The 72,089-nt window shown below is 38.5% G+C and overlaps 2 protein-coding genes across 3 annotated transcripts; both read left to right on the forward strand.

The window, feature by feature from the left end:
* Positions 1–307: 307 nt before the first annotated feature.
* mpp3b (membrane protein, palmitoylated 3b (MAGUK p55 subfamily member 3)) lies at positions 308–29,930 on the forward strand. The gene is made up of 21 exons (XM_036571749.1): positions 308–465; positions 8,442–8,566; positions 8,706–8,824; positions 11,476–11,553; positions 14,453–14,533; positions 15,781–15,918; positions 16,721–16,802; positions 17,702–17,787; positions 18,691–18,765; positions 18,975–19,171; positions 20,844–20,908; positions 21,428–21,448; positions 22,098–22,139; positions 24,035–24,100; positions 24,420–24,581; positions 25,069–25,149; positions 25,372–25,465; positions 25,622–25,730; positions 27,441–27,569; positions 28,072–28,279; positions 29,633–29,930. The coding sequence occupies exons 2-20, from the start codon at positions 8,530–8,532 to the stop codon at positions 28,249–28,251; spliced, it is 1,842 nt and encodes a 613-aa protein (XP_036427642.1). The 5' UTR covers positions 308–465; positions 8,442–8,529; the 3' UTR covers positions 28,252–28,279; positions 29,633–29,930.
* A 7,542-nt stretch (positions 29,931–37,472) lies between these two features.
* On the forward strand, positions 37,473–47,427 carry ppp1r3cb (protein phosphatase 1, regulatory subunit 3Cb). Of its 2 annotated transcripts, none has more exons than XM_036572997.1 (2): positions 37,473–37,658; positions 44,985–47,427. In XM_036572997.1, exon 2 carries the CDS (start codon positions 45,013–45,015, stop codon positions 45,922–45,924), a length of 912 nt encoding a protein of 303 aa, XP_036428890.1. In that variant the 5' UTR covers positions 37,473–37,658; positions 44,985–45,012; the 3' UTR covers positions 45,925–47,427. The 2 variants fall into 2 exon arrangements, with proteins under 2 accessions (XP_036428890.1, XP_036428889.1); XM_036572996.1 differs by lacking the exon at positions 37,473–37,658 and adding an exon at positions 44,274–44,512.
* Positions 47,428–72,089: the final 24,662 nt, after the last annotated feature.

Consider the following 72,089-nt stretch of genomic DNA (forward strand, 5'->3'; position numbering starts at 1 on the left):
GCAGGGAGAAAGAGTGAGAGAGAAGGGGGAGTGATAGAGTGAGAGAGAGTAGAGAGGCAGAGCAAGGGACAGAGAGAAAGACAGGAGGGGAGAGTGAACAGAGAGCTTGAGAAGGGAGGGAGAGAGAGAGAGAGAGAAATAAGAAGAGGGACCATGGGGGATGGTGATAGAGCAAGAACCTGCTCTAGAGAGAGAGAGAGAGAGAGAGAGAGAGAGAGAGAGAGAGAGAGAGAGAGAGAGAGAGAGAACGCATAGGGGGATAGAGAGAGAGAGGGAGAGGGAGAGAGAGAGAGAGAGAGAAAAGGAGGGGGAAGGGAGTCGCAGCAGCAGTAGAGTAGGCATCCACGCCATACACAGACAGTGAATGAAGAGCAGTGTGGCAGACATCTCTACAGAGGGGGCTTCCATCAGACGAGGAAACACCCCCTTACACACACGCGCGCAGACACAGTGAGGCAGTGAAAGGTAAGAGATCTGGGGGCTTTATTTCGGCTCTTGTGTGGCTGGGTGTGTAATCCGCTGTGCAGACAGAGTGAGCAGCAGCAGGGCAGGGAGGGGAGAGGAGGAAGGATTGAGCTGGTGTAAAAGGGATGTGATGCTCCAGCGTTGTTGCTTTTTTTCGGTGGGCATGCCTTCTGACGGAGCGCAGCGCAGAGAGCCTGACACACACTCCTCCACCGGCTGCCGAGGTGCAATGGTGAGGCTCGGGGTTCCCATAGCGCTCCTTCCAAACCTGCTTCACCTGCCACCGGGATGCACTTAAAGGAATACTCCAGTGTTTTTCAGCTTAATCTCTATCTGCTGCACCTATAGCACATCATCAGTTACCACAGACAATGATGTTGATAGATTTCCCTGTCCGTTGACTTGAAACATCCATAATTAGAGCTAATGGGCAGGTACTGATGTCCATTGCTTCAATTATAAGTATGTACAGAGTACAGTACAGAGAAATGATCATCTGTGGTAATCAACTGTGTGATACAGATACAACGATAGAGATTAGTTTGAAAAAACATGGACGTATTACTGTAAAGGGCCCATGTCCTGCATTTTAATTTTTTTTTCAACTTATGTCCACTACTGACGTGTATTTTATGTAGCAAACATAATCCATTTGTACATGGCCATTTACAACCTCTCTTTATCCCTTACAATTATACAGGCTGTTATAGGTTAATCGGCTCCATAATGATCGGCTGGCCTGTATTGTTCCTCATTCAAAAAGTAGTCCAGGTTAAAACACTCCTTATAACTTCAGCGTGAACGTGACGAGTTAAAAACATGCTGTAGACTGAATAGGTGGATAAATGTACGTGTTGATATCTGTGACGTCACAAAAACAATGGATTCTAAATGGTCTGTTTTTGCAGCCTAGTTTGCAAAAGAACTTGTTGGACTGGGGTGTGAACTACAGCGACTCTCTGTTTTCCATGATATGGGCCCTTTAAAGGAGCACCTGCCCTTTGCTCTCTGATAAAAATCTGTTTTGAATCAATCTGTTTTCTGATCTTTTCTAAGTGCAGGGAAATTATTGTCTGTGGTAATGGACTGTATGCTACAGGAACAGTACTCCTCAAGCGCAGGCAGATTTATGAAGGAGTGCAGAAAGAGGCTGCATAGCTGCAAAAGTCACTCTGTCAAGCCTTCTCACTTCTTATTCCTTCCACAATTCCCATGCCTTGCTTTTTTTTCCATGCATTCAATATCTATGTTGTCACTTCAGCTTGTGTGTGTGTGTGTGTGTGAGGATGCATGTGCATGCTTTTGCATGTGTGAAGGGTGTGAACTTAGACGGGCAGATGTGCATTCTGTTCAGATGCAGTTTGATCTGTGGTTCAGTGTGGGCCCTGGAGACACTTGATAATTCCAAACCATGCCATGTAAACACTAATCGGATGCAAAGAGATTTAGCTTGGCGATGTTTATTATCCTCCTACCATCATCGTATGTTAACATGTACTTGCACACATGCTCGCAAACAGAGAAAAAGAAATGGAGAAATGAGCAGAGAAAACAAACTGCACTTTCAGTGCTAATGAGCCCAGAGGAGGTTTTGCTGGTGGAGGGGACAGATGGTGGCGGAGTGATGGCAGGGTGACCTTGTGGTCCAGCAGGGCCTGACGCTCAGCTCTGAGCCACCCGTTAGTCACTCAGCCTGGGAAGAAACCAGGAGGAAGCCCCCCGGTACCTGTGGAGAGAGCCGGGACAGCACAAGGTCGTTAATCATAATGTTTATTACTATTGTTATTATTATTGATTCTGTAGCACTTCTAATAAGTTATTTACACAGGAGCCATCTTAAAGGGCCCATGTCATGGAAAACTGAATTTCCCTCACTTTTTTGGAAAGCTTGGGAGTCAAATATGTAAACATTGTTAAGGTTTTAAAACATACTATTCACGATCCTGTCCATATGTTGTATTCAAGACCAGGTGAGTCCAAGTCCAGATCAAGACCAGTTTAAATAAAATAATAATAATAATACAAAATAGAAATAAAACGAAGAAAGACTGAAAGAAAAAAAAAAACTAAAATTTATTTCTAGCTAAGTCCTCAAAGGAAAGTCTGTTCACTTGACAGCCATCTTTGCAACACCACCAGGCAGTTATTTCCAGTCACACAAGACCAGACTCTATCTCTTTAAATGAGGAGAGACCAAAATACATGAAACTGAAGGGCATATAATCGTTTAAAAAACATGTTTGAAATCACTCATAAAATATGACAAAACCCTCCTAAATATTTTATAGCATTTGTCCTCAAATAATGCACAAAAAATGTTTTATCGGGTTGTTCTGGCTCCACCAGAATACTGCTGCTCTAATGCAGCGCTACCTCTGCTGTAATACCAGAGACTGACTAACGTAACATTCAGCCAATCATATCAGACGGCATACGTTGTAAGCCAATCATATCAGAGCTGGGGGAGGGGCTCAAAATCTATAACATACAGAGTAAAACAGTGTTAAACAGAGTAAATATATCCACCTACAATATGGATTTGTGGCAAATTATGGTTAATATAGCTGGATATCTGCATCTTTTTAATTGGTTACTTGTTAACTCTAGCTAACTTTAGTTAACTAAACTAAACTAAGGTTTAAGTGAGGTAAAGAAAAGGGGCTAGGCTAACACGAACATTAGCTAACTAGCTCACAAGCCGACTAGTTTAACCCATAGAGTCTATGGTTTAACCTCACTTTATAGTGAGTGCGAGAGTGTGAACAAACAAGAGGAATAAAAATAACATTATTGAAACCTCTTTGTATTCTTTGTTTTTAGATTTCTTTTGAGTATTTGGATAGAATGATATGTATTTGCCATATTGCTGCTTACAGTAAGTTAACGTCAGTATAAAGGATGATGCTATAGTTGCTTGGCGAGGCGCCAGAATGTAACTGCTGCAGCATTTAAGGTGTAACGGAAAAATTCAAACTTTAGCTTTGTGTGAAAAATTCGTCATAACACAGTTTTGTATCTTTAATTCCTCAGCCTTGTAGATGCAAATTAAGAGGCAGCAGCTCTGTTGAAGGCCAGTCAGATGAGAAGATTTATACCAACTTAAAAAAAAAATACTTCATTATTTCCTTGAGTTCTTGTAAATCTGAGTTTAATAAAATTAATGAGAGGGAGAGAAAGAAGCTGAAGGAGACTGACAGCACTGGGGGAGCAGATCTGGTGGAGGTTAGTGATATAGAAGAAAATGAGGGAGAGTTGAATTAATTTTAACTTAACTGAAAAAATACAATATTTGTCACCATGACCATGGCATTATGTCACCCAGCTTATTAAACATGCCTACAGAGCAAAATCACACTCTTTCTGATTGTATCTAAGAGAGAGGAGACAGCATTGCTTGATTTCAGTACCTGCTTGATCTGGATGGATATAGTGTTTGTTATCCTGGCTCTGTGCTTAATACAAACTATGAAGAGACGGATCCACTGTGTGCCAGTTTGATCAAATAGCCATTTCATGAAATACCTAACACGGCTGATGTGGCTGTTGCTACTCTAAAAGGGCATTATAAACATTTTGGGGCCCCTGGACCCCACTAGAACAGGCTCAGCCCCCCATCCTTGAACCCCTGATGACGCCCCTGAGGACAGATATTTCAATTTTCATATATTTTGGCTTCTTAATAGCCTTGTAATTTAGAGGATCCAGTGACATTCAGTAGAAAAATGTATATAGGACAAAACTTCGATGACTTTAGAGGACAAAAATGCACAACTTCAGAGGTCTAATGAGAACCGTTCAAAGGAAAGACGCTGGGTCACTGTGTCTATAGTGTCTGTAGTGAATTCTCATAGTGATGTTTGTGTCGTGTAGTTTGGTGCAGCAATCAAGGTTAAAACTTCATAGCTTACATATTAACTTTGTTCCTATAAATACAGCAACTCTAGGGCACATGAATGTTGCTGTGCATGCTGCTAGGCTAGCAGCCAGGATTGGTTAACACAGGGATCCATGATGGTTATGTGATACATTTGCGTAATGCATGCTGGGTATTGTAGTGAGAGTACAATGATGAACAAAGCCATGACAAGAATATACAATTCATGAGTTCTCTCAAACGAACAAAGCTGTAGGATATAGTGCTGCGCCACAGAATACTACACAACACAACACATAACATATTAAACTCTATTTTAGGCCAGAACTCCCATTTAAAGAAACTCCACATAATGTACAGTTTCTATGCCACTTTTCCTAGAGCTATATGATCAAGCCAAAACCATTTAAGCACCTTCATTTTTCAGAGTGAACTCTGCAAAACATTGGAAAAAATATTACAATTTAAAGGAAAGATAAAAAGAATGCACTTCTTTTGAGCTGCCCAACTGTATCTATCAAATCTAGATGAAATGGCCTTGTGCATATGAACGTTCAACAAATTGGATTCACTGAAGGCAGCAAACAGAAAGGTTTTCTGGCCTTTTGAGCCATTAGTGAAAATGAATGGCATAAAACCTCTGTATTATGCATGGTTTGATCTGATTGGCAGTGGAGTAAAGATGCTTCAAGATGTGCAGAGATAACAACATATTCACCTGATGGAGGACAGATGTTAATGAACCAAGCTGATGAAATGCTAAAGAATTGAAATCCTCCAGTTGTAACAGTAACACGACAGAGCACGGTGCTCAGCAGCGTAATCTCTTCATCGCACTTTCTAATCAGAGACAGAGTTAGACAGAGGGAGTGAGAGAGAGAGTCTTTGGAGTCTTCAGAGGAAATCAATATGGATTACTGAAAAAGGGATGTCTGTGCGAAGGCTGCATTTGGTCCTGGATGAAAAGAAGCGCTAAACAAGCATAAAGTTAGTGCTACTAATGAAACAGTGTGGTTCTGACGGACAGACAGATAGAGAAACTCATCAGATCTCTGAATATCAAGCCTAATCCTCTGCGTTTTATAGGTTGCATTAAATTTTTCAGAAGCCATGAGATTGCTCTTCCTCTGAAAGTGTAGGCCTACATTTTTTGGATGAAGAATCAGATACCTTCACTTTTACCAAGAATGTAGGCTATGGAGTCAAATATGTGAAAGGAAGCAATGCAAAAATACTGACCTACTCAAACTGTACTGACTAAATTCTTTATACGCAAGCTGGCTATTTAGCTAGTGAGCCATATATCATGCATGTTAATTGTATTTTCCCTCAATGAACAAAGACAGCTAGACAGCTTTTAGATAGTGATTATGAAATAAAGAACCTGGTATAAAGATTTTTTACTTAGTAGTGGCAATAGCAGATGTGGAAAAAACAGACACAAAAAGGTCTACAAATGTAGGTTAGCTACGGGAGCATAGTGATGTTCCCAGAGTTCTATCTGTCCAGGGTTCTATGTTCCCAATGCCCAATGTTCTATGTTCCTAGGTTTCTATGTACTCAATTCCCTTTTTTTCCTCTGGTTTTATGTTCATAATGCCCTGTGTTACTGAGGTTCTATGTTCCTAGGTTTCTATGTACTCAAGGCCCTATGTTCCCAGGGTTTTATGTTCTCAGAGTTCTTTGTTTTATTTACTGAATATAAAACATCAGAATATGTATATTTACCAGAAGTGAAGAAATTACTCTTATTTTCATGTTGGGGAAATATGATTGAGGCAACTTGGAAACGCAAATCTATTTTCCATGAAAATTTCAATGAGGGAACACAGGACCCTGGGAATATATATAGGACCCTGGGAATACTGGGTTGTTAAAAAAATCACAAACAATGTCACACACAGGCAGCTGTGTAGAACATGTTACCAGAACCATATCAGCCCTTCATGCTTTGTCCAAAATTTATCCCCATGAAGGTCATTTTTTACTTTTTCATTATGTTTTTTCTTTGTTTTTCATTATGTTTCCAGTGCCAGGCAAAGCCGTGTCATTACAGACTGCTGGTGTTCACTTGTGTTTTCCTGGAAACAAGCCTTGTCAATATAGCAGCACAATGAGTGCATGATAAAGAGTGCATTAAGGCCATTTGCCTTAAATCGCCTGATGATTGTGCATGATAGTTGCAGTAAAACATAAAAACCCTGGGCCTTTTACAGTTGTTTGAATCATGAAACTCTTAAAAGGAGCTGGGAAGAAAAGCAGTGATGAGGTATTGATTATTGATGCCATGGGGACTTGGAAGACTCTTGGGAGTGTTTTCAGCTGATCACATTTCTCCTGACTTCACACATTGTGTTGTCCACATTCATGCTGACCATGAGAACAGCATCTCGCTTTTAGAAAGCAGTTTTCTTTTTATTTTGCTGAAAGACTTGCTTTATAGACTTGTATTAGTTCTTTCTCATGTAATTTCATTTGATCATTCTTTCTTTTAACAATATTACCCACCTTATTATACAAACCCAATTTCAAAAGTTGCGACAATAGGAATAATGTAAATGAAAACAGACACCAATGATCTGCACGTCCTTTTTGACCTGTATTCAATTAAAAACAGTACAAAGAAGAAAGATCCAATTATGTAACTTTGTTTTTTGTAAATATATGTTTCTTATAAATTTGATCTCTGCAACATGTTCCAAAAAATTCAGGACAGGGACATGTTTACCACTGTGTTACATCATCCTTCCTTCTAACATCATTCAGTAATCATTTGGAAACTCAGGACACCAATTATTGTAGTTGTGAAAGTGAAATTAGATAATTACAGATAAAGATAATTACAGTTTCTCTCATTTGCTAAAATAATTGAAAGTATATTTAAAAAACTGGGGTTGACTTAATCTTCATTATCACTTTTTTAAGCAAAGCAGATGTTTTTTTTTTATTTGCATTGCTTTAACTCATTTTTCACACACTTTTTACCGAACAATGAACTCAGATCTCATAGAAAAACACAAGTTCATTGGATAACTGTGCAAAATCATGTAGTGACAGCTTAGAGAAAATAGTCATAGTCATAAATACCTTCAGCCCCCATGTGAATAACTTAACAGTTAACTCAACAATCTGTCATCATCAGTTGTTTATGTAAACATCAATAAAAGAGGTTTTAGACAGGTGTTTATCAGATGAGAAATAGGTAACAGGTAAGACTGATATCATATAAAACTGATTAACAAAGTGACAGATGTACCTGCTGTTCTACCAGAGACACTATATTTTACGCTTTTTTCCATACTCACTGAAAAAGGTGAGAATAGTGGAAAGCAACATTGTCCCAAATGATGATAAACAGGAGGCCGGTGACAGTATTTGTCAGTAGAAGATGTGTAATAGCTTTATAAAATGTTAGACCTACCCACTGAGGTTTTTAAAAATGTGTATAATGAACGCTACAGTGTGTCGACCTTTTAGGTTTCATCCTTCTTCCACCTTCTGACATGGAAATGCTATGATTGATGACATTGTTACAGTGAGTATACAGTTAGTATATTACACTGAAATATACATCTGGTTCCACATTGTGAAACTTGCAAATTCTAAGTCTGTTTACAGTAAAATATCAGCAGGTAGTACAGCACCTATAAACATCAATAATGATATATATTTTATGTTAATTTGGTTGTTGTTTAGTGAGTGATTGAATGAATTTACTCACCTGATTATCAGTTGTTGTGTTTGATGGAAAGGTTTGCTTTTGTGGCTTGTGCTTAGTGTTTTGTGAAGCTCTGACCATTTTGCAAAGAAAAAGTGATGTTTTGGCCAGAAAGCCTCAGTTGTGTGTTAACTGTTTGGAGCATACGACTTCTTAATGAATAGAAGTGTTCAAGCACCTCAGAAACAGTGTAAATCGTTAATGATGGTTCCAGCTGTCTCTAAAGCAGGTGTAACATGAATTAGAACCATAAGGGTCAGTTTGGGTCTGTTCTTGTGTTTGAATATCCAGTGGAAAAATGTCCATACAGAGGCAGTCAAATGGTTAAGAAATGCCAGTAGAAGCCAGTCACAGAAACACTCTTTTTCTGCTTGTGGCTGGCAGGACTGTCAGATGAGGTGATCCTCTGAGCGGGACTGAAAGGAGAAAGAGGGAGACCTCCTGTGTGTGTTCCTGCCTGTCTTGTGCTCTAATGAGAGAAGCCATGCCTGTCCTGTCAGCCAGCACAGGTAAGAGGCTGAGAGAGGCCACTCTCCTTACTGCTTTGCTTGGATATCACTTATAATGATGCTCATGCTCTATTTCTGAATCAGTGTGCTGAACAGTAGGGGGGTGATGTGCTACTCTGTGTCCCTGCTCTATGTCCAGGCCTACACGAGATGCTAGCCCTGCTAACATCTCAGCTGCACCCGGACGCCAACCACAAAGAGGATCTGGTCTTCCTCCGAGAAGTTTTCAGCGAGAGGAGCCTCAGCTACCTAATGAGAGTGCGTATAGCCTAAGCCTGAATTCAAGTTCCATATAACAAAGACACCCTCTGACTCCTTGCTTGCACTTGGAAATCCCTGCTGTAATCTTAAATCCTTTATTTGATTTGAGGAACCATTGGCCGCACAAGTCATATACTTTCAGCCAGCAGTGTAAAGAGTGCACTACTTACTCTTACTATATTGGTGATTCACTTGAATACAAGCAGAAGTATTGACAAAGAAAACTGCCTATCACTATTTTTTTAATTGAAATAATTTCCATGAGTTAAAGTCAACCTGAATCTAAAATTGAACTTTTTTCTTGACAGTTGATATCTTTTGTCTTATTAACCATGATTTATCATCCCTGTTGAAAAGAACAGCACAGAAAAGAGCAGCATGAATTCTATGCTCATCTAATGTGGTTTATGCTGGTCTAGTGCTGATCTGGTGCTGGATTAGGTGGTCACCCAGCATAGTCTTGCTGTTACCAGCATCCAAAACACACATATGCTGGATTAGGTGGTCACCCAGCATACTCTTGCTGGATGACCAGCATACGAGCATCCAGAACATATGCTGGTTTTGCTGGTGACCACCCATGCTGTTTTTTTTTTCTAGCAGGGATCGTTAAAATGACAAAAGTGGCGTTATGTATTAATTTTGCCCTCTTCTAAAGTGTCTTCCAATTTTTGCTTGCACAGATCCTCTCCCTGATACCATGTGTTACAAGGAAAATATGTTTTTTTTGATTCACATTAACATTTAACATTTGCCTTACAGTAAGAAGGTCCAGCGATCAAGGTTTTACTGTGATTACTAGCTACCCAGTAGCTTACCCTGCTGAAAAAACAGCACTGACCTGTTTAAGGTGGTCTCTGGTTTATGCAGATCTAGTGCTGGCCAGCATACCAGCATCCAAGACACAACATATGCTGATTTTGCTGGTGACCACGCATGCTGGTCTATGCTGTTTTTTCTAGCAGGGTTTACTTAAACAGCTTTTGTTTAAAAAAAAAAGCTGTTGTGCTTTTTTAGAAAGAAAATAAACAGTAAAACAATGGAACAATAAATATAAAACACATTTGCTTACACGTTTTATAGTAAGTATATCACAGGTCAGATAACTGCTGAGGGTAAATAAATGCACATGCTTTACCATTCATGCGGTAAAACGGACGACACAAGGAAAATTGTTTATAATGTTTATAATGTTCTACACAGAATGGACAGTGCATGTGTGGCTGGCGTGTGCGGTCTGTAGCAGACACTCTGACTTTCTAAAAAGCTGCTCCTCATTAATATACCCTAACCAGAGAATTCAATAGAGGAGAACTGCTATCCAATAATGTCTTCTGAGTCCAAAATGAATGGGTTTAATATGGAGCATTTGAGCAAAATCATGTTTAAATAATTTTATATAGAAGAATGCATTCATTTCTGAACACAGACAGCAGCAAATATTTTAACACTACTGTTATATTTTTGAGTACTTTTGAACTCCAGTTATAGGACTTTCTAACGGTGCTTCATGTACATTCATGACGTCAGTGAGTATGAACTACTTTATTCAAACACTGAGCTCCTCAGCTCACCAACCAATCAGCATTCAGTAGCAGTAATGCTGGCGTCCTACTGGCCAAAACTCATTTGCTGTAGAAAAAAACAATATATACAAGTAAGTTTTCTTTGTTTTTTTTTGTGAAATACATCCTCATATTTTACTAAATTGATAGAAGGTCCTGGACAAATGGTTAGAAACTATTTTAATTCTATTCACCCTCATTCACTCGCTCATTCGTGCCCTCTGGCATTTTTGCAATAATGAGGGAAATAGGTAGTGGCCAGGCTCCTCTTAAACCAGCTCTAGCTACTTAGCTAAGATTAGTTAGCCAGCCAGCTAATTGCTTCATCAGGTTGGAAATTGATTCAAAATCTGAGATGTCTCTTCACTATGTATTGGTTAGAATGAAAATAGCCAAATTGAAATGTTTGTTAGAGATACACAAGTTACATTACTATGCTTTTAATTGTACTACATTTTTAAGTACCATTTCAAGGAAAAATGTAATCAAGTACATTATAAGGAGAGTAGTTGTATTTTGTTAATTTCCAAGTCTGCTTTCAACTAATGTGTTATCATTTTATCGCTCTCTATGCTGATTGCTAATTTTTCAGGAAACCATGAACCATTGTAAGTAAAAGCTAATGGTTAATGAATGGTTGTGTAAAGTTAGCAGACTGGTCTTCTAGTTAGCTAGGTGTAGTCATTAGCTAGTCATTAGTTAGTAGCTAGTTAGCTATTTAACATGCAAACCATTAGCTAATTTAACTAAATCTGTCCTGACATCATGTTTGTAAAAGGGGATTAAAGGGGAACTCCACTGATTTTGCAAAATTAATTAATCATTCAACCGTTTAGATGTAAACAAACTCTTTCAGAGTGGTTTGGTGTGAAATGCACCTTTCTAGAGAAATTTACTGAGTCAAAATTGTTCACCGTTGTAGTACTAGGAATCAGACGTCCGTATGTCTACATTACAGATCGGGTGGAGGGAAAATGAATATGAAATAGCATTAGAACTACGGGTTATATATCCACGTCTTGTCCCTGTTTGTGTCTGTCTGGGTCATTGTGATCACTGATCTGTTGCTTTTGTTGTTCACAGATCCATGAGCGTCTCAGACAGTATGAACATCAGAGCCCTACCCCAGTTCTCCACAGCGCCGCCTGTCTTGCAGAGGATGTAAGTGTATTCTCAGACTTTATAAAATGAGCATTTAGCTTACTAGCCACCCATAGTCGACTCCGACTCTTGACTCTTGACATTGGATCATCAATTCTGGACTCAATTCCTTGACTCCAGGTAAGTTTAACCAAGGCAGTATCAGAGCCATTGATAAATGGATATAGCAGAGATATAGCCACCCAAAGCAGCGTACCCAATTTTTTGAGTGGCTACAGATTATACTGATACAATTACATACACAGTGATTACAGCTGAGTAATGTTTGAACACATCTTGCATTTTACCTATTTCACATAAAAAGACTTCCAAAGGGAGTGCAAGCTCAAGCAGGCTACTGGACGAAGGGGAAGCTCAGAGTGATGTACTGAGAAAATAATTACTGCAGTTGTAGTTCTTAAACCATAGTTCTAAACCATTAAGCACTTCATCAGATTTAAAGTAAAGCTTTCATTCTGGAGCAGCTGAACAATAGCTTCACCTTTTCACAAGACACCAGAATGTAAGTGCAGCACCATTTAAGGTGGGACAGAATTTTAAATAAGAAGCTGGCGAATAAGAAGCCCCTTCATCCTCTTTTCCAAAACATTCTGTGAAAAACGTTTATTTTTAATTTTGATTATTGTTCCTTGTACTGTTTTCCGTAGCAGAGTTAGTGTGCAGAGTGGTGCAGTGTAGAGGCAGACATGTCAAAAATTTTGCGCCTTTATCAGCTACTGAGCAGCTGGTAACTGAACAAACTCACGGTGCTCAGACTCATGCCGACTACCAGACGTCTTGACAGAGTTGACGAGTTGAAGTCAAACTCATTGGCCAAGAGATGACTCCCAGACATGTTGGAGTCTAAGGACTCCCCATCTCTAGCTGCCATTTTCATTTACTTGTTTTAAGATGCCCTTGTCCACTCGGCCATGCCATTTCCCCGTGTGGGAATCCCAATGCCATTACTTTATTAGCTCCAGTGAAGTGTCTTGAGGAGCCTTTAGAGCGGGTGACCAATCAACAGAAGTGTCAACTTTAACAGCAGAGCCTGGAAATCTTTTCACACTGATGCATCAAACCTGAAGAAATAGACAAAGCTGTTTATATGCCATAGCAATAAAACACTCAAATATTTCACTCAACTGAACAGACTAATAAAACTATATTACTTTACTTTGCTACCTTGCTAGTTAGCAAGATAAAGACCACATAGCTTGGAACAACAAAAAAGAATGACAATACAATACAGTTTTAAAACAAAGATTCTATCCAGGCAGAGCAATTGACAGAGTTTACATACATTACGTTCTCAGAAAAGCATCACTGAGGCCCAGCCGAGGGCGAGTGCGTTCCCTCCTCCTCTTGTACTGCGAGCGACCACTTTTGTAACGTATTAACAATGGGGAGTCGATTCCTAAGGAATGAATTCTTTGACTCTAACGTGTCTGGGAGTTGCGGTTGACTCTTGGCCAGTGACTATGAGAGTCAAAGGCTGCAAGCAAATTGGGTTTGTATCTCAAAACGACTGTCCTTACTGTTATTTGCAAGTGATCAGATTGGATTTGTGTGTCCAGACATCACCAACCTATCTGCATGGGTTGCTGTGGTAACAACGTAGGCGTCTACTATGTAGCTATGCTAATGATGAGAATTTCATTAGCGGATGCAGGAGAGATTGAGGTGCATCATCTTGCCCTCCAAACTCTTTAAAATTCTCAGGCGTAAGCATGAATCTTTGGCACTTTTCTTGAATCCTAGCATTTCCGTTACTCTGGATCTGACATCATAGCTGTTTGCGAGTGATGCAAAAGACACTTTGAAATCTGATTTGAGCGGCCAGAGTGTCCAGAGAGGCGTCTGTAAAAATCCGATTGGAATCGCATTTCAAAACACTTATAAATGTGGTTTTATGTGGTCCGAATTGTAAAAATCGGATTTCATGTGGTTTTTGTTGTCCAGACTATCAGAAATTATCTGGATATCTTATATAATGTGGATATGCCAAAAATTGGATTTGGGCTGGCAGTCTGAACAAGGCCAAAATGCTTAGGGTTGACTTGTGTTTTTTAATTGTAATTGGCTCAAGGGACATTTTTACCTAAGCACTTGTTAAATTTTAGTACAGCAAGTTTGTTTACCAGCTTTATGACAATCCAACGCTGCTCACCAGTCGCTGATAAAAACATTTTGCACATGTCTGTCTCTATACTGCACTGCTCGGCACTCCAACTCTGTTATGGAAAAAGCAAACTCTTAATTTTCTTCATGATTTGGGCTGCAACAAACAAGAGTTTAAAACAAAAGTACAAGAAACAAAAATTTCAATAGTAAACAATATTTTTCACAGAATGTTGGGGAAATTGCATGTAGCTGAAGTTGGCTTCTTTTTTGCCTGTTTCTTATTTAAATTTGCTGTTCCACCTTAAGTGGTGCTGCAGTTACATTTGTGCGTCAGTACACTGTTTAAGATAACCGCTGCATCATTTAAGGTGGAACAGAAAATTCACATAAGAAACTGGCGAATAAGTCAAATTCGGCCGTGTGGAAAGAGGAACAAGATCACATTCAGCTGATCCGGAATGAAAAGAAATGATTTTCTCAATACATCACTCTTCATTCTTCACCCGTCAAAGCTCGAGCCCCATTCAGCAGCCTCGTCAAGTGAAATATGTAAAATTATGTGAATTCTGATTGTATGATATGTTGAAACATTAATTAGCTGTAAAAATTAATTAGCTGTTTTAAAAGCTGTACTTTTAAAATTAGGAGAGGTTTGGAAGTTTGGTTGAAACATCTGTGTATAAATGTAAAATGTTTGAGTAATAAACTATTTAGCTTATCGCTCTGGACTGAGGGAAGAAGGCTCCATATGTTCTCTTTTGTGTATGTGTCAAAGCATTGTGGCTGTGATTGACAGGTGGCCGAGGAGCTGCAGAATGGGCCACTGGAAGGAGACGAGAAAGAGCTGCTTATGCTTCTGACCACTCCACATGTGAAGGTACACACACACACACACACACACACACACAAACACTCTCATGGGCACGTATCCATTGTTCTCTTTCAAATTTAGTTGTGTGCAATTATTTCAGAGGTGTAGCTCTTTCACCTCACATAGAGATTTTAATGCCAGCAGACAGACATTCCTGTATAATCGCTGTCATTAAAGGGATTAAAGTGATTAAATGTAATTAGATTTAGTTTTATGGTGTGTGGTATGAAGAAATGCCATTTAAAGACATATTTATGAGCTCCTAATAGACCCATTTTCACTGTGCCTAAGGCATCATATCCCTTTTGGTTCCATGCTCTCTCTCTCTCTCTCTCTCTCTCTCTCTCTCTCTGTCTCCCTCCATCTGTTTCTCCATTCTCTCTTTACTGTTTTTTTCAGTCTCTCTCTCTTTTTCTCTTTTCTTTTCTTGCTTGTTTCTTTTCCTTTTTTCTCTTTCTTCCCCTTCCTTTTTTTCTCTTCCCCCCTTTTTCCGCTGCCTCCCCTCTTCTCTTTTCCTCCCTTTTTCTCTATCTGTATCCCCCTCACACACTTCCTTCTCCTTCTCTCTCTCTCTCTCCCTATTTCTCGATCTTTCTCTCCTAGTCTCTTCCCTTTTTTTTCTGTCTTCCTCACTCCCTTTCTCTCCTTTCTTTCTCTCTCTCCACCCTCTCATTTTCTCTTTCTTTCACTTATTCAACCTTCTTTCTTTCTTGTTCTCACCATCTTCTCTCTCTTTTTGTCTCTTCTCTCCTCTCTTTTCTCTCATTGAGCCTTTTTCTTTCTCTCTTTCTTTCCTCCCTTTTCCTTCTCTCCTTATTTCTCTGTCTCTTTTTTCATCTTTTTCCACTACCTTCTTTCTTTCTCATTCTCTCTCCCTCTTCATTTCTTTCTCTCTCCATCTCTTACCTTTCCTCTATTTTTCTCTCACTTACCCTTCTTTCTTTTTGTCTCTCTGTCTCGCCCTCTTTTTCTCTCCCCTCCACTTTGTTTCTCTATTTCTTTCTCACTCTCTCTCTCTCCTTATTTCTCTGTCTCTCTTTATCTGTCTCTTTTCTCTCTGTGTCTCTCCCTCTTTCTCCTTTGTTCTCTCTCTCCATCTGTCTCTTCCCTCTCTCTTTCTCTCTCTGTCACTCTCTCACTTATTTCTCTATCTCTCTTGTCCTTGGCAACAGTCGAGCATGTCAGATTTGATTCTGGGTCTCCATTTTGCGCCCCTCCCCCTGGGTATGTGTACGTCTATGTCTGTGTTCCAGGCTGTGCTAACGGTTCATGACACGGTGGCACAGAAGAACTTTGACCCTGTGCTGCCCCCACTGCCGGACGACCTGGACGATGAGCTAGAGGAGGAGTCAGTCAAGATTGTCCGTCTGGTGAAGAATAAGGAACCGCTGGTGAGTCTTAGAAAGAGTCAGTAGAGCCCAGACCACACCATCACATTACGCTCAGCGGTCAACCACTAAACATCAGTGATGGAAGCAGTACACTCATGTCCAGTGATATGCAATATGGGATGGACACTGTGCATCTTTTGTTTAACAGCTGAACAATTGAATAATACTAATATGATCTTGCATCCTATTACATTAAAGGCATATTAGTTTGTAGCACTGCTGACAGTAGATGTATTAAAGGGGCCATATCATGGAGTGCCAGTGTTCTTTAAAATAGGAGTTTGATGTAGTATGTAAACATTGTTTACTACTCAGTTCCCTGTCCACACAGTTCCACAGCAGTTTAGCCCCACCCATTCTCAGGCAAGGCTGCTTTTTAAATGACTCAGAAAAGAGGGCAGCCAGTCAGAAGAGAGCTCATTTTCATGTATATTGGTCTTAAAGGCAGAGGAACTAAAAAGTATTTATTTCAAAACGATAAAGTTGGAAAATGGTAATTATAACTGCTTTTAGTACATGAACCCACATAAATGTCAGAAGTGGACCTGAACAATGTTATATACAAGAACAATGTAGGATATGAGGACTAAATTGTCACAGTCATATCAAAATCTTACATCATTTGAAAGCTGCTCTTTACATTGTATGACCATTTCATGACAAATGGGCCAAAAGAAATGGTCCAAATCTTGAACTATCTAGGGTAGCAGTGCTGTATCCTCTCTTGGTCTACTACCAAGTAGCACACTGAGATATTAATGTGATGTTATGTGACCTGATTTGAGCTGATTTTACTGTTCAGGGGGCAACCATCCGCAGGGATGAGGTAACCGGGGCAGTGGTGGTTGCTAGGATCATGAGGGGTGGCGCTGCTGACCGCAGTGGTGAGTGACTGCCTGCCTCCTTCACCCTTCAACATTATGATTCCTGTATTTTTTTACTTTAGCCCTACTCCCCCTTTTCCCTACACTAAGACCAGATTGCAAAGGTAGTGACAAACAGCTTGCAGATTCCAGTGAAGAAAAATCCAGAGAGAAATTTGGAGGACATGCAGAAGTATAGAACTTGTCTCTGTCCATTTTTGTTGATTTTTATTTTTCTACATCATTTGAATATGGCAGCTGTTCTTTACATTGTGTGAAAATTTCTTGATAAGACCAATAGAAATGCTCCAAAATGACTTGTAATAAATTCATGTTGCATTAGGTTGCATCAAAAGGTAATAACTTTTTTTCTTTTCCTGTAAAGTTACTATTTTGGAGAAACATTTTTCTTTTGGACAGCAACAGCATGCAGTGAAAATGACTAACTGAAAAATGATGTGATGTAATGTGTAAACTTCTTACATCCATGCTATATATAGCCTTTATGCAATCAAAACAGGATCAGAACAAAATTTGAACGAATAATCTAATGCAAAATACAACTTTCCAAGCGACAGATGGAGTTTAGTGACCACGAGTTTAACAATCCTTCAGATTATGCCCATGCCCTCCGATTTCAGATTACATTGATAATATATGGAGCTCATCAGTAACATGGAAATTCAATTCATCATAAGAGATCATGAAATGAAATGATTTGGTCTTGCCGTTTGTCCTGCTAAATGTATTTCAGCCTGAGTGCAACTTAATAAGAAATCCCATTTAGATTGCGTCTGGCATCCTCTTCACCAGATGGCTGATTGCCCTTTAAACGTTAAAGGTCGTGTCCAGTCTGGGCTCCAGTGTGTGTGCAATGAGCGTGTATTGCAGTAGCTATAGCTGACTGAATGTGCCTACAGGGCTGGTGCATGTGGGGGACGAGCTGAGGGAAGTCAACGGAAACCTAATCATCCATAAGCGACCCGATGAGATCAGCCAAATTTTGGTACGTACTCTTGCGTGCTGCAGCCTGAGACTGTCTTACATCAACTCTAATTTTCTCAGAATAGTTGTACTGAAGCACATGGGCCAGATTTGTATGCATGCTTTTTGATTAAAGGAATAGTTTGGTGAAAAATATAATTTACTGTTTTATACACAAATCGTGTTGCATGCATTTATCTTTGAAAATGGTCAAAAATATGCTGCACAGTTAAAAACAGTAGTAACACCAATTTTTATGTTTGAATTTTATCTGTCTTTTAAAAATGAAAGTATATTTGGGATTACTTAATATCTCAACACAAAAGGCAACTGTCTGATGATTTAGGTTGCAGTTTGCCCAGGGCTAATTTAATATATTTCTCTGTGCTCTTTGAAAGACAACTGTGAAGAGTTTAAAATATTAATTAATTCAGTTTTTTGTATAATGTGTTTTATTGTGGCATTTATTCCTCTGTGGAAAAAAATCAGAGTTTTGATTTTGTTTGCTAATGACTATGGCGGAACAATTTGGGCTGAACAAAATATCTAAATAAGATTTTTCTGTCCAATATTGTTATTGCGATAAAAACTGTGGATTCTATATATTAAGGTCCAGGTGTATTACTGTGGCCAAGAGGAACAGAATATCCACTTTTTCTAGCTTTAAGTGCAAATGCTGAACAAAGTGATTTTGTAGGATCAATAAAGTACATAACATAAAAGGCAAATGTGCACCATATTTAACAATTTCATAGATGGTAGATGTAATATATTTAAGTAACATATGTGAACTGGCAAGAAAAATGCAGTTTTGTTTACTGTCTGTATTGGGGTGAAGAGAAAACAGTGTAAATGGCATATTTTATTGCTGAACTATTCCTTTAAGAGAAAAGATGTAAGCTCTGTTTTTTTTCTGTGGCTGCAGTCTCAATCTCAGGGCTCCATCACTTTGAAAATCATCCCTGCCATCAAGGAGGAGGACAAACTCAAGGAGAGTACGGTGAGTAACATTGTTGTTTACAATCCACAACCACTTTCAACAATTCAAGGTCAAAAGCAGTTGTTGACAAAGGTCACTGGGCACAACAGCAAGTTTAATTAAAATTCCACAGGAGGTGTTGTTGGGTCCTTATAGTATTTACTCAGCATTTCTCACAATACCTGTTGACCTTTGCAGTGTGCTCATATCTATTCTGATTCCTGTGAAAGGTCTATTTGAGGGCCTTATTTGACTACTCTCCATTTGAGGACAAGGCCACGCCCTGTCAGGAGGCAGGACTACCCTTCCAGCAAGGTGACATCCTGCAGGTGGTCAGTCAGGATGACTCCACATGGTGGCAGGCTAAACGTGTCGGGGACAGCAACCTGCGGGCCGGCCTTATCCCTTCCAGACAATTCCAGGAGAGGTTTGCTCTTTCATACTGGAGCTATGGTGATAACAGCCATCTAGGCGTTGATTTTTGACTTTTTAGACTGACAAGGTTTTGTTCAGACATAAGCTGCAGTAGTCACAATATTACACCAAGAAAACAAATGCAATACCAAAAAAGGACATTTAAAATAGGGATACACAATTGGAATCAGCCAAGATCAGAATCAGCCATGATTGGAATCTGTAATCGGCCAATTTATTATTTTTATTTTGGCTGATCTGATCTGAAAAATATTATGCTTTTCTGGGTTTTCCCCTTTCCTTTAGTGTGTTATATAACTTTTTGTGCATGTGAATGGTCTGCAAAGTGACAAAGCTCAAAGTACATCCCAGAAGGAGTAACCCTCAGAAACCACTTTTCTCAGAAACGCCTCATTGGAATTCCAGCCCTTTTCCTTTGGTACAAGATGATGCAATCTTGTAATACAATCCTTATTTCCCACCTACCGCCAAGCTTGACCCACCCTCACACGACACACAGCAACTAGTAGAGGCTGGGAAGAGTTTGTTCCTGACTTTCAGGCTCGAACTCTGGCTCAAACTGATACGGCAGAACATACACCATTGTAAGAATAGCCACAGCAGTGTTTACAGCTGCTCAGGAAAGAAGGTCTGTCTGCAGACTGCAAGACAGGGGCGGAACTAGTAGTAGGATACAACTACCACATTCAACCGCTCTGGCGGCTGATGAATCAGAGCAGAGTGGGTGAGCTGAACAGTCAGAGTGCACTGAGCTTTGTTTTTGGAACATTAAAGTATGTAAATCTATTTAGTAGACCCCAAAATAAAATTATGAACATTAAAAATGAGCATGATAGATGCCCTTTAAAGAAACGGAAAAAAAATACAATTTTCCCCAAGTAAGTGTCCAACGTTTCCTTTTTTAGTGATGGACAAAGTAACTGCAGACAAAGTTCAGGCTTCAAGATGGCTGCTATATGTTTTAGCCATCACTCTTAAAAAAAGATTGATCAAGGTTCATCAAGGGTTCTTCAGTAAAGTAATTAGGATTTACATGCCTTAATGGTTCTTAGCATGGTTTTATAGAGCACCAGTAGGAGTTGTTCTGTTATTGTCACAATGTCAAGCTTGTAATAATAGAAGAACATTTTTTGGTGCTGTATAGAACCATTTTCAAAAGGTTATATATAAAGCCATATACAGCACATTCTCCATCAATCTGAAGAACTATTTCACTATGCAACAAACCCTTTAAACTTGCAAGTGGTGTGTTTAAGGTTCTATATAGAAACACTGTCTTTACTAAACAACCCTAGAAGAACCATCATTTTTAAGAGTGAGAATGAACTTTTACTCTACATCATAGAATGTTAGAAGCCACATAATCAAGTCTATTTTGAGATTACTTCGCAGCTCAACTTAGGTATGCAGTTTGTGTGATATAAGCTTACAATACTTGTCAGCTACTGATTAGCTTACCAAGTACTGATGAGATGTCTGCCTGACTCTTAGCTCCAGCACAAAACTAAAGAAACAAAATTCTGACACAAAATGGGAAAATTATATATTTTTTCTCACTTTAATACAAATGTAACACCAAGAAAACAAATGTAGCAAAAATGTACATCAAGACAGCAAATACTGACATGTAGGTCTTTGTGTTTTCCTCTGAATTCTTTGTGCAGGCGGCTGGCACATAGGATGAAAATGGGCACCTATCAGAGTCCTAAGTCACCAAGAGCACCACCCTGTAAGTGAGACCAACATGCCAACAGACTGACGACATTACAGTCAGTCTATCTACCCACTCATGAGCCTTCGGTCCACACAGCAGCAGTGACAGCTCCGTGTAAATCTTTTTCACTTCCTCTAATCTGACAGCAGCATGCTCAGGCCAGTCCAGAGTGCAAACAGGGCTTTAGGAATATGGCAGATTTCCTGCTGCTGCCAAAACGAGACGGAAGCCAAAACATTCTTAGATTAATCCCCTTCTGTCCAGGCCCCCAACCATATTCACCCCCTCCTTTTCTAAGCGTCTGTTATTTGACCCAGACTACGCATGCCATTTTTCCCATGGGTGTGTGTGTGTGTGTGTGTTTCATTTAAAAAAATGGACGCACAAACACAACAAAGGCAGATGTATATATGTATATTCATCGGTTAATCTCGTTATGGTCACTTTACCCCACAGTGGCAATAATGCTTCCAGTCTTGTCCAGCTGCAAATGCTTAAGTTGTGCTGTTTGTTTTTCCACTCTGCTTGCCACAGACGATCAAGCTTGTGATAAAGGTATGTGAGATATGGGATAAATAAAAAAATTAAAAAAACACAGAAGGTCCTTATATTTACAATATAATGCTAAAAAAGGCCTAGACACTCATGTTGTCATGAATCGTGTTTCTGTTTATATTTATGGCTGCAACAGAGCAGTCTGCAATATTCAAACCTTATTCAACCCTGAATGTTACTATGCTACTGGTTAATCTGATGTATCAGGCCCACTGGTTGGCTGTATAAAAGCCTGAAAGTTACTGATAAAACTATAAGTAATGTATTTTCTTCTATGTGTAAAAAGGGCCTTAAAGGCACAGTAACAGCCTGTCTTAATACTAAAATGATAAAAACTGAATTACTGGAACATAGAAATATGCACACAAATGTTATATGGAAAAAATACAAGAAAAATACAGGATATGGTGCCTTGAAGTTATTGCAGCCCAAAAAAGAAAACATGCACATCTGTATTAAAAACATTTTTGAAATGCTCAGGTGCCCCCAAACTTTTGACAGGTAGTGTATCTTTAGTAAATGTGTGTTGTCCGTGCCGTCTCTGAGCCTCAGCCCCCTCTCTCGCTGCCTGCCTCTATTCCTTTGTTTGTTCCACCTCCTCACTGATTCTCCCTTTCCTGCTCTCCCCTCCTCTCTCCTTTCCCTGTAGAGGATTGTGACTGTGAGGGCAGTAGCAGTGGACAGCACGTAGGTGAGGCAAAGCACCTCAACACACACAAACACATGCGCACACACACACGCTGGATGTGGCTTTGGCATATGGTGCTGCTGGGTGGCGTGAGAGTGAAGCTCTATTATCATATGTGTCGTTTACCTCATTCACATGGCGTCTGTTTTGCATAATACATCACACATATAGGCTGGTAACAGGGTTGTAACAGGGTAACAAGACAGTCAACAGCTGGGGGAAAGTTATGAAAGACATGCGGAAATGATACTTCTCCCTAGCTGCTGACTGACTAATTACCTCATCTTCTGTGTTTGAAATACTCCCGCATTCCTAAGATTAATCTCTATCTGACGCATCTGTGCAGTACAGTACAGTAGATTACCACACAATAATTTAATCATATTTTCCTGTACTCAATAAAATAACAGAAAATCAATTGACTTATTATAGGAGCCACTTGGCAGTTGATGGATTTCTTGACTATATAACACAAATTCAAAACTACAGCCATTACAGTCTAACGATGCAGTTTGTACTATGGGGCAGGTAGGAGAGAATGTCTTACCAAAGCTTACCAAAGCTCTTTATGCCAGGACTCTTTACTGTAAAGTGCTGCCGTTATTTTCTAGTTCTAATAACTGACTGAAACGCATTTAAGCTACAGCTCATACTGACAGTTAATAATGTATCTACAACTTTGGAGGCCCAGAGTTACGTTTCTTTTTCTTACAAAATTAGTCCCACTCATTGTAAATCACCAGAGCAATGATTACCTACCCTGTTCCTGGAGTCTTTGGCTCCAACCCTAATCGATGTCACCTGATCCATCTAATTATTGTCTTCAAGAATCTGTAATTAGCTGAATGAGGTGTGTTGGAGGGTTAGTAACCACTGCACTAGACTAAACCACTATTTGTTGCTAATTATGTCAGTGGTTAATCAGATACATTAGACATTCAGTTCAGCTCCTGACAAGCTGGAGAGGTTGATGGCTATGTGTACCTAGATCCCATAGAGAAAAAAATCCTACTTGGATAATTTTCTGTGGGCATTTCAAGAATTTAACTCCTCTATTTTATCACTAATGTTTTTTTTTTTATTTAACAATAAAATAAGAGTATTACTGCAACTATTGTAGAATTTATCTTACTTGATTGTTGAAATCATTTCATTTTTCTTCTAAATAAAGAGATTAAATTATTGAAACGCGTTCATCAGAAAATTATCTAATTTTTTTTCTTTAAAACAAACAACGATTATACTACACTAAAATTACAGAAATCATTATTTTTTTTTTGCTTCACAGAAATAATTACAATTATAAATAATTGTAGGGGTTTCCCCACTAATAAAATGTATTCCACTAACAAAATTCAGCTGGTCAGAGGCTTTTTATTATGATTGCGTATCAAGTGAACAGGTTTTCTGTGCTTTCGAAAATACAGAAAAAAACAACAAAGTTATTGCCCCTGGTAATCGACTACCTACGGCAGATGCGGCAGATAGAGATTAGGTTGAAAATGCTGGAGTGTGTTTTAAGCGAAATTGCTGTATGAATTATGTGACTATTCCTTGCTCTGTGAGGCTTAACTGTGCTGTGTCTCATGGTACCTTCAATGCAAAACATCCTTCCAGCCTGGCCTGTAGTTCTTCCAGAACTACAGTGTGACTGTGTGACTCTGGATGCCTTGCTGTCTGCCTTTGGTGTTGCCTCTCAGTGTCAGTGTGCGTGCCGTGAGTGGAGGAAGTTTGCCTCAGCGTGCTGCTGCACTTTCATGCTTTGGGGAGCTGGCTGCTTTAGCTAGGAGGAGCTTGGCTTATGAACCTGTGACACAGTCTCTGGCATGGCTGCTAGCTTGTGCTGCTGGTCCAAATGAAGCATTGTTGGATGTATGACAGTCTAACACTAGTTGTAGTTTCTCCGAAGTGTAAGGCGGTGGTGCCCTCCTGTGGCCAGGCCTTTTCCTGGGAGTTCTATTCAGGTACCACTCCCCATTTCTTCATGTGTGCAAGCTTGAGTGCCGTTTTTGATGTGTGGACAGTTTTTCAAAAAGGTATATGTAGTAATCTTGATGCTGTATGAGAAAACATTGCCAGCAAGCAAGTACACCTTCAGAGTAGAGGTTAAAATAGACTGGTGGCACTTCCATATTGATTTTTTGTTTTCACATTCCTCTGATTCCCATCCCTCACACTTGTCCTGTTACCAGTATGTTTTTGCGTTTCCCTTAGTAAGCTTATGGTTTTGCAAAGGAATCCAAATGAGTGTCCTTAAAAATACCATCCCATTGTGGATTTCAGCTGGTCTCAGGAGAAGTTTCCGTTTGAGCCGTAAGGACCGACAGAGTTCTCCTGGAGAGTCTCGGCCTGCAGAATCTGGAGAAGCTGAGTTTGTCACCTATGAAGAGGTGACACGGTATCAGCAGAAGCCTTCAGAGAAACCCAGGCTGGTGGTGCTGATCGGTAAGAATAAAGACAGTCTCAATCTTAGCCACACTGCAAAAAATGATATTTTGGAAAGTGAAAACATCTTAAATGTAGTCAGTATAGCTAATGTTTCTCAGTATGAGTTCGTTGTAAGAATATTCTATGGTTCTTTAAGTTATTTATAGACACTTTTACTTGTTTTAAGTGTTTTTAGTGTAACTGTCTTCATATACTGACAGGTAATGTAGCTTTGGCAAGAAATAATGCTTTAAACAAGCAAAAGTATCTACCAGTAGAAAAAATAAGTACAAGTAAAATACAGGATATGGGCCTTTAAAAAAAACTAACTTAATGTTTTGTACATTCATTAGTTATAGTATGTCCATATTTTTTCTATTTAGAATTAGTGTTAAGTGTAATTGGGACACAATTGTGTGTTTATGCCTTCAGATGGAGGCACGGTATTTAATTCTTTCTCTCTCTCTCTCTCTCTCTCTCTCTTTCTTTCCTTCTCTCTCTTTAGGGTCTCTTGGGGCTCGGATCAATGAACTGAAACAAAAAATGATTGCAGAGAACCCTCACCGCTATGGAGTAGCCGTTCCACGTGAGTCCACTTTTACTTCTCAGAAAACCTCTGGCCTTGGCTGGGTCCATTAAAGAGCTGGACAGATGAGAACCATTCTCTGGGCAGAAGGGCAGAGTCTTATCCTCACTGGTATAATTCATGAACTAACCAGGAATGTCTTTCATGTGAACTGCAGTGATAAGAGCTAAACTCCATATGTGAAGGCTCACTGAGGCTCACTGTGGAAATGTATTCTGACAGACACCACCCGACTCAGGAAGAGCCATGAAAAAGAGGGCGTGGAGTACCATTTCATCTCCAAGCAAGGCTTCGAGGCAGACATTCAGAGTAACAAGTGTGTTCTCCTGAGGCATTTATAAGACACTTTCAGAGTTTTGGTCCATTAACTTGTAAAGCCTGCAAAGCACAATATATCATGTGAGTAAATGTACACTGACTGCATTGTCCCATTAAGCTTTCAGTTCAGCTTCCATCTGCTCCACTATTTCAGGTTCATTGAGTATGGGGAGTATAAAGATAACCTGTACGGGACGAGTCTGGAGTCCATCCGTAGTGTACTGGCCAAAAACAAAATGTGTCTGGTGGATGTACAACCTGAGGTGAGAATTATTATTAGTATTGAGTTTATTCTATTATTCTATTATATATAATTTTATAGTAATTATAATGAATAATTATATATAAACTTAGAAACTACCTGGGATACCGTAACAATGGCCTAACACTTCAATAACAGCACTATAGCAACCTTGTAGGAACACCTTAGCAACTACCTGGAAAACCAAAGCAATGGCCTAGCAAAACCTTATAAACTACCAACTGCTTTAACGTTTGAAATGTTATTAGCTGACAAGTTATTCATTTTCCAGGAGATATTTTTGAGGATATTCGATATAAGTTTCCAAAACTGGAGTTCAAATAATTAATAAAAAGTGTAGAGAAAATGAGACTTTCATTTTTCAGATATAGGAGAAAATCAAGAGGAAAATTCACGAATCACACAAAGAAACTGCTGGTGTTCTCAGAACAAAGGACTTTTTTCCCTGACACAAAAAAATAATTAACCTGTAATTAATGGTATTGCCTGGAAGTCAAATAAATGAATGGGGGGTCACTGACATTTGTGTACATATTTTTCAGTTTTTGTATTCAATATTCTTAGGTTTACATTCCATATATTCAGTTTTTCATTTAATGTTCTCTAATTTTCTTTTTATACATTCATAATCACTTAAATATCAAGTTTTCATTTTGTATATTTGGGTTTCATTTAGCATTCAGGCACCATTCAATGCTCTTTTGTTTTTCCATATTCATGTCTGAAAGGCTTCTCATGAAACTGCTGTGGTCATTAAGGTACCTCATTAATCTGCAAGTGGCAGATTTATGAGGTACCTACAGTGGCGCTATGGAACATGACGACCCAGTGTTCTGACAAATTGTGCTACCATGTCGAAATGTCCTTCCATACTGAATATTTTTAGGTAGCGTTCTACATAAAGGTAGGATATTTTGATTGCTGAAAATGCTACCAGCACCGAAATGTATAGGTAGGATAGTTTGATAGCCTAAATCTCCTTATAAGAAAACATTGCCAGTATTAAAAGAATAATTAGGATATTTTGATCGCCTAAATCACATTATCAGGGAGTGAGTAATAATATTAAGCTGAGTCTGTACTGAATTAACATTGAAAACACAACAAAATGTTTGAAACGTTATTTTACTATGCTATAGTAATGACGTGCATGCTCACTAGGACCATTTGATGGGTAGGACAAATTGTTAAAACACTGGCATGTCCCTCCGCTGACAAGTGTGTGTGTTTAGCGTTTTGCCAATTAGTTTATTGTTAGCAAGCCAACTAACGTGGCCCACATAGCATTTTGGTTATAGTTATTTCACCTATTCATCGATTCATCACTTTGTAGACATTAGCTGATGTTATTGTACTTTAATAGCTGTGAAGGAATTTTTCTATGAAGCACTTATGTCCTATATTAAGTTTGGACTCCCACATTGTTGTGTGTTTGGTGTTCTCCAGCCATTCTGGACACATCCTAGAATTCAGATCTTGGCAACTATGACAAATATAAAGTGACACACCTTTCTGTGGTGAGCTGAAGTGATACAACTGTCTATACTTCTAAGGTTAATAACTGTTCATAAGGCAATAACGGAACTTATCCAGCGTTTATGCACTTCTGTTTCTTGTGAAAAGGTCCTATTGTGTGAAAGTGTGTGCTCACATTCCACTATATCATAGTACATATGCACTCACAATATTCTCATGCTATTTTGTTCATCAGGCTCTGAAGATCTTGCGTACAGCAGAGTTTAAGCCCTATGTGATATTTGTGAAGCCGCACCTACCTGAGGATTGCCGCCAGCACAGCACAGCTACATCACCAGGAGGTGGTGACAATGGTCAGATCACGGTCAGAGCCTTTATATTTTACTATACATCAGTATCTCCCAGACACAAAAACAGGCTTGTGCAAATCCATCTTCCATTTATTTAATTTACAGTCAGAACTGCCATTAGGGAAAAAGAAAAAAAAAAACAAGTAAAAGTAAATTATACAGAAGCCCCAACAACTAAATATAATATCATTTGTTTATTATTTAGTGTGTCCACTCTTTGCCTTCATTACAGCTTCCATTATTTTCAGTATACTTGTTTTAGTCTTAGACGTTTTTTCTGCTTCTTACGATCCAAGTAATCCCAAACACATTTAAATGATGTTGTGGTTTGGACTCTGGGGTGGTCAGTCTATTTTTCTGAGAGCAGTAGCTTATTTGTTTGAATTTCCTTTTCTCAGTAAAAGACAGGAGTAGACTAAAAGGCAGAAATGGCCAATAAAATGGGTGAAGAGCAGAAGTCTGCTTTGTCTCTTTTGTTTATGTGACCAGCTGATTTCTCACTCTCACTGTGTAAAGGATGAAGAACTGGCAGAGATGCGTCACTCAGCAGAACAGATGGAGCAGCAGTACGGCCACCTGGTGGACAGGGTCATGGTGAAAGAGGACTCTGTCAGTGCCTGTGTGGATCTGAGGAATATTCTGGAGCGGCTGGAAAGGGAACCGCAGTGGGTGCCAGTCAGCTGGGTCCGGCCGTGACTCTCTGACTACACCGCGTCCTCTGATGGTGCGTTGGGAAGGTCCTTGTGAATTCATAGTTATCAGTTTGTGTGTTCACCACAAGGAAGCTGCATTCAAATGGCTGACACTGGTGTAAAGACAGTTGTAAAGTGGTAAACTCAGGCAAGTTCCGATTTTGTTAGCCAGTACAGTCTCTGATTCCACACAAGCATAGCAGACAAAGATGGCAAACAATGCATTATTGGTAAATGTATCACTGCAGTCAGTCAATGTATCACGTTCATAAATGATTGTAATATGAAGACTACCTCTATTGAGTAGACAGGCCCTACCAGTAAACAGCAGTAAGTGATGTCATAGGTCCATTTGCAGTACTTTGTCATTAGTAACATATTATTCCTTTTTCAGCAACAGGAAAAAGAGCAGAAATCATATATTTCACAGAAAAATACACAAAAGCCTAAAAGAAACTAAATACAGGCTAATAATATTAATTCGTCCCATTTTCTCTTTCATCTTTTAGTAATTATTCCAGTTTGGCAAAACTCCTGTTTTTTCACTTGTTTTCCTTTGACTTTCCCCTTTCCTTATGCAAGGAATTTAATCTCCTTTATCCTGAAAAAGTAATAACTTGTACTTAATGGCCACTTTGAGTAAATAAATGAATTGGGATCACTGATGTTTGCACAGTACTGCAGGTATTGTTCACATGAAAAATACCGGTTGATGATGATTAGCCAAGCACAAAAAACTGGCAGTCACAATTTAGTGATGTGATAATGTTCTGATGTTACAGCATTGACAAAAGCCATCTGAAATGCATCACAACATAATGTTTGCCTCCAGTCTTGATGGTCACCTATACTGCACTCTGTGCACCTCAGTCATTTCACAGCTAATGAAGTCATTCTAGAACAGAATCAGGTGTTGTTTGAGTAAGTAAAACATGAAACTGTGCACCACAGGTGGACTACAGGACTGCACTGCAAAAAAATGGTATCGTGGCAAGTAAAATTATCTTAAATCTTTTTACATCTTTAAATCGTTTATTTTTTTTTATTTCTAGACATTGTTTACTTGTTGTCGGGTAAAATGATCTTAGTATATTGACAGATAATTTCATTTGCTATAGGAAATGCTTCAAACAAGCAAATATCTGGTGAGAGTGAGATAATTTTACTTGATAAAATGACTTAAAACGTACAAAATGTATAGAAATATGACAGATAATCTTACAGTACTTCTACACACACCTCAAAATGAGAGATAGATATATCAACTAGATTTCAGCTAATTTTACTTGACAAGATGCCATTTTTTGCAGTGTGTAACCCAGTCACGAACAGAACGCTGATATTCAGGCACCTGCTTCTGTTTCCTCCGCCTTGTTCTATTTCAGGTGAAGCAACAGAAATGGAGCATTTGACCGTCTACAGTGAAACGCTTTTGGACACCTGCAGTTAAATTAAACCTGTGGAACATATTGGTTGCTAGGACTTGCATGAATTACCACATGTACAATCTGCATCCATGGAGACACAAATAATACTCCTGACTGCGCCTTTCACAGCTTTTTGTGTTCAGATTCAGAAAACTAAGAGGCCAAGACTGATTACTGTAGCCATGTGAATATGTGCTGTTTACTGCATATCACTCAAAGCCACTTCATCATGAAGGTCTCTTCTGACTTTTTGTACTCCATCGTTCTGTAATGACTGTTTATATTTAGCAGAATGTAAATGATGGTGTTAGTATATATATATATATATATATATATATATATATATATATATATTTGCAGTTAAGTCCATGATTCATTTTCTGTATAAAAATTGACTTTATTGAACTATTTTTTATTTATTATTATTTGATTATTAATGTTTTTGTAACCTGTATTCTGCTAAAACTGAAATGATGACTGCTGTGCTAGCTACTTTATTTTAAGTTGCCCAAATAATATGAAATTATGGTATTCTAATTTATTACGAAAGTGATATCACAATAAAATCTAAATTAAGGACTGAGGCATGTGTTAAATTTGGGGTAATGTAATACTAAGATATGATTACATATCCTTTAGAATGTAAGATGTTTTTAATGCACTGTGCATTGTGTGAATCTAAAATAAGACCCATTTTGTGACTATTTCCTCTTTTTGACCAAGTGTGCTAAAACATAGTTATGAGTATGAAACTGGAATTCTCTTATTTTTATATTAGTGTGTAAGAGGCCTGGAAATCTAATAAAGTGTATGATTTTAGATATGGGATGCAGTTTCTTTGGATCAGTAAATGCTGAAAGTTACCTGGACAAGAACAAAGTTCATCAAGCATTTTGCTAGTTTAGGTCTTGCCTTCAACATGGTTGCAATATGAGACTGTAGGAGGACTCTGAGAATTTGGGCTGGAAAACTTCTGCATGAGCTAGAAAGATGGACCCAATTTAAGAGTGACATTTTTATTCATGTTATTAAATGAAAAAGAAAACAAAGCAACCCCTGAATCACCTCCTGCTGCATGGTCTGTTGCATCTGATGTAGTTTGCTTTGTTTTTAAGACAGTGGACATTTTTTTGGTGCTAGCCTTAGTTTAACATGGACGCCAGACCAATGAGGCCTGGCTGAGTAGCTGCCTGACTCAGTCAGCTGCATCAGATGGCATTACGGTCTCCCAGCCTTGTCCACGAAACAAGCCGTAGACCAGCTAGTTCACTTGTCAGGATCCAGTCCTGGCATGCCAAAACATTGCAGACGTCAGCACACTACCTCATTAAACACACCTGATTCAGCTCATCAACTAATTAGCAAACTGAATTCAGAGCATTAGAGGATGGTAAACGTTAATCTTTGCAGCGTTTCTTTGTTCTCCTTGTTTTTGCATTTCTCAACTGCATTTGGATGACTTTCATTTTCCCTCACAACACCCAGAAAATCACACAGAAGAACCTCCACTGTATAATCTAGATTATTACTTCTTTGCCTTGTTCATAGCAATCTCTCTTTACGCAGCTGTGTCATCACGTAACAACATGGAATAGTCCATTATAACCATGACCGGGGGTGAGGCTGTCCTGACATTATTGAAAATAGCAACAACAGTGGTAAATAACAGCTATTTTACAATGTATGTATATGTTGCAGTGCAAAGACTGACAAAGCAATACACAATATTAACCTTACATGATGCCATCCTATGCTAGTTAACAGTGAACTTTATGTTCGTTGTACTGCATGTGTTTAGTTTTGATCCACCATTAATTTCTGATTTGATCACTAATATAGCTAAGGAGTGTCAGTCAAAATGAGAAGCTACTTCATGATTTAGCTAAAAACGATAGCTAGTGGTCCAAACCAAATACAGGGGGTTTGCATTTTACAAACGGTCACATTTATATTCTGTGTTGTATGTTAGCCTAAACCTTGGTGTCCTAATGCTAGTTACGGATGGTTGCTAAGAAGTAATTGGAGGGCTGATGAAAAGTAGGCGGAGAGTGCGATGATTTTGATTGGTCATAATAGAGCGACCCCGCCCAGAGAAAACAAATCAGAGCACGTTCAGTCTCCAAGCGTTGTGCGCTGTTTTGCTACAGTTTTCAGGTTGAGCAACATGTTTGGTCGAAACGGTGCAAAACGGTGGGAAACAGGCTCTGAGGTACGTTTTCTCTCATTTGGCAGGTGTGTCAGAGGTGTTACCCAATCAGCAGCGACGTGTACATAAACCCCGCCATATTAAAAAGTGCACACAGTGGATTCTAATAAAGTCCTCTACATATGCAATAGCTTGGTGTGCATCTTGGTGTGCACAACAGTTAAAAACGGTAGAAGATGTCTGTCGTTAAACCCAATACAAGGGGCTCAGAAAATTCCTTGAAAAGGACGCCAAAGAGGTTTTCTCAGCTGCCATAGTTGCAACGCTTGCCTAACACAACTGAGTATTCAGTGCAGCACTGTTTCCTTTGAAATAAACGATTTGCTACATTTTGTCCGGGGTGAATGAAGCCTACGTTTAAATATTTTAAAGAAATATGGCTTAATAAACATTTTTCCCTATTTGATTGGTTAGGCTTGTGGTCAGCCTCCCTGTGGCTGCTCCCCCCTGGTTGGAGGCCCGAGTGTGTGGTACGTATGGTATTTGAGGAAGCTAATGTTGGCTTCTTATTCAAACTGTCCGCTCCACCTTAAATGGAGCAGCATTTACATTAAAGTGTCTGTTCAGGTGACAAAATGTAACTACTGCTCAATTTAAGGTAGAATGGAAAATGTGTACAAAAAGCTGCCAAATTAAAAGCTTCAACTCAACATTTTTCATCATTTTTCACCTTGTTGGCCACAAAGAAATATTGCCATAGATGTGTCAGTTGACATTACTCAGTACTGATACCAATAACAGAAGAAAACCTCAATAACACTAAATAACAAGAAAAGCTTTTTCAAAGCTTTTTATTTGTAAATGAGGGCATTCATTTTGAAGTCAACCTGAAATGTAAACTGACCACAATTTATCATCTTTCGTCAAAATCTAATGACTTTTGTCTGACTCTAAAACGTCTTCTGAGGTGTGGTTATGTCACCATGTACCAGCAGGTGGGGAAAAAACATTAACCAAATAATATATTCACCTCCCTCCTCCTATCCTCCCCACCTATCATCAGCTAGCTTAGAGACCCTCCCTGAAACCAAGTTTCACTCAAAAATACATCACGGTACAGAAGGAAATGATTTCCAGTTCACATTGACTTTAACATTGTTCATTCTCACAAGATGAGATTTGCATAGTTTTGATATCCACCACTAGATGGCATTATTGGACATGCACTGTTTTTCATGTCCACCTGGCCGGGCTGGACAGTCACTAACAGACATACTTGTTAGTAATAAGTGTGATTGCTGATATGTGGTGGTTGACATTTTTTCATCTGTTCATTTGACTCAAATACCACTTAAACACAGAATGCTCGTTTACACTCAGTGCGACACCAGCTTCACTCAGTAAGCAACAGATATCACAATTTATTTATTTTTCCCATAAAGGAATAGACATTAAAGGTATAATCTTAATGATCCACAATACAGGTACATACATGGGGTTGATGCATCAACAGTAATGACAGAAACAACCGAAAAAAGGAGAAGTGCTTATTCTGGAAGGTCCTCCTTTATTCCACAAGTGGATATGACTCAAATATGTAGCCTACCTTTATAAGGTTCTTTCATAAATGCTTACGGCACACGGCCAGTGTATTCAATTTTAAATGCAGCTTATCCTTGCAATAGCTGTGCAAATATTGTAAAATCATGCAACACTGCCCACACTTCATCCACCCAGACAGCTGGCCAGGGCTGGGTCTACCTCAGGTCAGTGCCTCAGGCTGCCCAGAAAATGCCAACCAAAAGCTGCCATGTATGCACTGTGTGAGCAGCACTCTACTGAAGGCTCCCAACTGCTTTCTCTTGGCTTCTTAACAGGTGGCATAAGATGAGAAGGCTCTAGTATGAGAGATTGGGGGGGGTCCTCTTGGGGGCAGGGCTGAGCAGGCTGTGCAGTGACTTGCACAATCGTCTGTATGGTGAAAATCTTGAAAAAGTGCCAAAGTAACTGGAGAGGGCAAATGTTAAAAATAGACCTGTCCGTCTGTGCTTAGTCATTCATATCCCGGAGACATGAGAGGGGCTCGTCCTCGTCTTCCCTTAATGAAAGAGTGGTGTGATATGATGTGCTGTTCTCCATGAGGCCATCAGTAAAATGTTGCAGAGCTAAAAGTTTGCACACAGTTGTATTTTTCAAAACTAGCTTAAAAATGACAAAACAGCGTAACAAAACCATGCATCTCTGAAATGGTTATTCTGTATGAGCAGGAAAAACAGAATCTTTCTCACTCAGTTTTGTATAAGCATTGTTAAAGTTTCAAAACATACCATTCACTTTACATAGCCTGTTTTGAATTTGTTAGGTTTTTGACATCACAAAACACAATGCATTTACACATATCTACCTATTCAAAAGCAGTTTAGTTCTTCCTATTTATATTTAGGTTATTAGGAGTGTTGCAGCCCAGACAGCCAATCAGAACAGAGGTCATGTACATATATCAGTCTTATCAGGCACGGGAACAAAAACAGCTAGTTTAATTTGAGGGGATAAAGAAAGTTTGGAAAATGGTCATGTATTAGAACAGTTTTGGCACATAAACCCACACAAACATTAAGGGTGGGGAAAAAAATAATTACAAGAAAAATGTAGAATATAAACCATTTTTGTACATTAATATAACTAGATTTTATTCCAGGGAATTTTGCACAACTTCTGTTACGCCATTTGTAATGAAATGTTTACTCGACGTAAAGGGCAGCAGTTGTTTTCAAATGCTGTAAAAAAAAGTTACAAGGTTTTGAATCCAGCAACAATAAGATTGTTTATTAACTAAAAGAAAACAACTGCACGTACACAGTGAATGAAGTACATATTATTTTACTTTATGCTTTTTTTTAGCACGACTCACCCGCTGATTATACCTTGAGGTTTTGAGAGATATCTATATACAAATTTTTCATGTACATGTGTTTAAAGATATGATAGAATTTTCCATTAAAACTTGATGAAATATAGAGTGAATGAATGCAGCCTCATAATGGTCTTAGGTATGGAGTATTACACAGTGATGACAGGTGCAGACTCGTGGCTGTGCTGTCACTTTTGAAGACGTTTTGTATTCAGTGATGGAAGTTACAAGTAGACCTGCTCTTGTTCTGCAGCAAATTATGTGGTTAACCGCATGACTGGCAGCCAAATGAGTAAGGTATGGTTTACGGTACAAACCAAATACGGTACCAGCTGTGGACAGTAATGAAGTATTGTCTGTTATTGCACTTGGGCATGTTTGTCAAGTATCTGTACTGTATTAAAGTATCTTTGGGGACTTTTTACTTTCACTTCTTTACAGTGAGGGGAAACAAGAAGTCAGCAGTAATTTTTTGTTTTTTCTTTGTAATTTAAACTTCCAGTGCACATATCCACTTCAAAATCACACACATAATCTCTTTTGACTTTGTACTGATATAACTATGAACTAAAAGGTATGCATAAGTATAAACAAAGATTTTTTTTTTAAGAAATAGTAAAAAAGTACTGTGCAAAAGTTGCACCTGTATATAAATATCATTATATATATAGATATATATATATAAAATTTGCACATGAGCATTTGGACAAATCAGAGCTCGTTTGGAACAGTGTACTCTGCTCAGACGAAACTGAAAAGGAACTCTTTAGAAATCATTCAGCTCAGCATTTTTGGAGAAAAAAGGGTTCTACATATGATCCCAAGAACACCAAACTCGCAGTGAAGTATGAAGGTGGCAGCATCATGATACAGAGCTGTTTGTCTGCAAACGGTACTTGGTCATTACACGTCATCACATGTACCGTATTAGAGGAGAATTTAATCTCATCAGCCAACATTCTTAATCTGGGGAGAGAGGATGGATGTTTCAACAAGACAACTACCCCAAACATACAGCCAAGACTGGTTTCTAAAAAAAGGGAGGGTGCTTGCATGGCTAGCCAATCTCCTAACTTGGATCTCATTAAAAAAGGTATGGAATGTATTATTCTGAGACTATCAGAGGGACCCTCGTAACCTTGGGGAACTGAAGACAGTTTGCCAAGAGGAAAGGGCCAAAATTGAACCACAATGCTGCAAAAAGCTAATTACCTAAAGCTGTAATTGCCAGCAGCAGCTTTGCAATAAATGTTATTGATTTGTGGCATCTGATTTTTTTCCCCCAATCACTTTCTTTTGTTTATGCTTATAAATACACACTTTTTGGTTAATATTTGTAAGAACAAAGTCAAAAGACATTGTGTGTGAATTTGAACTACATATATGGACTAGAAGTATATTAAATAACAAAAACCAAAAGTGATTGTAAATTCTTTTCTCTTCGCTGTACATTTTAAAAGAAGAATGTGCTGCTCATAACTCCACTACTTTTTGCCACATGTGTACTAGTTAGTGGGAAGGGTTGGAAAAATACTGAACAGAAAATTAGTACTATTGCCCATCTCTAGCAGTTACTCAGAAATTGTACAAAAATGAATTGTCTAAAATATGTAAAACAAACAACAGCCAGCCACCTCTGTGGGTATCTACACTCATTGTCCATTTTATTAGCTCCATTAGCATATACATGCACTGTGTAGTTCTACAGTTACAGACTGCAGTCCATCTGTTTAATTCTGTTTTGTTCATTGTTTAGGACCCCCAAAGGACCACCACAGAACAGGTATTATTTGGGTGGTGGATCATTCTCAGCACTGCAGTGACACTGGCTTGTGTTGGTGTGTGTTGCGCTGGTACGAGTGGATCAGACACAGCAGTGTTGCTGGACAGTGTGCACTTGAGGTGGCATGGACTCCACATGTTTGTGCAAAAGCCTCTAATGAGCCTCTAATGAGTGACCTAGAAATAGGGCAGAATCTGGAATCTTTCTTCTTCATTTTAGTTCGCGTAACTTTCTTTTGTTTTAAATGTTTCAAAATTCTAAAATGTTCTGTTGTTTATTTCCGAGTTTATATACAAAGAAATTGTCGATTTTAAATGTGGACTCACACCGCTTGGCTAATTAGTTTGTGGCTAAAGCCATATAGCTATAATTTTAAGCATTAATAAATGACAGTTTGCCCATTTTAAAATGTTTTTATTCCATGTCTGCAGCCACACAGTTCATCAAAATAAAATAACATAAACATAATAAATCATTGCTTTTAGTTCTGACCCTTAAGTACATTTGAGAGAAAGTCATTTTGTGCCTGAACTTTTTAAAATCTGCTGTAACATCCTCTTGTATTTTTCCATGTATTTCAAGGCTGTTATATCAATAGCTGTAGGCTGTTATGAGAGGGGAAATTGTCGATGCCAGACTCCAGGCGAGCTGCAGCTTGCTTTATATTCCCTTCTCTGGTAAACAGCTGTACAGACATGAAGTGAAAAGCACTCCTGCCCCGTATTGTTCTCCTTTGCACTCAGGAAAGTATCCATAACCCGACAGCGTGGAAAACAATACACTTGTATTTTCATATCTGGACGTCATGCCACAGTTCATAACCAGACACTTTGTAACTGCTCTGTCTTCTGCACTCTATAGATTACAGGGCAGTGACACATGTACTAATATTTTCTGCATCATCAACAGAATTTCACTTTTTAACAGTGTTGGCAGGAGGTGTGACAGTGTAGCTGTAGCTGGCAGCACTGTTTTACGCTAACACACTGAGCAGCCTGAACTTCCTGTTTTGAAGAGCTGCGGAACTGATAGACCACTGCAGACGGTCGTTGTGGTAGCTGTGTGTACGTGCAGCGCATTAACCTCTGAAAACTGAGCTCAAACACCATCAGCAGACAGACTGGATATAGAGACAGCTTAAAAGGTAAAACAGATATTTCATTTGCTTTTAGCACCTTTTATCTAACTTTTTGTTGTTGTTGTCCAGGAGAGGAAACCTCCAAAATCTCTAAACTTTTAAAGTGATCAGAAAGATGGGATTCTACAGTTTTGATGTTTAGGCTTTCTCTTTTAACAACGAGCCATTTCCTTTTATGAATACAGCTCTTCTGTTCATGCTAAAGCTGCCCAAATTAGAGACATGAGAAAATGTAAAGGCTCCATATCCTATATTTTGCTTTTATGTACCAAAAATGGTCATAATTTTATTTTTTCATTACCGTTTTCCAACCTCTCTCTATCCCTAACAAGAACAGGCTGTTTTTGTTACTGTGGCTTTAAGACTGATATAAGTAAATAAGCTCTGTTCTGCTGGGCTGTATTGTGCCTTATTTAAAAAGCCCTCAGAGCTAAAACACTCCTTAGAACTTCAATCTTAATGGGTGGGGCTAAACTGCAGTTGACTGAATAGGTGGATAGATGTAATTGAGCTGGTTCTGGTGACATCACAGAAACAATTCAAAATTCTGCAGCCTAGTTTCCACATATGCACTGTAAGGACTGGTACAATACATTTTAACAACAAATTATTAGATAAATAGATAAAGTAACTTAGTATGGGTTACAGGGATATATATACCCTTGATTTCTTTAAATGTTAAAGTCTTGTGGGTAAAGTGGCAGACAACCGTTTACAGAAAGAAATGAATATTTTTACATTCAGAAAACAGTTGAAAAATATTGGCAGGCTAGTTTGTGTCTAAAGTGCAACCAAATATTCTCTATAGTGTTTAAACATGGACACGGACCAGGCCAAAACAATCAGCAACAACCATTATATTTTGGGCCTATTGTTTATATATATATAAATATTGTATGGAAAAAGTCTACAATTTACTGAATGATTGTCAGCGGATATCATACTACACATTTTAATAAGGAAGAAGCGATATTAGGTGCTGAAGCTCGACAGTGCAGCCAACGGTCAGGGGAATATTTATATGCATCAGGATGTAGAAGTAATGAATGTGGTCATAATGTTTTGCAAGTTTTTCCACCCTCACTAAGAGCTGTTTGCCACAACATGCTGGTTTTAAGCTACCTAAAAACAACAGCAGGAGAAAAAAAGAGAAGTACGTCAGATGCAAATAAGCTCCAGTAACACTCACGACTTGTCAGTTTGCCTTTTGCTTAGCTTGTTAGCATATGGGATCAGCAGGGTTGTGCAGTGCGACAATATTGTCGCACATGCAAGGACAAATTAATACTGTGTGAATGGAAAAAAGAGCACAGTTGCATGCATGCGATCTGTGGCGTAACTAGGACCTTGTGGGCCCCAGTGCAAAAATACATAAATAAATACATAAGTAATGGCCCCCATACAAAAAGTACTTTCGGTTAATAAAAAATGACCATGTAATATGCATGTTTATCCTGTTATTTCTCAAATGAGTCGCAACTCCACCCACTAGCATCTAATGTTACATGTTTGTTAGACTACCTATTTGCTATATATCATTGTAGGTGAAGTCATTTATCACGTAGATTAGATGAATATAGTTAGAAGAACATAGGTTTGCTTTCTGACTTCTCCCTGCACTGGAATTGTTCAATTCCATCAGCAGCAAAACTGTATCAGTTTAAAGAAGGATTGATTTATGGGGTGGGCAGTATGATGATATTTTATTGTTATCGTGATACAATATGTCACAATGCACTTTTCTGAGTGTATGATGGATATAATCAGTACTTAAAGAAAACTGATTAACTATACATTTCATTACAAAATGGGGATAATTAGGGCTGTTTAATAGGATTTAGTGCAGTTCCGTTTGTAAAACATTGAATGGAAATCAGTTGTACGTTTATTATTGTTATTATTATTATTATTATTACAGTATGTTTTATAAATGGTGCATGTTCTGTTTTGTCTGTTCTAAATTGTTAAATATCAGAAAAACTAAATATCATGATCAATATTGTGTATTGTGAAAACGTCTTGAAGTACTCCTCAAGGAGACTTTTTCTGAGTAGTGTGTATATTATAATATTTTTGTTCATTTACAATTAGTGATTCCAAATTGTTAAACTGTATGAACGTATCATGTGATACTATGTGTAACTATGATACCCATTCATTAAGTATGGCAGTACCGTAATCAGTAAACATTCCAGTCTAAACAATCCTTCCATATGATATTTTATGTACTTGGACATGTGAAGTTAAAGCTCCGTGATACCTTTAATCTGCCTGAGCAAGTTTGTATGCATAGAACGGTTCCACGTGATTAAAGACGGTTCTGTTGAGTTCTGTTTGTAATGAAATGTAAGATGGTTACGTTAGGAAGCAGATCCTGGGCTGTTTTTGTAAGCGAATGCTGAATGTGTCATCTTGGTTAGCTAGAGTGTGAAAATCAATAAAAAAATCATCTCAGTTTGTGGTGGATTAATTTGTTATGTCCTGATGCAGAGAAACATGGGATTTCATGCTGGTCTAAGGTGGTCTGGTTCTGGCTTAGCTGGTCAATGGCCCAGTCTTTGCGCGTGCATGCATCTCATTCACATGTTTGTCAAATACAAATGCTCATGGAAGTTGTAGTCAGTTATTCATAGTCATTTGTAGTCATAGTCATGAGTTCTAGTGTTTATGGGTGTTGTAATCCATCAGGTACTTTAGTAGTCCAACACTATCCAAATGATTGTAAAGGAAGGGTTCTAGCAAAGTACAAAATACCTAAAAGTAATATGATATAATACCATATGTAAGCCAGCAACCTGTTAAAAAAAATCTAGCAAAATGCCCAAAAACGTCCTAGGATTCAGAAGCTTATGCTGCTTTTAAGTGGAAAAATGAATATCCCACAGGAAACCATCACATGAACACCCTTTAAAGTTGGATGGTGAAGTCGGGACATCGAAAGTGATGCAGCACAAATTTGCTGAGTTGTGATGTCATTGGTCCTCGTTCACCAATATCTTCTTAAGTTTTTTTCTTTCATTTTTTCTTGAGAAACAGATTCATGATGCATTCTTAAAGATTCTGTTCTTACCTAAGAACAAATCCCAAATAAGAAAACACTGGTGAATGTCAGAATATTTGTAAAAATGTATAAGTGTGTTTTGAAACAAACTTTTTTTACTTCTTAAAAACAGTTTGTGAATGAGGCCTAGTGTTATTTTCATCACAGCGGAGGATAGTAGTGAACAGTCAGCCAAGAGATAAACTTTAAACTGCAGATAAACTTTAGCAGATAAACTGTAGAACCTGAACAGTAATGGTAAAGTAAACCCATGTTTTAGCTTCAATTGAGTAAAGAAACACCAGTTAAATTGGCAAAAATGACAGATGCCAGCTAGCTAATAAATTACAACTCCCATTCACATCCTTAGTGTTATGTTTACCTCTCACATAAACCACATAACAGTTTGAAATATGAAAACTTTGAAATTTAAGACTCCAAATATACTGTATTAATGCACAAGCTAATAGCGCCCCCTTTTGGGGAATCAGAATTATTGTGGAGAAAATAAATGACTTGAACATTTCACAAAATGAACATTAAGATACAAACCGTTTACGTGTAGCTTCTTTTTCGACAATGTGTCCCAGTTATTGATATTTATACCTTTTAGAAATGTTTTTGTAGTTTTCATCTGCGTAAAACATGTATATACAACACATGCAACTTTGATAGTGCTGCCGCTACCTGCTCAAAAGGTTTACATACAGCCCTGATCAGTATATAAAATTCTAACTTCAGTCCAGGAGACAACTTCCAGTGCCTAATGTAAAGCATAAGCAATGCAAATATATAAGCAAATAAGTTCTATAGCCCCCAATGAAATATAACTAGACATAGCTAGGAGATAATTAGGTGATTAGAAAAGCATTTTATTCAAACTGTTTTCAAGAAATAAAAGCACTGATAAATAAGACTACTAAAAAAATCTTGGATGCTGTGAGTGAACACATGTATCTCAGTACTTCCAGCCTGTAAAGGTCTTGCTTTGCTGAAAGAAGGCCTTTTCACAGAGCTACTCTTTTACTCTGGTTTTGGCTTTGTTTGGGGAAAGTGGCACCAGCATAAGCCAAAGTGAGAAACATGAGAGTTAATGAAAGGCATTTATTGCACCACTTCACAAACGACTTCTGCTTGTCAAAGTGTCTTCCCTTTTAGAGGCCTGGAGATAAACAGACCATATCTTTAAGCGCAGACCAGAACACATTTTCCGAACCATGTCTGACTCCCGAGGCATGCGGTGTCGGAGTATGTTATGTTAACACTTTACTGTCAGGGTCATCCAAATGTAGTTAATGACCATGATGTGAAAACAAATGACAAGCATGGAAAACCTTAAAATTTATTCATATACAAAAGTTTATCATCTTAATTTCAAAGCAATTACGCATTTTTTAACAGACCCATATGTGAAGGTTTTATGTACCCTAAACAGTCATAATGCATTTTCACATGACCATTTTTCATCCTCTTTTTATCTAAACAGGCTGTTTTTGAAACTGTCCCTTCAGTGTAAATGAGCTCTGTGTCTCATTCAAAAAGCAGTCCAGGCTGAAACACTACTTCAGTGTGAATGGGCAGAGCTAAACTGCTGTAGGCTGATAAGGTCCATATATGTAAATATGTTGGTTTTCATGCCATCTCAAAAACACTGAATTCAAAGCTGATTTTGTAGCTTAGTTTCCCTATATGGATTGTATGAACTGGGGAGTGAACAGCATGTTTTGAAACTATAATAATGTTATTTCAGTGGGGAAAATTGGGTATTCCATGATTTGGGCCCTTTAAAGCATTATGTGATGTGATGTATCCAGCAGCATTTTATTCCTCATTAAATTTAGCATGAATATTGTTAACTGACTGGCAAGGAAGAGCATAGAAACCATAACTGAAAAAATGTTGTCCTCAGTTACTCAGTCGATTCCTTCTCACGACATGGAGTTGTTTCCCTTTATAATCCAGCTGACTCACATGAGAAAAAGTAATTTATAAAATGAGAATTTATTAATAGCATTACTTAATGCACCGCAGCATCTATAACACATGCAGGACGTTGTAATTTCATGCCTGATATTGTTTTCACAATATGCTACTGTGATGTTTTCCATTACTGGTCTTGGGAGTCTTTCTGCACTGCATATTTTAGCTTTCTTCCTTCTCCAGCACACCTGATGCAACTCATACTGATTAACAAGCCTTCTTTGGGTTAAAAAGTGTGTGTCGGAGCTGAGAAACCACAGAAATGTGGTGTACTGGGGGACATCACATCCATAATTAGAAAACGCTGGCCTGCTGCTACTGCAGCTACTATATTTACCATCTACTGCATAAAGGTAGTGTGACTGTCTGAAATCATGCAAACCTTCATACAGCCGCATATACAATGTTTTGCATTCCCTTTTCTCTTAAATGAAAAATTACCAGGCCTGTTTTAAGTGGGGGACTAAATGGCCTCTGGCAGGGATTAAATCACAGCATCTGGGAGTGTCTGTGAATGTGTTCAGTTAACCAGGTCAATGAAATGTCTTATAGCATTAAGTCAAGGTGACTGGATTTATGGTATAATCTTTAAAGATTATAAGATTATAACATACGTCTAGCTACCTTGACTTACTTAAGAATAGATTAGACCGCACTAAGGCTTAATGACCTTTAGTTACAGCAAATTTCATCTCCATTTTTACAGCTTCAAACTTCATCTCCAATGTAAATGCCACACTGTTACTAAAACACATTCTGGATTTAAAAACAGCAAGGAAGAAAGGCTGGTAACAATTAACATCTTAATTAAAGACCCTTTCATCAGGAAATATGGAAGCTTATTCCTGCTAGAAGAGAAAAAAATCACTATTTTCCCTTTTTCTGTTTCAGGTAGCATGTCAGTGTTTTGATTTCAAAATAATGACTTATTTTCTCACTTCTACATATTATGTCAGAATAGCGACTTTTCTCTAAATATTGACCTTATGTTAAAGTAATGACTTATTACTCCTAAATAATATTCTTTAAATTCATAGTATGTTAGAATTTTGTCTTCATAACTCAACTATAGATAAATTGTCATTATTTTGAGAGTCTAAGTCAACATTTTGAGAAGTTATTATTTCAAGATACTATGAGTCGATATTTCAGGAAAAATGAATCACTACTTCAAGATACTAAGTCAACCTTTCTAGAAAATGAGTCAGTATTTCGAGATAACTAAGTAAATATTTTTAGAAAATGAGCCATTATTTCGAGATACCACGATAAAATTTTGACATACTTCTGCCTGAAATGGAGAAGGATAAAACTGCAATGGAGAAGGATGAAACAGCTGCTTTTCTCCTCTATCTGGAGAGAAAGAGCTTCCACAACAGCGCTTATCTATAAACTTCCTCTGTCGCTCTACTTTCTGCACTCTTCAGTAACGTCTCTGCAGTAATGGAGGCTCGGGCCTTTCGCTCCGCCCATCCTGGCTTTCAGCCCTCGCACGCGCACGACGAATGATCCTATTCTTGCCGCTGATTGGTCGCTGGGTCCTGTGTCTGTTCTCTGATTGGCGGTGGCGCGGGCTCGCTCAGAGCGGAGCGGCCCAAAAGAAGTGGAGCAGCAGTTGAAATGCGCTCTGTTTTTCCCAATGCAGCAGGACTGCGGGAGGGCGTGCCGACAGAGACGGGCTCCTTCATCGGTCTGGCGTGGCTAAAAACACTAGAAGAAATGAGAAAAGTGTTTTTTTAATTTGTGTGAAACTGAATTCTCTTCCTTAAACAGACTGTGTTTTCCTGTGTTCGGTTTGTCGCTAACGGCGCTCACCGCGTTTCCGAATGAACTGCACCAGGTAAGAGTTAGTGCGTCACTGAACTGGAGAAAGTAAAGGAGTAGATGTGCCCGAGTCAAAAACAGCGAGTCTTTCTCTTGGCGTCTGCTTTAGATGGGTTGTTTGACTCCGCTTGGATTTTTCTGTCCGGTACTGTGATTGTGTTGGAAAGTTTTACATTTAGCAGCTGCTGTTATGCTCATCTTTGACTGTGTTTTTCTTTGTCATTTGTCAAATTCAGTCTGTTCAGGGTCTTAGCCTACCCTCCCCGCACCGAATTAGCTGCCACTTCATTCACATACTTTCATCTTCTTTAATACAGCCAAATATGCATGTCATGTTTTTCTTTAAAAAAAGTCATGAACCTTCTCTGAATCTAATGTACGTAAATGGCTTGAGAAAACATGTAAAACAAGTACATGAAACATTGCAGTCTTATATCTGTGCAGACTTTGTCAGTAATGCCTGATTCTTTTTATTCCCCCCATAACAGAGTTTTGCACATCTTGAACCCCAGGCCGATGCCATCTCCGATCATGCCTGTGGATGTGGCCATGAGGATCTGCCTGGCGCACTCTCCACCCCTCCGCAGCTTCCTAAGTTCATATGAGGACTACAAGTCCAGAAACCTGATCAACCAGTACAAGCCACTGAGACCCTGCATCAGCTCCAAGGCCAAGGTGGAGGCCACCAACCGGGGGTGGAAGAGTCCTAAGGGCAAACCCAAGAAGAGGGTGGTCTTTGCAGACTCCAAGGGCTTGTCGCTCACAGCAATCCATGTGTTCAAGGAGTTCGAAGAGGACCCATTGTCCGAATTGCAGTTTGAGTTATCGGACTTGGAGAACGCCATGGTGGGCTTGAAGGTGGAGAAGGAGAAGAGTTTGGTTTTGGACTTCCCTCAGCCCGCTGCAGACTACCTGGACTTCCGGAACCGTCTCAAGAAACACTTGGTATGTTTGGAGAACTGTGTAATCCAAGATAAATCTCTCATGGGCACGGTGAAAGTGAGCAACATAAGTTTCGAGAAATCCGTTCAGGTCCGGATAACGTTTGACTCCTGGAAAAGCTACACGGATGTTCCTTGTGCCTACATGAACAATGTTTATGGTTGTGCAGAAATTGACACCTTCTCCTTTGCTCTTGACCTGCCGAGTTCGGTGCCCCCTGAAGATCGTGTGGAGTTCTGCATATCCTACAAAACACATGACCAGACACACTGGGATAATAACGATGGGAAAAACTACAGGTTAATACATGAGGATGATGACGGGGACCACCCCAGCCATGCCACTCAGACAGCATCTGAAATCAAGAGCCCTGGCAAAAGGCCAGAGATGGAGTTTGATCAGTTTGGGAGCCCAAGGACATCCAGTGGCTTTTTTCCAGAGTGGCAAAGCTGGGGTCACATTGAGAACAACACCCCCTACTGGTGAGGCCATACCTGCTAACAAAGCCACAGGAAGTTCTATGGGTAACATCTGTGTTAAGAGGAAATACTGAAAATGAGTTCCCGGCTAGATCTCAGAGTTGTCAGATGTATAGCAAGACTGACCTGGTAAATAAATATAAAAAATAGTTTCAATTTGAAATATTAAAAATCACCTATTGTTAAATTGAACACTGAGCCCATCAAAATATGTGCCCTTATTGACGGTGTTTTCCTGATTCAACAATGAAAATCTGAAATTTTATGATTAGTACATAGTTAAAGTTAGAAACTATATATATTTTTAGTCGGTTTGAGTCCAGAGATTAACTGTTTTAACACCCTACACCGGCAAGGTGCTCAACTTGAGATAATGCTTAATGGTTTATTTTTTCCTAATTCTGCTGTGCACTAAAGCACTTAGATTTGAAATGTTCTAAACTGATCATTGTTATAACATAGATTGCCTTCCTTCGTGATTCTGATTGTTAGTCTGATTGTTTGTGGAAAAAATGGCATTAGCTATTTAATAAGCACCATCTTTTACAAGGGCAAATTTCTCGTCTTCAAAAGAGACTATTGTGCAATTGTTTCCTTCCAGTTTTTTTTTCTGTTTTAAATGCTTATTTTGTGAACTTGAAGATCAGTGTAGAACATTGACAGAAATAATCAGTCTTGTCCTATGGCTACTCTGAAGCACTGCATTTAACTAAGGGGGAATTATCTCCTGCTTTTGGAATGTGATTGTTCTTATGGAGGGGGATTTGCACTGTGCAAGATGCCTTTAAACTGAAGAATGTGAAAGTGGAATAATGTGGTACAACATGAAGTTGCTTCATATTGAAGTTTATGTATTTTTTGTGGTACCATTTTATTAGCCACTTTCCAGGAGAAGCAATAATCTGAAACTAATGCATTATCAAAATCAGTAAGATACTGTTGGCCATTAAATGTCACTTTCCTTTTTTTCATGCACATTTTCCTACATCTGTTCAGTTTTTTATATATATAAAGCTACATTGTACGTTCACTGTTCATTTTTTGCTGTTTTTCTGCCTCCATGTTGCTGCTGTGGTTTAGTTTCTGTTTCGCTGCATTGTTTCATAGGCCCATGGTATGTGAACTCTCCTGGCACTTGGGATGAATAATGAGGGAAAGTGAATGTTATTTAGTGGAAGTGATGGTAAGTTTAGCTGGGCAGACGGAAGTCTGTAGAGCAGGATATTGAATGAGGACTTCTTGCCTTTCTCATGCTTGTTTCTTCTCTGTCTTCCAATGGAGAAAAATGGTCTGGTCAATAAACTTGGATGTGAATGGATTTTTTGGGGGGGGGGCCTACCGCTAGCTGCTGTTTATTTCAGAGATGGAACAGGTATGTTGAATGTATAAAAAGGCTGTGCAAACTATGGTGTAGGCCTAATATGTTTTTTACAGCACAGAAGGTTGTCTATCTGAGAGCATTTACGGTGTTCTGTGTTCCTTTTAGAAATAAAACCTAATGTTTCTACTGTAAAAGGCTCCTGTCTCATTTACTGCATGCAAACATGCACTGAAATAACCTGAGATGGTCAGGCAGTTGCAGTGTGCATTATAATCAGGAGAATTTGAAAATGTTTAGCTTTATGCAATATCACTTTGCATTTTGGTGGCTGTACCGACTGGCTAAATCAGCATGTTCTTTAGAGCCATTGTGCGTTTAGGCCTAAGACCGGTAAATATCTATGTACATGTCTAACATATCATCACAGCCCCTGAAACCTTGCGCTTCAAAGTGTTTCGTCTTTTTTTGGCAATTCGGCAAACTTTTGGCAATGCCAATATTGACACAGCGTAAGCCATAAGTAGTTTTATTGGCTCCAGCCTAGACTGCAGCCTAATTAACACACACCGCAGGGCTGAGTTGGTTGTGTTTACATAGTTTTTGGGATATCCAATAGGACTGGCTCAGTGCACAGCTTTGAGCGGGTACACTCATTCGAATCAGGGAAGGAGGGGGATGGGAAGAGGGAGGCCTTTCTGTCTGGAAATGGGCAAAATGAGAGGGAAAAAAAAATCAACTCTCCAACAGCCTCTGTTTCTCATTACAGGCCACTGAGCACAGAAAAATAATCAGGCAGTGGACAGTTTATTTTGGGAAATGTTTCAGCTGCGCAGATGATGTTTAAGGTCGTCGCAGCAGTAAATGCTTGCTGTTAAGCATTTGTTGAAGTGCAGTATGCTGTGTAGCCTAACAGGAAGTTTCATCCCGTGTTGACATTGTGTTTAGAAAGCTTTCTTCTCTGCTGACCCCATTTACTGGTATAGAAAATCTCCTGCTGTCTCCTAAACAATCATTCTGCCATTGTTTACTTCCCTAATATTTGACACTACTACAAAAAGGTGATCACGTGGCATTGGCGTTGATCCAGAGGAGACATTGTGATACCTGCGTGGAAGACGTCCTTTGAACACTCACCTTTTTTTCAGTAAGTGCAGCTCACGCTTCGAATGAGCTGTGAACTATATTTGAAAATTAGCCAAATTGGCTAAACTGGCACATTTATGGCAATATTTATTAATGCACATTGTCCCTGCAAATCCTAATTAAATTAACTAAACATTCTCAAAGGTGCCTTTGTTCCCTGAAAAAGTCAATATAAGTGAAAAAAATTTCCCCCAAAAAACTTAATTTAAAGGCTATTTTCTGTCAAATATGGGAAATCAGAATGACTTGGCAAATGCAGCACCTGAATCTGACCAGTTCAATCTGGTGACCTCTCCCACACTCCATATTGTAAATCTTTAATAAAAACACTGCTTTTTTTGCTGTCTCTTTCTGATTAGACATGACACGCTGGCAGACAAGCTGCTGATTAAAATTCCTGCTATTATATTGTTGTTAGTAAACTGTCTGACAGAGAGCATTTCAGATAAAGAAGCTCTATTCTTCCGATGAAACAAGACAGTGCAGTGCACTAATTTACGGAAGTGGTTCAAAATATTTTGGAGACTTTTCATTTTTGGGTCATTAACGCTCTAGTCAAAATTTTGCACTGTCTTATCTCTATTGAATAAATGAAGGTCATTCATGGAAAGTGAATCAGTTCAGGTGTGGATCTGACTTTCTACATCTGTGAATCTTGGGAACTTTACCTTCCATAAGCACATGTGGATGCAGGAAAATTTCACTGGAATTAAATACACTCAGTATAGTAATACCTGGTTGTGACAAAAACATGTGATTTGACCGGTCTGCTGAAACCTAGGCATCCGACAATATGTCAGCAGAACATCCTGCCCAACTTTTAGGACCACACATCTTCAAACAAGCCTTGTTATTCGAGCTGCCCAAGCCTTTAGACGGCAAGGCGGATCCTAGTCATTCTCTTAACAATAATATTGAAATGATTTTTCAAAATCACTGCATAATTTAGTCATTAAGATGTAAACAAACTCATTGAGACTGGTCTGAGGTGAAATTTTGAGGTGAAGGTTTACTGTAGATAAATGTACAGACTCAGATTTCTTTACAGTGGTGGTGATAGGAACGAGTGGTCATGATGTCTCCAATGCACATTTCATTTACTATACAAAACAATCAGTGAACCTACAGGTGTCTCAGAGTTTTATATATAATGCTGAAAATGGTAATACATGTACTTCTAAACCATGAATATATTTAAAAAATGTTTTAGATGCCAAAACCGTATTCTAGAACTACCATAAAACAGTGTCTCCAGCATCATAAGCAGCATATTAAATTCTTCAGACATCTGGTTCCCTTCACCACCACTGAGAAAAATTCAGACTTGGTAAGTGTCTGTAGAACAGAGAATTTCACGTCAAACCACTCTGAATGATTTAACCATTTAGTTATGCAGAAAGGTTGAATAAAAATGGTGCAATTTCCCTTTAAATGATGCATTTGAGTCTGCACTGTCTGTGGTATTGATTCAGATTCAGTGCTTGTGTTTTAGATGGCTGATATCCAAACAAGATAGTACTTCCCAGCAGGCCATGGTAAAAGCCTGCTCTATCAGGTCTGATTTTGTTTTGAGTATGCAGTTGAAAGCCATTCCCAAAACTGTTTTTATCCCTGCCTTTGAGTGGCTATGCTTTTCTGCAAAAAAGTGGCTAATGTCCCTCTACTGGGAACTCTGATTACACATCGGTGGCTCTGTGGATCCAGGTGGTGTTATTTCAATTTGAGGCCAGATATAAAAAGAAAATACTGAATTGCTGATTTGTGCTCTTCACAACACTTGCTGCTTGGGGAGGACTTGACTTCAGAGGACAAAAAATAAGATTACATCCTGTTACAAATAGATATTTTAATAATGCCACACTCATTACTAACAATGTATAAAATCAAGCCCAAACCATGCAACCTCCGCTGGCAGTAGAATGGGTCGTACTGAAGAGCTCAGAACGTGGCACTGTCATAGGATGCCACCTTTGCTGCAAATCAGTTTGTGAAATTTCTGGTCTGCTAGATCTGCCCTGGTCAACTGAAGTGCTGTTATTGTCAAATGGAAGCACCTAGGAGCAACAACAGCTCAGCCATAAAGCAGTAGACCAGGGCCACCGAGTGTTGAAGTGCATAACACGCAAAAATCGCATATCTAATGTTGCACTACAGAGTTCTAAACTGCCTCTGGAAGGAACTTCAGCACAAGAACTGTGAGCCAGGAGCTTTATGAAAAGAGCTTCCATGGCCAAGCAGCTACACACAAACCTAAGATCACTATACGCAATGCGAAGCGTTGGCTGGAATGGCGTAAAGCACACTGCCACTAGACTCTAGACCAGTGGAACTGTGTTCTCTGAAGTGATGAATCACAGTTCACTATCTGACAGTCTGATGGATGAATCTTGGTTTGGTGGGTGCCAGGAGAATGCAGAGTGGCAAATTTGGTGGAGGAGGGATAATGGTTTGTGTTTTCAGGGGCTGTTCTTTTAGAGTTAAGGTTCCTTAGTTCCAGTGAAAGATAATGTTAATGCTACAGCATACGAATATATTTTAGACAATTTTATGCTTCCAAATTTGTGGCAGCAGTTTGGGAAAGGCCCCTTCCTGTTTCAGCATGACTATGCCACTGTGCACAAAGCGAGGTCCAGATATGGAGTTTGGTGTGGAGGAACTCCAGTGGTCTGTGCAGAGCCCTGACCTCAACCCCACTGAACACCTTTGGGATTAAATGGAATGTCGATTATGGGCCAGGGCTTCTTGACCATAATCAGTGTCTGATCTCACCAGTGCTCTTTTGACTGAATGGGCACAGATTCGCGTAACTTCATTTTAATGCCCATGGTTTTGGAATGGAACATCCAACAACATAGGTGCGATGGTCATATGTCCACATACCTTTTACCATACAGCGTATTTCTATTGTACCAACTATGAAAAAACAATTCAATTTCAGACAAGCCTGATCTTTTCTCAGTAATGTTAGATGTTGTTATAGGGTTTGGAAGTCAACTATTCTTAAAATAAGACACTGATAAGATGTTTGCTGTTTTATCTGACTACTGTGGTCTCTTGGGGACCACACTCACTGAGTGACGCAAAGGTTTAGTAGCCCTGTGCTGTAGCAACGAGCCTGGCAACACCTCCACTCTTCTTAGATAGAAAGCACCTCATGAACCTCCCTTCTTAACTCACTCAATTATATTTAGCCAGCGAATGCATGGTCTTGGCATACCTTCAAAAATTAGCAACACAGTGGTCCACAGTGGATAGAGTACTGTGCAAAGGTCAGGAACCATTCATTCAGTATTCAGTATTCCATTCATTATTGATTTTTCAGCATCAAGAAAAAAACAATAAACATATATTTAATAGATAATTCCACAAAAGTCTCAACAACAAAATATTATGTCACATTTTTCAGTGGCGTGCCTGCTCTTTATCACAGTGTACATTCTTTTTGGGAGACTTGCTTTCTCAAAAAAATCTGCAGAGATATTTTTCCACACCACCAAAGTGTTGGTTGTATTTTCTGCTTCTAACAATCCAAACAATCCCAAGTACACATTTCAACTCTTGGCCCATAAAATATCACTCCACATCTCAGATGTCAAGTTTCGGTTTCTAGTGCAAATTGTCTTCTTTTTTTTCAGTAACGGCTTCTTGACAGCTGCACATCTTTACAGATTCATAGTGTTGAGTTGTCTTCTCACAGTGGAAGGATAGACAGAAACACCTGTGGATTTTCTCAGATCTGAAGCAAGAGTATAGCTTGATTCAAGTACTGTTTATCTGATGATAGCAGTTTTGTTGGTCTACAAAGCCTTGCACAGTTGCTAGGAGTCCCATTTTCTCTGTAACCTTTTGAAAACACCTTTTTTTCTTCTCAGAAATATCTATTGTAGCCAATTTAGATGCACATGAGAAAGAAACGTGAAGGCAGCTGAGGTGTGTTGATTATTGTTTTCATAGCTTTTCATGTGGTGCAACCACCCATTAATAAAGATATTAGATTTTGAATGCATTTACCATCAATAAAAATACTTAGTATTACTTAGTAAATACTAGTCTTTGTACTTTGACCTTGCATAGACCTTGATCATTAAACTCAAGTTTTTTTTACATACATTTCTTTTTAATAAATAAACATTATTATACTAATAACAGGGTCACACCACCTAACATGGGCCTGACAAAGTGTAGAAACACATTTATTCAAACAGAAACAGTGGTGCGTTGAACACTCTGTTGTGTTCACAAGCATTGCAACTTAGGCAGCTGAGAAAGACACCCTTAGTGTTCTTTTTCAAAGAATTTTCAGAGCCTTATTAAATGGGATTCAAATACATGTTTAATGGTCCAAAATAAGTCTTCTAACGTTTTCAGCTGTTGTGTACACTAAACTGCAGCGGCCGCATTTGTAGAAGACTTTGTTAGAATCCATTGTGTGAGCTCATCAAACAAGGGAAAATGTTCCTCAAAGCCCGTTGCACACTGTTTCGCAAAATGTTTCGATGAAACATTCCAACCAGGAATCCGTAGCAAAACGGTGCCCAACATTTCAAGATTGAACATGTCCTTGGTAAACTGAACCCACTCGACTATGACTTAAAAACAATGTATTCAATTTTGGTGAAAGGGCTGGTGACCTTGGCATCGCCCCATGAAGGTTACTTGGGATCTTTTTTTACCGTGCAGTACTCTGCCCAGTCTTTCTTAAAAGCATATCAAAACAAAAACCCTTTGTTTTTGGTTGTGCAGCATGACATTTGAGGAAATCAGAATTGAAAAGTTTTTCAGTGAATGCATTTAAAGCTGGCTTATTTCTTAGGCAATAATGTGAAGGGTTTTAAGTATAAAAATGCCAAGCTATTTAGAATTGTATGTAATTAAATACCTTTTTAAACTGTTTGCTTAATTTGCACATATCACTGAATGGTCCTACCACCTGACATTTTAAACTTTAGGAGGGATAAAAACTTTTTAATATATATATATATATATATATATTTTTTTTTTTGCATCAAGATCCTGTGATTTTATTCACTACAAGTCCTGTCAAGAATATTATTTTTGCTTGTATTTATTTATGCATTTTATTATGCATTATTTTTTACCTTCTATGAATTATGAGAAGAACTGTTTGTCTAAAGGCTTTTAGTTATCTAAAATATCAAAGAACATTTGTGCTCATGATCCAATGAATCTCAGAGGAGCACGTTGCTGAGGTAGCTGCCGAATGTGACTTTAGAATAAAAAAAGCACAAGAGGAAAACACAGGCAAACAGAGTCAAGTGATCATGCCTTAGGCTTTCAGGGTCATACACGTACATGGACATTTGAGCAGGATATCATAAAATATGACTTTGAGCCAGATAGGTGTTCAGCTAAGTGTGCCCCAAAGATTAATTTCCTGATTTGAAAGCCAAAAGGTTCACGGCAAAATGACTAATTTGAGAATAATGTATGCACTTGTAGTGGAATGCTCTGTTACTTCATGCACTGATGGGAATAAAGAGAGGCACTAATCTCAGTATTAAGCGTCAGAAGTGTTAATATCAGGGAAATACGGAGGCATTGAGCATGAGCAGACGTGTCACTCTTCCCACGGTGCTGACTGCCGTGTTTGTGCAGTGAGTCAGCCATTTCTGCACAACTATAGTGCACGCACACTCACTCACTCACACACACACACACACACACACACACACACACACACACACACACACGGCATTGCACTGTTGAAAACATGACCACCTCGTATTTTATTTTCGTCCACTTATGACATTGGAGTAGTTTTATGCACCAAGCAAAATTCTGTGGCTAGCATCCTCAAAATTAAACAGGCTTTTTTGTTACTGTGCCTTTAAGACTAAGATAGACTGTAGTCCATCTGTTTCTCTGCTTGATTTGTTAGCCCCTTCACCCTTCACAGGACCACCACAGAGCAGGTATTATTTGAGTGGTAGATCATTCACAGCACTGCATTGACTTTGACGTGGTGGTAGCGTGTGAGTGTGGGTTGCACTGGTATGAGTGGATCAGACATAGCAATGCTGGAGTTTTTAAACACTGTGTCCACTCCGTGTCCACTCTATTGGACAGTCCTATCTTGTCGTTCAACCTTGTAAATGTAAAATCAGAGACAGTAACTCATCTGATACTGCACAGTTTGTGTTGGTCATCCTCTAGTCCTTCATCAGTGGTCACAGGATGCTGCCCACAGGACACTGTTGGCTGGATATTTTTGGTTGGTTGTCTATCCTGTCCTGCTGCTGTGTCTGATCCACTCATACCAACGCAACACACACTAACACTAACTAATGCCACCACCACATCAGTGTCACTGCAGGGCTGAGAATGATCCACCACCCAAACATTACCTGCTTTGTGGTTGTCCTGTACATACAGTAGAGATGCACAATGATATTATTATGACATTACTGATCATACAGTTGTATGGAAAAGTTTGAATACCCCCAGTCAACTAATATGCTTTGTTGATTTATATTAAGGAGGTTCACACATGCTTTACAGAAAAGACAATTAAATGTGGTGTTTTCTACAAATGTTAGTGCAAAATTTCTGTTTATCTGCTGAATTTAACAAATTAGAAAAAAATATATAAAATACAAATGTGCCAAAACTTTTGCACAGGCCATATTTTGTTGCCTTTTTTTCTCCAATTTGTTAAATTCAGCTAATAAACAGTAATTGTGCATTGAAATGTGCTTAACTTAGTTTCTCTATGGAAAATGTGTTCACTTATTTTCACTTAGAAAATCAGGTCTATTTTGACCAGGGGCGTCCAAACTTTTGCCTATGACTGTATCAGTGTTTAAAATATTTGCTTAAAAATATAGACATTAGATCGATGACATTAAATTAAAAGATAAATTTATTATACAGCAGAATTTTAGGTGATGCTGGGATACTGTACTTAATGTCTGCATTTTAATCATTTTACTCCATTCATAACCCTATATAAATACATTTTTAAGTGCATGACATTGCTCTTTGTTTAAAAATGAGGTTGCACAGTGTTGCTGCTGCTGGTACAGGTTGCTGTAAACCAATATGAACCTGAACCTACCAAGATAACTGTTGCTATGACTGTGCACTAATAACCGAAACAAAAACTCTTCCACCCATTCATTCTTGTGTGTCTCTTTTAGTGCCTTCATTGTGTGAGAGCTGGTTTGTGTCCTCTGTTCTGTTGTTTACAGTGGGATGATATTCTGGATAACAGTGAGGGGGGGTTAAAATGGGACATCCAGTGGGATTAACACAGCCTGCAGGAGTCCTGCTCTTGTAACTCCGGATATCACTGTCATTAGCAGGGCTGCTATAGGCTCAGTGATCCACAACAGGCCCAGACACGTGGCCAGAGTGCGTCACAATCCCAGGCCCTTTCCACGGCTGTATGGATTAGCCAAAGTCAATCCAGTGTTGTTTACTTCGGTGGCTTCATAAAACCTACAGGCAGGGATTTTAGACAGAGATAAAGCAGCTCCTGTATTTCACTATACAGACCATTTGAATTAGTTCAAATTAAGTATTCAGATATTTAAGTTATGTTTAGTATTTAGATAAAGTTTATGTTATTAAATCCATGGCATAAATTTAGATAATAATCAGGCAAATATAAACAAAATAATCATTTATAGTTACTTTATATTGGGAGGTGGCTCTGTCCCAAACCCTAACCCCTCAACTTCAACTTGCGAAAATAATACTTCATATTTTTAAGGTCTTTTTGATTTCTTTTAAAGTGATATTAAATGATTTAGATTTATCATGAGTTTTTTTTTTTTAAATAAAATAAATGTCTTATGTTTTCTTGTCCCTCCCGAAACACAAAGTGTTTTAGTTCATAGTTGGAGCCGTATTTTAGCAATACTCCTCCATTTTAGAGCAGGAAGTGCATCCTTGTCCCTCATGACCACGTGGTGAGCAGGTACATTTCATTGTTTTGTAGTAAATATGTCCCAAAGTCTGAAAATCTGAGTGGAACATTAACAACTGTCACTATTAAAATATATTTTCTGCAATTAAGTAAAGATTTTGTGTTTTAATGAAAAACATGATTTTATGCACAATCAACATTATGCTGATGAAGATATGATGACAATAGAAGATCATTCACTTACATCTTTGGAAGAAACATCCTTCAAGTTTTGACTTTTGACTGAGTTCTCTTTGAATGATCTTTCAACGTGCTCACAATCATCAGAATCGTCTGCTCGGGGAGAATGTCCGAAGCACAACTAACGTGGTAAAGTGTTCTTCCACACATTATGTGGAATTACCCATTTTCACCAGAGAGGTCTCCAAATCCACAAAACGTACATAGTGCATCTTTAAGTATGTAAATGTGTCATCTTACCAAGTGATTTCAAAAGGTACTCACTGCACTCCTGTATGTGTACCCATGTAGAATGCCAGCCACCATTTTTAGCGTGTCTCAAAACAGCATCATTGTGTTCTGTAGTACACTCCTTTCTTCTTATATAAAATGATTTCCAATTAATTAAAAAAAATAAAAAGTGAAAATTGCACATTAACTTGCTATTGTTATTTAAGGTATACCACTCCATTCACAAGCTTTTCACATTAACTTAAATGTTTTTTTAGACTGCTTATTAAAGATTCAAGAGATTAAAATAGCAAATAATGAATATATCATGTTCCAGGTGGTGAAGGATTCCTTTGAAAAATAGTTAACATTGATGAGTTGCATTATGAATAAGAGGGAAACAAATAGACATCAGGGCTCTCTGTGTAGTGTTGACAGAAGTGAGATAACCAGTAAGGTATGTTAAGAACTGTGATCTTTCTGTGAGCCATAGGTGGTCAGCCGACCCTTTGCAAAAATCCTGCCATTCTTAGTCACTGTTGCTACGTCCATTAAACCTTCAGCATAGACTACATGGTAGCATCCAAAACTATACACTGGCTTTACAAGATGTTCAGTGCAGACATAAATGTTTCAGAACAAAATATGCATGTGGGCTGATTTACAGTGAAGAAAAAAAGGATTCTGAAAACCATAATTATATTAATCAAACCAGTGAAATTGTTCAGCTTCTCTACGATAAAGCGACTGGTTTTCATGTCTAATCAGGGCCACTGGCCCCAGAAGAAATCTGATTGACCCTCTCTCCACCTCCACACTCTCCACCTCCAATAACATCATTGAAAAACTTGTCACTCTTCGGTGAAATTCCTGGATTTAAATAGGGGGAAAATTCAACTCACGTTAATTGTACAGATTAAAAAGAGTTTCAGGAATGCTGGCTGATAATATTAGGTTACTGGAAATCAGTGCTTTAATGGTACTGCTAAATGAAACCTTTTCTGTGCAGTAGAAGTTTCTTGAGCAGTTGGTTTCTTTTTCACAAATATGATATGTTTCTTCAATAGCTGTAGAATGGGGGGTGCAAAAAAGGCTAATAAGTAAATTCTCATTGTTTGCAACCAAGATAGTCAGGTGCAATTTCGTTTTTGTCTAAAATTGATGTAGGACACGTTGATTTCTGTGGACTGTACTCTCTGTGAGAGCTAAGCAATCATCTGCAAATTACATTGCCAGTGGCAACCGTAGGGGTCCAGGCACATTGCTTTCAGCAGATAGAACACAAATGACATTAAGTTTTTTGAATGGTCTCTATTTATAACTTAACCTCATAAGGTTTGGCAAATTTTGTACACACTAAAAGCAGTACAGTTTTAACATGAATTGCTGTAGTTGTTGAACTGATGAACTGAATCTTTCTACAATCTTCGTCTTTCAAGGATACCCAATCCTGGTCCTGGAGATCTATCAGCCTCCACAGTTTAGCTCCAAGCCTTATATAACACACCTGATCCAATTAATAGATGCCTTTAGAGTCATCTGAAAGTTAGACATCAGGGTTTTGGATCTGAACTCTCCAGGGTGGTGGATCTCTAGGACCAAAATTGGTCCTCTCTGTTCTACAGCAATTACCTGTTTCCTGTATGAATGCACAATAGTGCTTTATTTTCATTTAAAATAACTACAATTTTGTACAAGGTGTTAGATATATATATTTAAATGGCCACTGAACAGGATCTGTGGCCCCATTACTGCCCCACCTAAAAAATTCTAGTGTGTCTAATAAAGGGGCTTTGAGCAACAAAAGCTGTCCTTTCAGGTGAACTAAGGTTATTATTGACCCCTTATTATTTGGGAGGTGGATCATTCTCAGCGCTGCAATGACACTGGTGTGGTGGTGGTGTGTTAGTGTGTGTTGCGCCAGTACAAGTGGATCAGATACAGCTGTGTCAAAACATGCACACTTGATTTGACAACACAGCCACCCTTATTTATTTAGAAACATTTCACAACTTCTTCTCGGATCTTGGATTAATGAATTTCGTCAGGGCATGACTGTGTTTCCAGTTTAATGTTTATTTTTTATTTCACAGCTTCCTTACTTAGATAATGGTCAACAAGCAAGACAACTCACTAGCTTACTAATGTAAAAGGAAAATAACTGGAGCACTTCAAATTGACCTTTTGTTCCATATGTAGGAAAGTTACTGGGGCCATTTTCTAGGATTTCTAAATTTAGATATGACCTCAGAGAACTATAACATCCATCCCTTACCAACATCCCACACTCCACCTCAAAAAGGAGCAAATAAACATGTGTTCTATCTAATCTAGTGTATCCCACTGCAAACCACTCAACAAGAATTTAATTTAATATGAATCTGAATTGCCAACCACTAGTTATCACGAAGTGATACAAGCAGGATTGAATGTCTCAATATTCTGGTTACTCTAGTCCACTATATCATTAATTCATTCATTTTCATACTGTAGAATTTAGTATTAATTGACCTAATTAATCTATCTATTAAACTATGTTCTGCTACAAATATGTTGTTTTGTAGCAACTGCCATAAGGTTGGAGAAGTTTTAAAGAAAGCAAAAATTTTCATTTAAGCCTAGTTAGAAATAATAGCACAGAATAGCACATAAATTAGTGTTTTATTCATTTTGAATTATATTTATTTGGTGTTCTAATGAACGGTCAGGCAGCATAGATAGAACACTGTTTTATTTCATGCAGTTAAGCTGATGTTAACATGGTGGCAAATTCATCACTGTCTTTACAAACCTGCTTAATTTGATTAGCAAATTAGCAACATAATCCAGCTGTGTACCATAGCATTTTAAACTAAGCACTCACAGTTATATAGCAGCATAAAAACTGTCGCAGTCCAATGTGAATAATTTATGTTGTCACTTTCAACAGAAAACCATATACACACTCACTCACACACACACACACACACACACACACACACATAAAATCTATGCCACTTATCCTCCTGGGTTACTGGAGCCTATCCCAGCAGTCATTGGGCAGAAGGCAGGACACAACCTGGACAGGCCACCAGTCCATTTCAGGGCAGACACACAGACATATATACTCAGACCTAATGGCAATTTAGCATCTCTTATTTACCTGACTGCATGTCTTTGGACTGTGGGAGGAAACCCAGGCAGACACGGGGAGAACATGCAAATTCCACACAGAAAGCCCTGATCACCAGGCTGGGGAATCCAACCCAGGCCCTTCTTGCTGTGAGATGACAGCGTTACTTATTCTATTGGTCCATTTATCATGAAATAAAAGACAGCTGCTGTGTTCAAATGATGTAGAAAAATAATGTAAATGTAAATATAAAATAGTATTCATACAATATATATATGATGGACAGTGATGATAAGTTGCATGGTGCCCTACATTTTTCCATTAGGTTAAATGGGATTTTCCACATGTAACTGAATCCAGTGCTCTACTTATATGTCCTAACCTGTAAAGCAATATAAAACCACAAAAACACAATCCAGCCACACCCACTGTTAAAATGCCCTCTAACCTCCTGTATCGGCTGTTTGATTGTGATTGCATAACCTTCTACTCTCATGTACGTTGCATACAGGGTATTTCATTCCTGGCTGGGATTTTGGGCGTCACAATCTCATGGCCTTTCCATGTCCGTATGGATTAGTGAAAATCAATCAATGCTGGTCATTCCTGTGGTTTCATAAAGCCTTCAAAGCAAGGTTGAGATTTCAGATTGTGTATGCTGAGATGAAGTATCTCCTGGATTTTTCCCGGAGCTTTCATCTGTTTCGGTCATGTGACTTTTTTCGTGCAGTGGCCATATTAATGACCATCTCCTGCAGTGCCTCAATGGGTGCGATGAGAATTTTAAAAAAAAGTGAACACCAGTACTGAAAAAATGGTGAAATGTTAAAAGAATCACTAAAGTAATTGATCTTGTGGTCTAAGACCACAATTTATATGTAGCTCCCATTAGTTATATGAATCAGAGTCTTTAATATTGCAGTGGACACGCCGCAGTGGACTTTTTTCTAGTTCAGAAATGAACACTAATGTTACTGTTTAATAATAAAAATAGTTCTGTATGACTCCTTACGCTACACTTGTCTATGTTTGGATAAGTGTCCACTGAAAACCTGAATGTAAGATTTACAGACTCATGTATTTAGTACACAGTCTGTCCCTGTGCTCTGTGAATTCCTGAACATTATGAAAAGTAGCCTAGCTACTGACACTGCAGCTTCAGTGCTGGATGGGCAAGTGGTACAGATTTAGAAAGTAGAAAAACTGTCTGTGAACAGGTGAGAAAATAAGCAACATTGTCTAGAAATAAAAAAAAAACGTGTGGTTACCTTAGTTTTCTAATGTTATATAGATTATCCAGGGAACTGTATGGGCCGCGATCATACAGCAATATAATATGAGAGACCATTATGGAAATGTGATGTCAATAAATAAAATGTTTCATTAATTTAAATTGGTCTTTTATTTCCTGAACATTTTAATATGTGTATATAGACATATTAGCAACTACCTGGTTTAATAGCAATTTAATATGTGTATATAGACATATTAGAAACCACCTGGTTTAATACCAGTTGCCAAGTAACACTTTAGCAAAAACCAGGGATAACATAGCAAATGCCTAGCAACAGCTTAGTTCCCCACCCCTGCCATAGAGGAACTCCTATATGTGCTATATAGAATCATTTGTAAAACCATATACAACAGAAGCGCCATTTACTCATGCAAAGACCCACTTATGCATTCAAAAGGTTATATACATAACCATTGCCTTTATTAAAACCCCTCTTTTTTAAGGTTGTAGCATGTTGGCAAATTCATCATTATCATTTCCAACAACTTTGAAAAAATGCAATTGTAGAGTGCATTAATTTCAAATGATTTGCTACAATGACATAGACTAGTTAGCGTAGCATTTTAAACTTTACATTAGGTCGAAGGTGATTTTTGACAATGTCCTGTAAAGCTTGTCCAACCTTGCAACAGTTGCCGTGAAAGAACAAATTTGTGGATCGAGCATGGACTAGTTAGTTCACCATGTATGGAACTAGTGTTCAATTTGAGACACAGCCAGTGACAGAGCTAAAGGTGAAGTGGACAGAGGTTTTAACTGTACTTGGCACTGGTGAGGATATTAAAGCCAGTGCTCTATGCTACAATGTATTAGGTTAGCACATTGTTGTAAAGCAGAACACCAAAACGAAGTCCACACATTGTTTACAGTTCACACACTGTTTACAGTCCACAAATTGTTTACAATCCACACATTGCTTTCTAACCTTGTGTATCAGCTGTTTAGATTGTGATTCCCTGACCTCATACACTTATATTACATTGTTTACAGATCATTTCATCTCTGGCTGGGATTCAGCTGGTTTAATTTAATATTGCTGCTCAGGACACATGCAGGATAGAGCTGGCTTACAAAAACAATCCAACTCAGTGTAACTCCAGAGGTGGCAAGTCTGTTTGTTTAGTTTAGAGAACAAATCAACTCCCAGTGCTTACAGCAAAGTTAAAGAATCAGAACCCCACACTGTAACCTACATAAGCTCTTCTCTTATAGAAGAGCTCAGTCAAACCCTTATGAAATTGAATTTTCTATATATAATAATGAAAAACTCTGATGGAATGCAGTTCTGCAGCATTGCTCTATGAAATCCAGTGAAGATGCTAATATGGTTTTATCCTGAGAGTTGAGGTGAAGAGGTTGCTGCAGAGCTCGAGCAGAATTAAATGCAGTAGCACAGCTTGGAGAATCAGCTATTTGAGCTGGAGTCATCTGCCAAGCAGAAACAAAAGCATGAGCGAGCCAGGGGTAATCTTCAGAAGACAAGACGGAAATTGAAAGGCTCACCAGATAAAGTCTTTCTTTATTCTTCCTCTTTGTAGTGGCACGCTCCACTGAGGCCTCACGAAGACTTGCTGGATTTTACGGTTATGAAAATATGAGGGTGCAAGAATCTTTCTCTGTCAAGCTACCCTTAGGCTTAGAGTCAATATCAAAGCAATATGCCTACACTGACAATGACCTAGGTGCTATGGCCATGATAGGGGGCACTAACATAAAGGCCTGGTACCATCAAAGGGAGAGGGGTCAAATATTGCCTTTTGGGTTACCCTTTGCTGCACTTTATAATATTTGAGTAACACGAGGAAAGTTTTTAATCAAGCATGCACACTGAGAAGAACACTCCATAGACCTTCCCTCGCTCTTTTGTGGGAATTCTACAAGCATCTTCCTGTTTCTTCAAGCAGCTCAAGGATTCTGTGTCCAGATCCAAACCAGACTGGCAGTCACAAGAGTAGAGGAAGCTGAACTGTGCTGTAAGTGGACGTCCCTGTGGGGAAGGTCGGGAATAAGGTCAGTCTGTGCAGGCTGTTTATTGTTCATTGGGTCAGCAGCCAAAATGAATCGCTCTCCCACCCGCATATCTACCACTTATGTCCATGGTAGAATGCAGGCTGCGTCACCGCTTACCCACGCTGTGTATATATGGGCCATTCTACTTAAGTAGTTCAAACTGCAGTCTCACAAAACAAAACCATTCAACAAACAATGAAGTATTCAGACCTTAGATATTTACAAGGATAATGTTATGATCTATTCAAACCCAAGGCACTAATTGAGACAGAAATAAGCTAAATAAATACATAATTATCATTTTTAGGGAAATAGGAGGTGGCTGTCTCAAACCCTACCTCCTAAATTTCAACTTGTGAAAAGAATACTTTCATTTAGATTAGATGTAGATTTATTTATTATTAGATTTTTTTAATAAAAAAAACTTCCTTCAAAACATTCTGGCCCACATTCCTATGTTGCTTCCAAGTTTTAGTCCATAGGTGGAGTCTTATTTTAGCCACACCCCTGCATCTTAGAGCAGGAAGTGAGACTGCATCGCTGTCCCTCATGGCCACATGGTGAGCAGTTAGATCCCACTGCATTGAAGTATACGTGTCCCAAAGTCTGAAAATCAGCGTGCAACATTAAGAATGGTCACTACTGATACACATCGATTGGAATTTATTTTCTGAAATTTGGCAAACATTTTTGTGATTTAATGAAAAAAATATACGAAAGTACACAAAGCTGTGTTTGCTAGTCATGTACTGGCTAGCGTTTTTGAACTATGCTCAAAATGAGCTACTGAACCATTTCAGTAGAATGATCCATGCATGGCATAGCAAAGCAATGCTACTGTGAAAACATTCACTCTTTAAGAAACAGTTCAGTCACAAACTAATGTTGCTGACAATGCTAAAAGTGTTGCTCTGGTAATAGTAGCCTACAGTTTGATTAGCTGGTGATGTTATATAGAGTTAAAGTATAGTAGTGGCCTTACTTTTGTGCAACGTCCTTTCAATCCGCTTGTGTTAGCCTGCCTGTGGCTATATGTATGTTTCAGCTTTACACAACCTTGTAATTCAAAGATCCAGTGACATTTGGGTGGAAATGAACATAGGACTAAAAATGTATTGGCTTTGGAACATTTTTATTCAGCGCGGTGCTCAACAGCGGTGATTTTTGGAAAAAAAAAAGTAAATTTTTCCCCTAAAAAAAAAAAAAGCTTTATATCCTTATTTGGGCATGTCACCAACTACAAAATGATTCAGAAGTCTATGACATTCCATTCATTATTAGCCACATTAGCAACTGTTTAGCTGTTCTTTTAATGAACTGCTAACTCATGTCCTTGTCACATGGGCCTGAACTAACTTTATCTAGGAATGTGAGTAAAAATACAACACAGATGTTAAAGACATGCCTGAATAAGTCCAGCTAAAGCTGGCTTCACTTGCCATTTTCCTCCTAATGTAAAACATTACAACATATATATGACTTCATAGTATTTTATTATGCTTTTAAGCTTTTTTCACTAATTAAAAAAAGGGGTGGAAAAAGTTGTAGTGGGTTTGGCTTTTTCCTCATAAGGGACTCAAACAAAAGGCCTTTATGCAAAGCTTGTAGCACTTTGGTGCTTTTGGTTAGTCTCACATCCTCCTTCTCAGTTATAAACTTACAAGCAGAACAAAATTACATTTTCTGGTCACATAAAGTTGAAAGATGTCTATTTGGATTTACAAACATTTAAAAAGTCCCTGTTTAAGCATGGCTAATTTTTTTTTTTCGATCATATGAAAATACCATTGCTGTTTACATTGCTGTTTTTGTCCCACTGATACAATATTTAAAATAGTAAGGTAAAATACAACTTATGCACAGACAAAATGGCTTTCACAACAGCCTTAATGTGCAAATCCATTTAACATCTCAAGCTTCAAACATCCTTTTTTTATAAGCCATGTGTTATGTTATGAAAAATTTACATTTCAGTGTCCCTCACCTCTACCCTACTACCTGAACACATTCACTCCTGAGATTTTTTGAATGGTTAAAGGCAGGTTTGCTTAGATTCAGTGTTCAAAATGAGAAACAATAAAGGGCTAAATGCCACCAAATGTAGAATCTCCAAGTTCTGTTAAATGATTTTTCAGTGTAATCTCTCAGTGCTTTTCAGTGTGATCTCTATCTGCCAGACCTGTATCATGCTGTCAATTAATTTTCAATTAAATGCAGACTTGGTTGTATGGTACTTTTTACAGTGGGCGTTGTCACAAAGCAGCTTTTGAGAAAATCCAGGTCAAAGCCTTAAAGGAGCGAGCCAAGTGCAAGAGTGGCATGGAAAAACTTCCCAAGAGCAAGAGGAAGAAACCTTGAGAGGAACCAAGTCTCAAAAGGGGAAATCTGGCCAACGCTAAACAGCAAAACAATAATGCAGCAAGAGAAATCTGAGTAAACAAATGAAGAATTGACAATGAATAGACAGTAGTAAATATGGAACAAAGAGAAAGAAATGAGCATGTAATTGGACAGAAATATTTAGACTGACCAATGAAAACCTTTGACTACTGTTAGAAGCCTGGAATGACGACATGTTAGTATGAATATGGCAACATGGCAATACATGTTAATATGAATATAGCAAGGCCTTCAATTCTGGTCATAAATGTTGAAACCTGGTCAAAAATAAGGAAAACATCTACTTCTATTTCTGCTAGCGCCCCTATGGGATTCAAGTAGTACCTTTATGCTAAGCTAATCAGGAGGGTGAATGGGACATGCACACGAAAGAGGAACTGGTCTGAAGAAGTGTTTCCCTGTACTTAGTGAAGGGGCAGATGCTAAAGAAAACGATAATTGCTTATCAGTATTGATAATTGACTGCATGCGATGGATACAGCAAGTAGAGATTAGGGTGAAACATTCTTAAGTATTCCTTAAAGTACTTTTTCCTTTTTATTATTGTTGTTTCAAAGATATAAGGCATTCATGTGACACTCACAATATTTGGATGTCAATTGTTATTGTTATTGTTATTTTAGCTGTCTATCGCAGCATATTAGAATTAAGTTAAATCACAAAATGCTAAGTTAAACTAAGTAGTAACTTTGGAGAATTATATCCAAATTGGGTGAATGGTTTAGGAATTACAAGCTTTTCTATATATATAACCCCCCATTTTAGGGAATCAAAAGAAATTGGAAAAAGTAACAATCATTAATTAAACTTACTAAACTTTAGCTAACTAAAATTTTATTGTCATTTTAATACTTGGCTGCAAATCCTTTGCAGTCAATGATTATCTGAAGTCTGGAACCCATAGACAACACCAGACACTGAGTTTCTTCCCTTGTGATGCTCTGCCAGGCCTTTAGTGCAGCTAAAGTTCCTGCTTGTTCTTGGGTCATTTTACAATCAGTTTTACCTTTAGAAAGTGAAATGTATGCTTGATTGTATTGCGGTCAGTTGATTGACTTTTTCATTGCAGAACATTTCACTTTTTTACCTTAAAAAGTCTTAAGCCTTGGGTACACTACACGACTTTGAAAGTCTTAACACATTTTAAAAAGACCGGGCATCTCACACTATCTGACTGGTTTTTTTAGACTGAATATTGGGGATCACACACTAAATGATTACGGATCACAACTATTCATTTTTTAAGCTGTTGCTGAACCGAACGGAACTCACTGAACTTATGTGAACTCACGCGAACTTGCGCATTCGCCCGTTACTTGGAGACCCAAATAAACAAAGGTGAAGCTGCTCGCTGCTGCAGCTGTTTTCTCTGCCGTTTGCGCTGACACAGTAAAGAAGCAGCAGGTAAACATGTTTAAGTGATGTTATGTTATTAGTGCGGATTTTTTTTTTGAGTTTTAAATAAACTCGATTGTGCTTGTGCCTTAAACTCAGCTCATTAAAAAGCTTCGCTCCACACACCATTTTTCTTTGTTTACTTGCTGTCTTTTCTTCTTTTGTGCTCTCAGTTTTCATTGGCTATTGCAGGAGTCCGTTCAGATTGAGCCGTTGACCAGTATACACTCCTAGATTAGGTCCAGAGTCGGGTTAAAAAAATCAAACATATTTGATATACTCCAACTGGTCTGAAACGTGATCGGGAGGCCAAAAATCTGTGTCTGTGCCCCTCGCACACTACTCGATTCTCTCTCCAACTGTCGATTCTGACTGACCCAAAAATCTGCAAACTAGAGCCAACTAGCACAGACTCGGCCAGACTGAGAATCGGGGATAAAACTGGGTTAAAAGTCGTGTAGTATAACCCTGGCATTTGGCTGAATGTGAGCAGATAATAGAGCCCTACACACAGCAGTCACATCATCAATAAATACAAAGGAACTATCTCCATTTGCAGCCATACGTGCCCACACCATAATACTACCTCCACCATGTTTGACAGGTAAGGAGGTATGTTTTAGATCTTTAGCAGTTCTCTCCCTTCTCCATACTCTTCTATTCACATAATTTTGGTAAAACTTAATCTGTCCATAAGGTGGTCCATAAGGTTGTTCCAGAACTATACAGGCTTTTTGTAGACATTTTTGGCAAACTTTAATGTGGCCTTTCTGTTTTGAGGGATTACATTTTGTGGTAAACCCTCTGTATTTACTCTGATGAAATCTCTTGATTGTTGACTTTGACAAAGACATGCCTACCTCCTGCAGGGTGTTCTTGATCTGACCAGCTGTTGTAAAGTTTTTTTTTCACCAGGGAAAGAATCTTCCTTTCATCCACCACAGTTGTGTTCTGTGATCTTCTGGGCCTTTGGGTGTTTCTGTGCTCTCCAATGCATTCTTTTATCTGTTTACTTGTAAGTAAAATAATAATGGCTATCACACACCTGGCCATAAAACAGCTGAACAGGCACTTATCCAATTACTTTTAAGCCTGTAACAATGGGGAGCTATGTATGAAAATGGTTGTAATCGTTACATTGTTCAACCAATTTGGATATAAATACCATTAAAGCTGAACGTATGCATTTTGAGCGCAGCTAGAATAACAATACCTTGTCGATGTCCGTATATTTATTGACTTAACTGAGGAATCTTTCTTGCGAGTTGCATCTGTGATTTGTCTTTCTACTAAAAATTTCATGACTACAAACTGGATGAGATAGCTATGTGCTTGATGGCAGATAGACACAGATGACTGATTGGCTCTGACAGGCAGCCCAGCCCTCCATCTTCAGGCCCATTGTGAGTGAAGAGAGCCCTTGTGCCTACGGCCATGAGACAGTTTTATTCCTCAGTTCTGCTGCTCCAGCAAGCAGCAGCACATAATCAGCCCTGACTGCAGCCCACAAACACTCACTGTGGCTGGATCACACCCAAAGCCACTGATGAACGAGGGATGACACAGCAATTTGCAGAGATTCCACCTCTAGAAAAGAGACGCCCCAAATGCAGTGCATGAGTCCTCATTACTGTTTATTTTTACACCATTTTACAGATTCATAGAGAGTTCCAAAGCAGTACAAAGGTTTTATAAAGACAGATTTGAAATGATTTTTCCACAGAAGAGCTAGTTTCAGGCTTGTTAATCCAGTCAGTGATGGCTCTACCTAATAAGTGACATAAGCAGCCACTTTGGGCCCCATGGTTATCAGGAAGCCTGCTAACAACTTCTGGGTTATTATTACCCCATTACATTATCTAAGATGCTCAAGTGAGGGAAAAAAAGCAACTGGTTAAACATGTCTCAAAAAAACATATGCATCTAGAGCTGAAAAACGTAAAAGAAAAAGAGAAGATAGTAGGTTCTGGGTTTTTAAGTGTTAACATTACACTATTTGTTTTGGCTTGTAGTTGGACAAAAAGAAGTAGTGGATCTGGGGTCTGTCAACAAAGCAGGTGCAACTTAGGCTTTTCAGTTTTACAAAATTTCAGGCCATAATTTATCCAAGCGCACATGCACATGAAAGCGTGACATTTATATTGAACAGCCAATCACATGAAACATGGGGAGGATTCACCAAAGAAGGAAAAATAAATCATACTTCCTAAATATGTAGAAAGTAAAGCATTTAAAATGATGAAAAAAGCCACACTTTCACCACTGCCCCCAGAGTTAGATAGACCTAGGTTTGGTGTTAACAGGCTAAGCAAGAGATACTGCACAGTGATATCCAGAATGCTGAGAAGGTTATTTGAAATTTAAATTGTACAACCTCATTTTCAAAAAAGTTGGGACGCTGTGCAAAATGTAAATAAAAACAGAATACAATGATATGCAAATAATTTGAACCATATATTTAACTGAAAATAGTACAAAGACTACATACCAAATGCTGAAAATGTGAAATGTTTAAATGTTTAAAAATGTGTGCCCATTTTGAATTTAATGCCAGCAACATATATTTAAAAAAGTTGGGACAGGGGCATCTTTACCACAGTGTTTGGGAACTGAGGAGACCAATAGCTGTACTTTAAAAGGTGAAATGTTTTCCCATTCTCGCTTAATATAGGATTTCAGCTGCTCAGCAGTTTGGGATCTGCTTTGTTGTATTTTTCATTTCATAATGTGCCAAATGTTTTCAATGGGTGAAAGGTTTGGACTGCAGGCAGACCAGTTTAGCACCCTAACTCTTTACTATAGAGCCGCGCTGTTGAAATACTTGCAGAATGTGGTTTGGCATTGTCTTGCTAAAATAAACAAGGCCTTTCCTGGAAAGATGTCATCTGGATAGGTGCAAATGTTGCCAAAACCTGTATGCATATCATTCAGCATTAATGGTGCCTTTATAGATGTGCAAGTCACCCATATCATGTGCACTAATGCACCCCTATACCATCAAGTATGCTTTTTTTTAAACTGTGCACTATTGATTTAAAATTTTGATTCGTTGGAACACAGCACACCTTTTCACTTTGCCACAGTCCATCTTAAATGAGCTCAGGCCCAGAGAAAGCAGCGTTGTTTCTGGATCCTGTTTATATATGGTTTCTTCTTTGCAAGGTAGAGTTTTAACTTGCATTTGTGGATGCAGCAATGAACTGTGTTTAAAGACAGTGTTTTTTGGAAGTGTTCCTGAGACCATGCAATGATTTCTGCTAGAGAATCGTACCTGTTTTTAATGCAGTGTCACCTGAAGGCCCAAAGATCATGGCTAGCCAGTATTGGTTTTTGGCCTTGTCGCTTGCATACAGAGATTTTTCCAGATTCTCTGAATCCTCAGGTTCTTTGCTAGTTTATATAGAGGAACATTATTCTTGAATTGTTGCACTATTTGCCTGCACAGCCTTTCACAGAGTGTTAAAACCCTCATCATATTTACTTCTGAAAGACTCAGCCTCTCTGGGATGCTCTTTTTATACAGTCATGTAACTGACCTGTTGCCACTTAACCACCAGGTGTTTTTTTATAGCATTACACAACTTTTGTAATTAACTTTTTTGTCTTTTGTAGCATCTGTCCCAACTTTTTTGACAGTGTTGCTGGCATCAAATTTAAAATGGGCATATATTTTTCAAAAAACAATAAAATTTCTCATTTTTAACAATTGATATGTTGTCTTTGTACTATTTTCAACTAATTGTGGGTTTAAAGTTGACACAGCATCCCATCGTTTTTTGAAAACGAGATTGTAACTTTTTTGAACCCTAAATGAGTGTTCAAGCATCAGCAACACACAAATTTACCAGTTATATGCCTTTAACTGCGTATTGCAGGGATAATCCCTCCAAAAATATGAACAAGATGCACAAGTTGCATGACCTGAATGTCAGGTCGATCACCAAAGCTCCAACAGATGCTTTCAAAGTTAATGACTGCTATTCTGAGCATATAATTATTGGCATGTCATGGGATCTGTTTTTACCTTTGTTTTTTTATGTTACATTTCCTTTAGGCTGCCAAGTGTATTCATAAAATTATGATTTCACTCAGTGATGAATATGAATTGTAATGACGTTGTAGCATAATTGAGCACAAACCTTAACAGACTGCATTTAAGAACCCAAAATATCTTCACTGTTCAATGTCCCTGTATTTTACAACAGTTGTTTTTACCAGACGTCTTCCAACAGCAGCATTCATATAACCTGACTGGAAGTCTGGTCATAATCTCCACCCAGCCACAGGCAGATAGTGAACATTTTTTTGTGTTTTGCACAGGATGTTGCTTCGTAGGAATGCATTCTCTCTCATCGAAAAAATGGGTGGAGTGTGTCTTTCCATCGTCTGATGGAGATGTCAGTACTGTTTAAAGTGGCTGCGTAGATTTGACTGTCCTGATTTATAGCCTTCCTAAAAGACAGACAGAGACGTAGTCAGTTAAGATTAATGCCAGAATAACCTAGATTACAGATGTCATCATCAATATTAGAACCTGCTGAAGTGTATAATGAAAATAACTACAATCTTGCTAAATAATTCCATCCTGGTTTTTTAACATTCCTTATGTCTCCTTTTCATTGTTTACTTTTCATCTACTTTTTACTCAAGTGAAATAATTTCTGGAAAGCAGTGACAAGCTGTGACTATTAGAGACAGGCCTTCAGTTTAGATCATAAACAGCAAAACTTGGTCAAAAATGAGAAAAAACACTTCTACAATAATGCTAGTTTCTGCTAGTGCCCCTATGGGACTCTAGTAGTATGCATGCATTAAGCGAAGAGCAATGCACATTAACATTTTTTGGATTAAATGCAGCAATGCATGTGACGTTATGGATTAAACACAGACATTTAAACCTTGACTGACTGAAACTACCGCTCATATTCTCAGTCAGTGACGTATGTAGGACTTCCAGAAGGCATAGAGTGTTTTGGTCCCACCCATTGCACATCAAAACATGATTTTTTACATTTCACAGAAATCATTAGGCCTTCTCTTAACACTTGAGAAGGCCCTAAGGGTTCCCACTGCTGGAGATGAAGTTTCACTGTTGATGCTTATGCAGATGCAAACACTGCATTTATCTTTGATGCTTTCCTGATTTTGATTCAAGTGCA

Source organism: Colossoma macropomum, unplaced genomic scaffold, assembly GCF_904425465.1.
Source record: "Colossoma macropomum unplaced genomic scaffold, Colossoma_macropomum, whole genome shotgun sequence".
Classification (NCBI taxonomy): domain Eukaryota; kingdom Metazoa; phylum Chordata; class Actinopteri; order Characiformes; family Serrasalmidae; genus Colossoma; species Colossoma macropomum.

Excerpts from the sequence above, each read along its gene's own strand:
- mpp3b (XM_036571749.1), top strand. The coding sequence starts at position 8,530 with ATGAGAGAAGCCATGCCTGTCCTGTCAGCCAGCACAG. Across the intron at positions 15,919-16,720 it reads TGAAGAATAAGGAACCGCTG|GGGGCAACCATCCGCAGGGA; the intron begins GTGAGTCTTAGA and ends TTTACTGTTCAG. Across the intron at positions 21,449-22,097 it reads CGATCAAGCTTGTGATAAAG|AGGATTGTGACTGTGAGGGC; the intron begins GTATGTGAGATA and ends CTTTCCCTGTAG.